Raw genomic sequence first — 68,492 nt, 5'->3', positions numbered from 1 at the left:
CCGAGCAGTTCCCAACGCCGACCGCAAGGAAGGAAGAAGGCGACGGCTAACCGCCGTCGCGCCACGGCCCCTGCACCTGCTCCCGCTCCCGCTCCCTTTGTGCCTCCTCAACCCCTCACCAACTCGTTGTGGATCCTTTTGGCCCAACTCAATTTGGTCGATAGGTCAAATATGACCTCTGAGCAACTTGATTCACATTTGGCAATGATACGGGGTCTACGAAGAATATTGGGGATAGGGCCAGAGGAATAGTCTTACACGGGGGTATTTTTTAGCCTTTAATTATGTATTTTTTATTTTTTATGATTTTAATTATGTATTTTTTATTTTTTATGATTTTAATTATGTATTTTTTTAGGATAATAATTGTGTAATTTTTAATATTTAGGATTTTAAGTTTGTAATTTTTATTTTTAGGATTTAATTATGTAATTTTTATATTTTAATATATTTTTAGTAATTGAGTATTTAAATTTAATAATGGAATGATGGGACCCTTGAGATGTCCTTGCGAAAGAGCATGAATGTGGGTGTTGTGCTCTTGGGGAAAATTAGGGAGTAAAAAAGTAATAAAGTGGGTCCGGGCCCACATCCGTGCTCTTGACAAAGAGCACAGATGTGAATGCTCTAAATGGGATACCATAGTATTTAGTTTTTCTTTAAGTTTCTATTATTGAGATATTTTATTCGTGTCTATGGCTACTTAATTTGTTTCGCGAGATTCTTGAGACAGGAAGTAGAAAATGACCTCAGACCCGATTCCCAATCTTCCTTCCTACCACACTCTCATTTAATTCCATTTATTTATTGTACTGAAAATACTTCAAATCCTAATTTTCATAAAAATTAAATACTCTTTTGAATCATTGACAGTCAAGGCATCCACAATAGGGCGCCCTAAGGCGCGCCACATAATCAGTTTTATCCTCCTACCCCCACCTGCAATGGGGCGCCCTAAGGCGCGCCCTATATATTTTATTACTATTATTTTGTTCGGGATCGTACTGTGTGTTGGCGTCGAACGGCCGATATTCGTCGGGTTCTGTACCCGGCCAACGCGCCTCACCAAACATCGGACTATTGGGACTTGAATCCATTTCATAGTAAATGTGAGTTTCGAGAGTGGAATCGTGAAATGTTACAAATGACGGTGGGGTAGAGGGTATTTATACAAAAAATAAAAAACGCGTGTCATCGTCTAGGCCCATCGTCCGCCAAGCCCACAATGGGGCGCCCGATGGAGCGGACGATAGGCCATCGTCCGCGCTTATTCCGCGGACGATGCATCAGGCGTGGGCGTAGGGCGCGGACGATGGCGGGCACCCACAATGGAGGCATCGTCCACTCCCGAGGATGATGGCCGCCATCGGGCGCCCCATTGTGGGTGCCCTCAGGGTATTCTTGTAATTTGAATTGGTATTAGGGCTGAGAAAATATACTGAAATACCACACTTACCGTAGCGAAAAAATACCGAAAATACCGAATTTTCAGTATACCGTACTTTTGGGTACGGTATCATACTGTACAGACAGTTTTAGATACAGTAAATGTATGCATTTTGTATATACCACGTTATACCGCATCATGCCACAATTGCGGTATATACCAGAAATACGGTATATATCGCAATTGCGGTATATACCGGAAATCACAGTATACCTCGGTATACCGCATATTGCGATATACCGACAAAAGCGGTACGGTAACGATATCTAAATTTTGGTATACCGATAAAAGCAGTACGGTAAATGTATGATTTTTGGTCATACCGAACAGTATGATACGATATGCGGTATAGTCATTTTGGCGCGGTATAGTAACGTTTCAACCCTAATTGGTATGGGCTTTAACTGGAACCACTGTTCTCATTAATTTTTTTCTGAATACAAGTCTATTTTTGTTTAATTTAAATATTTCAGTTTTACCTGTTGCCATGTCCTTCAAGTCCACCTCTCAGGCCATCATCACCCTTTCTTTGGAAGATTTTCGTGGCTGTCCTACTCTTATTTTCTCTCTCTTTCCATTTCAGCCATTCTCTATCTCTCTTCTTAAAAACCATCCAAAGCCCCAAAACCCTCTAGTCTTATGCAATAATCCACATTTTCTTGTTTTTTACATTTCATGAAATAGCGTATGATTTTTTGATTATTTGGTAGACTGCACCTTGTCCAATTCGGTTTCGCGTGCTTGCTCAAGACGGGTGCATACCTTAATTATATGAATATATGCCGGAGTTGTAACGAGGAGGGAAGAATTACGGAATCTAAAAAGGTAAGTTTCTGCCTTAATTTCTTTTTATTCTCAGTTCCTCTTCCAATTCTTGCTTGTAGGATTCTGGGCACACTAAAAAACCAATCTTGCTTGTAGTATAATTACAGTTTCATGCGCATTGTTGTGTTGCATACCCTGCTAAAGTTGTTCTCTTTTAGCCCCTTTTCAGTTTTCAGCAGAAGAGTAATTAGTTCTTGATGTCTTTGATTTGGTCACAGGCAAATTCACAGTTTGTCGCCGGCATTGTGGTCTGAATTGGAGGCATACTTCCCCAATGGCGACAGCAGTGAAAGGGATCTTCAAAGGATTCAAATACACAATTTCTCAATTCTTCGGTAGATTCCCTAGTCAGATCTTGATTAGTACATTCTTTAGTAGTAGTTACTAACATTTAGCAATGGTTGTTTGCAGTTGTGAAGGAGCGTGAAATAGAGATTGGATATCCAACAGATGTTAAGCATGTGGCACATATTGGGTGGGAGGGCGCCGGCGCCTCTGGAACGGCTCCCAGTTGGGTATGTCTCCACCTAACTATATCTGTATTCAGTTTGGAGAAATTCTTCTTTATTCTCCTTTCATCGAATGCAGATGAGTGAATTCAAGACAGGGCCCGATTTTGCGACCACATCGATTGGAAACTCTGGTTCTGCACTCTCTACATGGTCCTCTCAAGGTATGTTCTTCTCCAATTTCTTTTAAGGTTTTGTTATAATGAGAACTTTTAAGAGTAATTGATTTGGTGTGTAAAGGGCCAGAAAGGGGGAGTTGTCTGTCTAGTATCTGTATCGATTTGGACAAATCTAATGGCATTGTCATGGGCTGATATTATTGACTGGAAAAATGGAAATATGTCCTATGTGTTGGTTGTACTACTTGGACATTATTTTTGAGAGCACAGTTTCGAAAGATTCTTTACCTCAAAGCAGGGGAAGTTTTGGCTCTTCTGTCACGAGCTGTTTGGAGATTGGTGGAGGTGTGCCTGAAAATGACTGCTTTTCTATGGATCACATGCTCCATTTTTGCAGCACTACCAGTGTCCTACAACACCTGAAGTACCCCTTAATTTACTAACAAAATAGATTTAAGAAAATATTGGAAAAAGGATAGGACATTTCTTCTTGGAAACAAACCTTTACTAGTAATATGGAGAATAATTTCTACATGAAAACAATGCACAAACAAGTATTGTGTAAGAGAGCAATGTGAATGTAGACGAATGTTTTGTTTTTGCTAATTCTGCACCTTTGTTATGCATCTTCTTCACTTATGCTGCATCATTCGTTTTGTATCCTATCTTCACTATTTAAAATGCTATTATCAATGTACATTTTCGTCATGTTTAGGATGATTGTACAATGCACATGATATCGTCTTGCAGGGAACTTATTCTAGTTTTGTGTGTTCCATTTGTCAGTTAATGTCATTGAAGTTCCGTTGGGGCCAATGAGAAACATACGAGATTGATGTTTTGATCTGATGTATTATTTTGTACGTGCCTCTTAAAGCTTAAAGAATTTATCCCGACTATTAATGTAGCCTTGTTTCTCTTTTTTCCGAACAGATTTTGGGGAGTCCATGCAACACCAATCAGGATCCGATATGTTTAGAGACATGGCCTCCCCAGAAAAGAAGGAGCACAAACGGAACAAGTGTAAGTCAACTTCCTCCCTAAAGTTTATTACCGGCTCTTCCTCAAGGTCAACAAGAGCAGCAGCAAAGTCGAGCGCCAAATTTGTCGAGGGACCAGCAAATATTGAAGTTATGTGAAATCATAGATAGAGTGACCTGCTTATATAGCTAATGAGAACTCCTCCGTTTGTTCTTGGAACATCCCCGCACCACACGGATGCAGAGACTTCACAAAGAGTAGAGGAAGCTGTAGATAATCTACTAAGTTTAGCTGGGTGAATTGCATAGATTATAGGCGCCAGGATCTTAGGCAAACATGGTATTCTTAACGTTCAAACGCGACAAGATACGATCTAGAAACTGCTAATTTTCTTTTGATGATGAGGTTGGTTTGTGCTGATGCAAATTGTGCGGATTGCATATATATAATTTATCTGGTTTTTTTAGACTTGATGTCTATATCTTGAAACTTAAAATGTTAGTAGTATTTTTTTTTCTGATGAGTGTTTACTGCTTATAGTTCATCTATTCATAATAAAGTGTGATATGGTATGTAAATTTTCATTCACATACAAGCTTATAATTTGCAATATTTGGTTTGTAATTTAAGATCCTCATCAAAAGGAGTTGAATCTTGACAATATGATAGGTAGTTGCAAACATTAACAGTGAGTATAGATTATAATAATATTGTGGACAAGGGAATTATTTTGTGACAGTTGGTGTGTTGGTGGTTAAGTAGACCACCAATTTCGGTGAGGTAGAGGAGGAAATGACACTTGACTAATTCTTCACTCGACAATTTTTCTACATCTGAGATGGGTTTATATTCACTACACTCACAATTCTTCGGATGCTTTATTCTGAGAATTAACCAACCTTTTTTACATGGGCCAACAATGGCGTTCTTGTACATTTTGTTGAGCACACTCGCAGTTGAAGTGATAAGAGCGCAAGAGGTACCTAATTACAGCAGAGGTACGAAACCATTACCAAAAAATCGACTGCAACGGCATCTTTCTCACCTATGTGTTCGAATCTCGCGTTAGAGAGTATCCGTATTTGAAGAACGTGACTGCCCAACCATGGGCCTTCAAGTCCACAGCCACGATCACCAATGCCGGACTCTATGAACTCAAAAGCTGGAAAATCTTCATTGGCTTTCAGAACGTCGAGATTCTAGTCTCTGCCAGCAATGCTGTTATTACAGATGTTGATGAGTGTTAAGGAGATTCTCCCTAACGTGATGCCGCGAAGACGAATAGAAGTCCCGGGAGGCGAAATCCCGTCGACAACTAGGGGTTGCGAAGAACAAAAATAAACACAAGAAAGTAGGCGAAAATTCTGATGCAATTTTATTAATTTCAGCGCCTATTTATAATCTAAGGACCCTAGGGTTGGTTCGACTTACGGCCCGGGAAAGAACCAACAAGAAAACCCGGAACGGAGCTTATAAAATGCTCTACCCAATTGTTCAAAATAATAATAAAAAACAAATAATAAAGTCTAGAAAATAAATTAAAAGAACCTAATTTACGAAACCTTTCATGCAATTCACTGGGAACGTAATCCCCGAACCTCGTCGGTGCCTTGGCCCTCCGGGGTCGACTTCCTCTGTTCCTTCCTCTCTCTCGGCGATGGTCTTCCCTACTCCACTGTCTCATAGTTCAGATCCGAGACCTGCTGCTTCCACCGGCTCCTCTTCCTTGTTGTCGACGTTGGACAGTTCGTTGTGGTTGAGAGGGATATCCGTATCACGAACCGTATCACCTCCCCCCCAATAAGACCAGCCTTGTCCTCAAGGCTGAGGTTCGGAAAGCGTCTACCGCACAATCTCCCTAGGCTCCCACGTCGGGTTTTCTCCCCCATCGTCATCCCACTGGATCAACGCTTCCTCCTTACTGCCGCTCCGTCCCGCCATACCGTGTGGCTCCCCATCCATTTCAGCAGTCTCGACACAGGGCGACCGCACGCGAACAAGGGTGGTAAATCCACAGCTCCCGCAGACCCTCCCTGCACGAATGGGCGCAGCAGGCTAACGTGAAACACGTTGTGCACCCGACTGCCCTCCGGCAACCGCAGACGATACGCGACCTGCCCAATCCGCTCTAGAATCTCATACGGACCAAAGAACCTTCGTGCCAATTTAGAAGATAGAGGCTTGGCGACGGAATATTGTCGGTACTGCTGCAACTTCAGTAAGACCTGCTCCCCAACCTCAAACTCTACATGTCTTCGATGTTTATTGCTGTCGAACGCATCCGCTGCTGTGCTCTCTCCAGATTCGCACGCAGCGACACGATCAGCTCGCCTCTTTGTCGAATCAATGACGCCACATCGGACGGGGTGAAGTGCGACGGTTCTGCTGCCACCAAAGGAGGGGGTTCTCGCCCGTACAAGGCCTTGAACGGCGACGTTCCGAGCCCCTCGTGAAAGAAACAATTCAATGATAATTCCTCCCAAGGCAAGAAGTTGACCCACTTGTTCGGCTTATCCGCCACGAATGCCCGTAAATACTCCTCCAGACCGCGATTCCTGACCTCCGTTTGTCCATCCGATTGCGGATGGTACGCCGTCCTGAAATGCATCTTAGTACCACTCAAACGCAGCATCTCCTCCCACACATCATTTAAGAACACCGAATCCCTGTCCGACACCAAGGTTTTAGGGAACCCGTGGTGCTTCACCACCGTTTCAATGAAAAGGTTCGCCACTCGCAGAGCATTGAAGTGTGGCGGTAACGGCGCGAAATGCGCATACTTAGATAACCTATCAACCACCACCATGATGGTAGTGAAACCTCGAGACTGGGGTAGACACGTCACAAAGTCCATCGAGACATCCTCCCAAACCTGCGAAGGAATAGGTAACGGTTGCAGTAACCCCGCAGGCTTTTGGGTCGAATACTTCGTCGTCAGACACTCCACACAAGCCTCCCCAAACGCCTTCACCTCTCTCCGCATTCCTTTCCAATAAAATTGAGCGGCAAGGCGGCGGAAGGTCCTGTCAACTCCCGGGTGACCCGCCTGCGGAGTGGAGTGATGCTCTGTAATCAAAGGCAACTTCGCCACTGATCCGTCGCCCACATAAATTCGGCGATTATGGTAGATGAGGCCGTCCACAAACGACAAATGGCCAGCCGCTTCACCCTTCTCGATTATCGCTCGCAACTCCTTCAAATCTGTCAAGGAATCAACTTCTGCCCGCAATAATTCCAGGATATTGGGGACCGGATGGGCAGCTAGGGATAGAAGCGCCGCCTCAATTTGGACCCGCCCCGTCTCGCCGTTTCCAGGGTCCATATCGCGGCGTGACAGCGCGTCCGCGACCCTATTGGAGGCCCCCCGTCTTGTATTCAATTCTAAATTTATAGCCCATCAATTTCCGTGCATAGAATTGTTGATCCGGAGTCTGAATAATCTGTTGCAATAATTCTTTTAGACTCCTTTGATCGCTTCGGATCACGAATTCGCGCCCCAATAAGTATTGGCACCACTTCTGGACTGCTTCGACGATGGCGTACAACTACTTATGATATGTCGACGACACCCGACGCCGAGGCCCCAATTTCTTACTAAAGTAGGCCAAAGGATGTCCCTCTTGAAGAAGGACCGCTCCTACCCCGAAATCCGACTCGTCTGTCTCAATATAAAACACTTTAGAAAAATCGGTAGGTGTAACACAGGGGCCGATGTCATAGCTTCCTTGAGGGCGATGAAGCTATCTTGTGCCGCGGGGGTCCACGCGAAGGCGTCCTTTTTGAGTAACTCCGTCAAAGGGCGGGCCAGAGTCGCGTAATGCGCAATAAATCTCCGATAATAACATGTAAGACCCAAAAAACCCCGCAACTGTTTAATGGAGGCTGGCACTGGCCATGCAACCATTGCTTTGATTTTCTCCGGGTCAGCCATCAATTGCCCCTCCGTAATTAAGTGGCCCAGATACTCCACTGTAGTACTGCAGAAAGCACTTGGACAATTTAACAAAAAAATGATTATCTTTCAGAATGGTAAGTACCTCATGCAGGTGTCGCACATGAGATTCCAGCGTTGGACTATAGACCAGTATATCGTCGAAGAAGACGATCACAAAAGTGCGCAGGAGTGGTCTAAAAATAGTATTCATGGCCGACTGGAATGTGGAAGGAGCATTCGTCAATCCGAATGGCATGACGAGGAATTCAAAGTGGCCATCGTGGGTTCGAAAGGCCGTCTTGAAGACATCATCCGTGTGCATCCGAATCTGATGATACCCTGAACGGAGATCCAGTTTGGTGAAAAAACCGTGCGGACCCAGCTCGTCAAATAACTCATCCGATGTTGGTATATGGAAGTGATCAGGCACTGTCGCAGTGTTCAGGGCCCTATAGTCAATGCAGAATCGAAACGTCCCATCCTTTTTCCGAATAAGCAACACTGGGGATGAAAACGGGCTCTGACTGGGCCAGATGACTCCCGAAGCTAGCATTTCCTTCACTTGGCGTTCGATTTCCGTCTTCTGGAAATATGGGTATCTGTATGGGCGCACATTGACCGGTTTCGTTCGGTCGGCAGGAGGTGAATGCGGTGGTCGAAGGCCGGGCCGGAGGCATTCCCGTCGGAGCGTGAAATACAGCTTCATGTGACCGCAAAACTGCCAGAATCATAGGGTCCAAGTCCGCCGGGAATTGGGGGTGATCGCTGTCCCCTCGGGTCATCAGCGCCGGGGGACTGCCACCAATTCGAACATCTCGGCCTCGCCGCTGAATGACAGTAGGGTGGCGACGGTTTTGAGCAAGACCTCCTGTGCCATTGGTGCAGAGACTTTCAAACAGATTGGCTCCCCATTGCGCACAAATTCCAAAGTTCCATCATCTACAAAATCATTCGTGACGCGACGCATAGACTTTAGCCAAGCCAAGCCGAGAATAACATCCGGCCCGTGTATTGGTAGGATATGTAGGTCAATCAAGAATACGTGCGACTGAATCACCACTCTGGTTTGCAAGCTAGCGTGCGTACATACCAATGAAGCCCCGTTTCCCACATAAACTCGGAAGGGCTTGACTGCCGTCAGCGGAAGCGCGAGCCTCTGCGCTACTCTGGGATGCAAGAAATCATGCGAGCTGCCTGTATCGACTAGAATGACCACTGGGTCAGCTCCGATTGTTCCGCGCAGCTCCAGCGCCTCCGGTCGTACCTGCCGTCAAGTGCATAAATGTGTGAGAGATCGGCCGTTATTACCTCCGGAGGTTCCTGTTGATCAGCTGATGTATCCAACTCCGCGACCTCCTCATCCATATCGGCACCCATATAGGCCAAGAAAGGGCGTTTACAGGCATGAGACGGCCCCCACTTCTCCTCGCAATAAATGCATACCCCGCGGGGGTGGTATTGCACGTTGGGCTGTTGTCAAGTGGAGACGGGGAGCTTCGAAATTCGGGCCCTGGCGTACACCGGTGTGGTCGCCGGCGTGGTTATGCTGGTTGTTGTGGGGGCAGCCAACGTCGGACCCTTCTGATCCCTGGGTTGCCCAGGACGAAGCTGGGGTCCTGGCTGAGGCGCGGGCGTAGCGGCTTGCTTTTGCTGCTGTCAAACTCGTAGCAAGGGCCACGCGGCCGCTAACCGTTTAGGTGTTGGGGCTGACCTGACTTCGTTGAAGGGACCCGCCAAGTAGCTGGTAATATTACAAGAATTATATGAATAATGTATACGAGGGTATACATAATGTCTCTTATAAAATGTACTAAATCAATCAATCAATGTACGCATGAGATAACATCAATTAAGCAATTACAGCACCACAACCATGTTGGGCAGAAAATTCTACGAAAACGATACATGTAGGTTTTAAAACCAACATAATGAACACCTCTGCCTACCAAAATGTATAAGCAAACGAAAAATACATAGGCAAAATAAGGATATTCTGCATAAAAACAGGACACCAAGCCATTACTCACCTGCATTTTGGGTGGGTTGGCTCTTAAAAGGTCTCCTTCTCTTCGACATATCTTTGTATATTGGCTATTCAAACCACTGTCCGTCAACCACATTCCAAAATCAGTAAGATTTTCTCAACAAAATCGATCAAAACACTAATATAAAACAGTAATCAACTAAAAAATTCAATAATGGACAGAATTATAAAACAAATGAACACCATTTCATGAATTACAACAAATATTGAACAAACGTTTGTGCAAAATCGTGAAATCATTTAGTACAAGACTGATTAGTACTATATTCAAACCACTGACAGTCAACCACAACCCAAAATCAGTAAGTTTTCCTCAACAAAATCGAACAAAACACAAATATAAATCAGTAATCAACTAAAAACTTCATTAATGGTAAGAAAACTAAAACAAATGAACACCAATTCATGATTTACAGAAAAAATCGAACAAATATTTGTGCAAAGCATGAAATTGGTTGGTACAAAACTGTGAATCGTCGACTATGTGGTGTTTTCATGGCAAAAATCGACGGTACAGAAGTGTCTCTTACCAAAAATCGGAACTTTAATCCATCGCCTCAGTCTCTCCTCCGCCTCCGAGGATTGAACTGCCTGGTGATGTAACGGCCAATATTCTGCAGAGGCTGGGGGCGGAGGAGATGCTGAGAGTTTCCAAGGATCCTGTCTTGTGGGAGTCATCGATTTCTCCAACCCTAGGCAAGGGCTTTTCAACGATGTATACAATGCTATGTGTCGCTGCGTAGTGGATTGTAGCCAAGGACGGTTGGTCGACCTCACTATCCAGTACTTCGGCGACGATGCACTCATGGACTACATCGCCGATCGGTAAAATTATACTTTTGTCATTCATTTTCAAGTTGTGAATTTACCAAAATTCATGTTTATTCCAACAATTTGCCCTTATTTTAATGTATTTATGTTCATTGTGTTCATGAGTAATTGTTGAAATAGGATTGATCAATTTTTATTTTTTTGCTATTTATTCCAACAACAGGTATTGGCGTGTGAAAAGTCTGTGTATTGCTTCGCCTCAGTAAATTTTATATAGTGGTATCATTCTAGTAGATAGAAAGAATCATTTTTTTATTGAATTTATCGTTCTACTTCAATTTAGCTTATATTTGCCCGATTGATCATATTTTCTCCGTCCATGAAAAATAGTTTATCTTTTATTTTAATTGATCCATCAATAAGAAATGGTCCATCCAAAAATCGAAAGATTCTCTCAAATACTACTTTTTTCTTTTTTTCATATTTTACACATTTTTTCTCCTTTTCTCTTTTACTTTAGCATTGAAACTCAGTTGCCTGCCCATGGGACTATTTTTAGTTCAAGAATGGAGTATAATGTAGTAGACGTGAGAAGATATTTGAGTTGTTTTGAACATTTCTCTTGATTTTATCACATAAGCATTGTAAAGTAGCTTCTTTTTACTATTTGTTAACGTTATCTAATCATTTGTTGTTCTACAGATCACCAAATCTCAAACGACCTAAACTTGTAACTTTGCTTTTTCATATCAGGAGATTGTGCAACTAGATGTACCGTTGCCTAATTGCAATGGTGGCGATCCATTTGGTACTTCTGCCTTCGAAGTTGAAGATCACGAATATGACTATTATAAACGCTATTGTTATAAAAAGTTTTATCAGCTAGCACATCAACAGCAACAACTTCAGTAGATAGTAAAATAATCTTTTCTTCTATTGATTCTTGACTTTTCTTGTTTAGTAATGGGTAAGTTGTGTTATAAGTTTTCTATCTTCAGTTTATCAATAATCATCCTTTATGCCTTATTAGTACTCTTTATCATTAATAGACTTTATGCCTTTTTGTATATTAACTGATTCCTAAAATATTGTCCTAGCTTTAATCCATCAACATTTTATTTGAAGTCATTGGGCCATTTGTCCATAAAAACATCAGTTTGTATTCTTCCCATTGCTTGAGAATACCTGTATCACTTTACATGTTTTATAATTTATTAAATACATTAAAATATTAAAATTAAAATAATACAATTGATTCAACTTAATTTTAAGCAAATGTACTATTAATTCACCATGTGGTCACTCCCTGTTTCAGTTGTTTTTATCTTTCGTCCATCCATATGGCCTGACTCACTGAGAATCTATCTTCTCTCCATAAAGCGGATAATATATTAATAGGAAAAAATACTAAACGATTTTCCACAAAATGAAAACGCTGCCAAATTTGAACAGCGATAAAAATCATAAAAGGAGTAGTAGATAGCAAATTTGAACATCTAGTTTTGAAGCATGACGTTCATCAAATAGGAAAGTCGGTCAGATTTGTTGAGTTGAGTGAACTCCTTAACTATATAATGATCTTCAGTATTGACTATCATTGTCGCAGCTCGCATGTAGACATCAGGTTTGATATCCATATCATTCAGGATTGCAAATGCATCATCACACACCTTTGTCACTTCCAGTTTTTGGAGACCTGATTTCACAGCTCTGGTTGTACTTGTTTTACGGGAGCTTTGTGTTTTGATCGAGCCGCTCTTACCAGTGTTTTCCGTAAGAGAACAACACTTGCACCACTTCTCCCACAGCTCAACATTATCATTTTTAATAGCCTCCTGCATCAATATTCAACATCACTTTTTATGTATTCCTTTAAAGGATAGAAGCGAACGTACCAGTTCAGGAGATGGAGCGTTTTTCATAGCCGTTATCTTGCTGCGCATTTCTGAAACTTCAATAGGCTGATTCTCGTCGAACCAGAAATGGTGTCTCAGTTCGGCTTGGAATGTGTCACACATACTCATCCATTCCTTGCACTCGAAATGGATGTGGCTGGAGTGACCGGCCTCGACTTTTTTATCAACGTATTGCTTGTATACGTTGATCAGAACCTCAACCACACCAATATTCCAATCACAGGAATAGTCAGCAATGGCCTTCTTCTTCTTTTCTGCGCTGTTCGTCTTTTTCTTGTTGAGATTTACACTGCTATCGCTTGACCTGCTGCTTGAGGAAGAAGACATTGCAATGCTGAATGCGAGAGGGGATGGAAGAAACAAGAAAGTATTTTTGATGAACAGAAAGCTTCTGCTGAAAGATATCAATGTTGCTTAGTAAGTATAAATCAGAGAGGAGGAAGAAAGAATGAGGAGAGAAACATGATGAAGAGGCAGAGTGTAGAGTTTCTATATATTGCATGAGGCTTGGCTTCTGTTGAAAGTTTCAAGACTAAAATTTATTTACCATGTAGTAATTCAGTTATGTACTAGAGAAACTATTGCATTAATTTAATTAATCATAAGATTTATGTACTAGAGAAATACAAAATAGAAATCCTATATATTGATTCATTGGGTGCATGGCTTCTACTGAAAGATTCAGTAATTTTTAGTTTTTTACTATTTGCATATAGTTAGCATCTATCGTCCAAGTAATTTAGTTATGTAAGAGTACTTGAAAAATTAATGCTTTGATTTATTTATCATAATATTTTATGTACTTTTAGGTGTGTGCAGTGTGCATGATTGATGGTTTATACTTTATATATGTATGTTCCTAAATTGTTCAGAGTGTTATTGTATATTCATGCATTCTTTTATGTCATTTGATGAAATACTTGAACAAGGAAATATTTTATCACCTTATGACTGCATGCAGCCTCCTCAATTACATTGATGACTTATGAAACATTTGATTGCCCTTGTTGTAAACCACTAAGCCTAATACAGTAGTAGTTTTGAACAACTATTAATGTTGCTTCGTAAATAAATCATGTATTATTGAAAATAAAAATATAAGTTAGGATTTTGATAATGTTACAAAGTTTTGTCATTAACAACTTTGAAGCCCAACTATTATGAATTCATTCATTATATATCCTAATCTAGCCCATTAATTTTCACCTTGGTATTTCAGGAGAGAAAAAAGAGAATAGGTGGTTGCCGATTGCATATGTAAATATGTTGAATTCAATAATTAACGCCTACAAATACTCATAATTCTATACCATTATGGAGTAATTTATAATCAATACCAACAAATTATATGAGCTCATTATCACTTCGCAATGATGGAAAGTGTTCAAAACATTAGGTAATTTGGGTGTTGAAGCCTAGATGACATCAGTCCAAATAAGTTAACGTTTAAATCATCAACTGAAGAAAAATAATTTAATACACATTCATCTCTGTCAAGAAACTAATGTTATTGATGAACTTATTCCTGAAATTATGATTATTTGTACTCCCTCCGTCATATAAGAGTTCTATTTGATTTTGACATGAATTTTAGGAAATGTAAAGATAAGTGAGTTGAATAAGTTAATGGAATATGAGTCTGATACGAGTCTTATACTATTATTATTTAGTTTAGATATATTAGAGATTTATATATCTTTTTCTATATCTTTGTTTTCTTGTTCATTAAGTCAGTAGCATTATAAATAGGAGTTATTGTTATCACTTTATTCATTCAATCAATATATGAAACTATCGTTATTTTGGCTCAATTGAGTAGCAAACAAGAAACACCTCCTAAGGTTGCCGACGAGGCTGATCTCGCGCTCAACCGCCCCTTTTGCCGTCCAAGTCACGACCCAACGTTGGGCGCTCGACAACGACGACATCTCGTTTCTTGATTTTGTGTGAAAATCGACGTTAAGGATTTAGGTCCTTAACAACTGGTGCTTTCATTGAGAGCTCAGCATCCTCCATCTGCGTTCATCCATATCCCCAAATAAATCACCACCATTTCTACCGCAACCACGATTCAGTCCGTCAACATGTCATACGACTACGCCGGCTATCGCCGTCGTCAATACGACTTCCCTCAGGCCACACAGCCATTCTGTCCCTACCAGTCTGCCCAACCTCGCCTTGTAACCAGTTGGGACCCTCCGAGCATCCGGGTGGAAGTACTCCGCCCGTCGTCGTGGCCTGATCCAGAATCACCCTACGTCTCACACCACTTGGATCCACCTGATCGTCGCCCACGACCGAGATACCAGGCCATCGGGTGCCGCGATCGCGCGCAAGACGCTTGGACCCGACACCGCGGTGGCTACGTCGAGGGGGGTGGCCACCTATCTGATCGCGGAGATCATGAGACCCAATTAGGGTTTGATCGCTACCCGACAACCGCAACGCAGCGGCACCGCCCAACGTGCTGGGACCCACCAGTGCAACAGCAGGACCGTGGCTACCCGACCGTTGACCGGGCCCGACGCTCGGAGACATGCTGGGACCGACCTCGCCCTCGGGAGGAGGTAAGAGCGCGAGTCCAGCCCGCCTCCCACCTGCCCCGCTACCTCACCGAAAAGCCAACGCGGGACCTGTACAGTCAGCCCGCACGTGTGACCAGTCAAACTCCAGAGCAGCCACGCCTGCCGCTAATACGGGTCTCCCAGGCGGAGAAGTCAGAACGGTCCAGGTTGGGTCTCTGCTGGCACTGTTCCGAGAAATGGGTGATGGGACATGTGTGTAAACAACGCATTCTCTGTTATGCGGATGATGGGGAGGAGTTTGAGGAGAACATTCAAGATGAGAATTTAGCCGAAGAGAAAACTGATAATACTCCCACGATAGTATTCGGTGATGATGTTTCCAATGACATTACCGATGTTCACAATGATGACGCTCCTCTTGATGTTCCAAACAACGAGTCCCCTGGAGAGTTCGTCAAGAACAAAGGGGTTGTCATGAACGACAATAAGTCACCGCAAGTGCTCGTCGGGGTATATGATGAGAAGATTGGTGAAAAGGAGGAGCCATTGCTAGAAGATAAAGAGGAGGATGGTTCTATTGGTGAAGTGGAGAAGATAATCGCATCGTTCAATGTTGCTCAAATGTCATCGACAGAGGTTACGAATTGTTGGTTTAAGAGAGGAAATGTTTGCACTGGTGTAAGGATAACTGCCTATTTCTACGTGGATTTCTTTGATGGCAATGTCCCAAGTATTGTTCATCGTTCGACATCACTCGACGTCGATACACGATTCATCCCTCCGTGCAATGACACGCCATATTTGAGCATTCTTGGAGGTGATAAAGGGAGACATTCAGCTGTTCGATATGTGTTTGATCCAGGAGGAGACGTCTAGCTAAAGCTTTTGCTTTCAACTCTCGTCCTTGGTTCGTGGTTCCCACCTTGAGGACAAGGTGGATTTTAACCGTGGGGGAGTTGATACGAGTCTTATACTATTATTATTTAGTTTAGATATATTAGAGATTTGTATATCTTTTTCTATATCTTTGTTTTCTTGTTCATTAAGTCAGTAGCATTATAAATAGGAGTTATTGTTATCACTTTATTCATTCAATCAATATATGAAACTATCGTTATTTTGGCTCAATTGAGTAGCAAACAAGAAACACCTCCTAAGGTTGCCGACGAGGCTGATCTCGCGCTCAACCGCCCCTTTTGTCGTCCAAGTCACGACCCAACGTTGGGCGCTCGACAACGACGACATCTCGTTTCTTGATTTTGTGTGGAAATCGACGTTAAGGATTTAGGTCCTTAACAAAGTCTCACTTTTATAATAATCGTTAGATCCTTCCAATCAACGGACCACGTTAATCCTTATTAATTATTTCCGCGTTGCATTATAGCTCCTTTCGTTGTGCATTACGGGGGTAATATAGTAAACTTGATAAATTGGAACCGCCATTTTTTTGGGAATTGCGAATGTCACGCCATTTGCAATCTTCCACTCTTCAGTTTTCTCCTATTTACTCCAGGCGACTCCTCGACTCCCCCACTCCTTCCCCTCTCTAAACCTTAATTACATCCGCCAAATTTTGATTTCCATAGCCTCCGCCACCGATTTGCGTCGATTCCACTCCACCGCGGTTACAGCTGCCACAAAATCGACCGGCGTTGACGTGTTTGCACGCCATATTCAACAAATCTCGCAGGTATGTAAAGGGAAAACATTCAATTGAGCGTATGCCTAGGCTTTAGGATATCGGAATTACCTAGGTAATCGTCTAGGGTTGTCTCTGATTATGAGTGCTCGACATTGTGTTGGGTTTACCACGTCTCGATTCAGGTATCTTAAATTTTTTGGTTTATTCCAGATCAAATATGCCAAAAAGAGGTCGTCCGCGCTCGCAAGCATCACAGGAAGCAGGTAAATTGCACTCGTTGGTTGTGCTTTTCAGTATTATTTTTGTTGAGGATTGCTACTTGCATGTTTCTTTGATGCTCACTATACAGTGTAAAAATGTCTTACTGGACCATTTTAGGTAATTGTTTTGAGGTCAATTGGTTCGCAATAATCTTGTATGTGCTTTCACATTTTATGAATATGAATAGCCTTATTTAGATGTCTAGTTTCATTACTTGCTGTAAAACTAGCATTTTAGGGGTATTTTAATGTGCAGTGCTCAAGAGTATATACATTTATTGTTTGTTCGGATTAGTGCATTATGTATATGTTTGGAGATTCATTGAGGGTTTTGAATTGTGCATTATGTAGAGTATAGGTAGTGTGCTGCAGAATGCATTATGTAAGAATTCCGTGTGCATTTTTTTGGCCAGACAGTGCATTATAGGTAGGTTTGTATTCATTATTTGTTCATTTTGGGTAGGCCAGACGATACCTCCACAATGTTCATTATTTTCTTTATCTTCTGCATTATGGGTAGGTTTGTATTCATTATTTGTTCCTTATGCATCATGATGTACTCTTATTTAATATGTAGTGCATTATCTAAAAGAATAATAGCATACCTGGCAGTATATGGTGCATTTTAGAGGTGGGTGCAGTGTATTGTGTGTTATGCAATGTATTTTGAAGACTTATAGTTATATGCATTATTGAACTTAGCCTGTGCATTATTTACCAAGATGTATGCATTATTGTATTAATATTAAGCATTATTGTATTAATATTAAGCATTATTGTATTAATATTAAGCATTATGTATGTGTTTGGAGATTAGTGCATTATTTAAGTGCTTGGAGATTCATTGTGTGTGTTACATTGTGCATAATGTAGTATAGTGTGCTCCAGAATACAGTATGTAAGAATTCAGTGTGCATTTTTTATGCCAGCCAGTGCATTATGTATCATTATGTATGCATTATGTTGCTTTTAACATTGGTCATTGGTTGTATTGGTTTGTTGCCACAGTTTTTTACAGAGGAATCTGATTGATGATTTGATATAAATTGATTAAACGTGCATCAACAGTGTTCATTTTTTTCTTTATCTTCTACATTATGGGTGGGGTTTTATTCATTATTTGTTCATAGTGCATCAAGTTTGTGTGTTATACAATTTATTTTTAAGACATATAGTTATATGCATTATTGAACTTAGCCTGTGCATTATATACAAAGATCTATGCATTATAGTATTAATATTCAGCATTGCTATTGTATTAGCCATGGTGGTTAAGAAAAACACTTAAGTCATTTCTTTTGTGTTAATGCACTGTGTTTGCTATAGGTAGGGTTTTATTCATTCATTATTCAGATGGTGTTGTTTTACTAGCTATAAAGTGCATTATGTAAATTAAAATTGCATATGTTGAAGTATATGGTGCATTTTATAGGTGTATGTAGTGTATCCCGTGTGTTATACACACTGGCTTCAAGAAAAAGTTTAGGGTGCATTATTGAACTTAAATTGTGCATTATGTACCATCATGTATAGCATTAGTAATGGTAATTGTTGTGGTTGTTAAGAAACATACTTAAGTCATTATTTGTTATGACTTAAGCATAATATGTTGTTAAATATGCAGTACTCATTCTATATAATCTGTTCATGATGTGTTGTTTGTGCCATTTCAGATAAGCTGCTTAGAGTAGACATAGAAGATGCGGTAGATGACATTATTCCAGTTGCGCTTGCAACAAAACTCAGACAAAGATTAGCCGAGATAGCTCCTGGGACTTCTGGTTGTCAGGATGAGCCTAGACCAATTACAGGGCGAAAACATGATCGACTCTACTCCCGTCGAACTCCGTCCGAATTCATAGACTGCCTGAAACGGCCGAATCCCCGACAAAAAAAGGCTGTCACTGATATAGGATTTGGGGGCGGTCCTTGATTTTGACGTTAAGGAAATCCCGCCGTATCTTGCTTATTGGGTTCTGAGCTCCTTAAATCTGCCCCGCTGCCAAATTCAACTCACCGGCGGTGAACACCTTACTCTAGACGAGGAGGATGTGCACCTCACGTTGGGGTTCCCTCGAGGGCCAAAATTGATATCAAGGCCGGAGGATAAGCAGTCAAACTTCAGCTTCAACGACCAAGTGGCAGAGAGATGCCAGAAGGGTCGCTTTAAAATGACACCAAAAGACATTGCACATCTTATGATGGCCGAGGTTGATGGTGGAGACGACTTCAAGAAGCTGTTCATGTTCCTCCTTGAAAATGCGTTGATAGAAACTCCTAGTGATGACCACTGCAAGCCGAAGATTCTCCATTTCATCGACCATGTTGCTGATATCAACAATCTGAATTGGTGTGGCTACGTGTTGTCTGTCCTGGAGGCCACACACCCGAGCTGGTCTAGCGGACAATCTGTGGTTTATCTATACAGTGCATTATGTATACAAACAAAGGCATTATTTACAATATATTATGCATCATGAGAGTTCTACTGATTATACGCGTAAGTTGGTTTTCTGTTTTTATGCGTACTTTTGAATTTGGTACATTACTTTAGTGAAGCATCACCGTCCACATCAGCCAAATAAAATTTGAAATTACTTGAAGGATCCTTAATGTATTCCATGTTATGGAAAATAACACAGTATATAATGCACGGTGTAACACAAATAATGCACTTATTCAGACATGTATTATGTGCAGTACGTTTGTTTATGTAGTGCATTACGATTACTTATTACACCATTATTTACAATATATTATGCATTATGAGAGTTATGATGTTTATATGCGTAAGTTGTTTTGTGAAGTCCTTTACAATCGTGCAATTGTTTAGTGTCTTACATACTTTTGTATTTGGTATATTACATTTTTCCTGTTTATATGTGCATTACTTAACTAAAATTGTGCATTATTCATCAACAAATGGTCATTATTTTGCATGCAGTAGGAAACACAAGTATCCATGGCATCATTGAGTTACCTACACACATATACTAGCCGTGCAACCACACCGCTTAGATAACTTCCTACGCTTTATAGTGAAATCAGAACGGGCATTCAACTGGTCATCTTCATCACCCTTCTTCCTTCCTTCCCTATTGCATACAACACGATACCACGTCGGGACATCGTCAACCTTCCTCATAGCTTGTTTGCGCGTATCAAAGCCAACAGCGCGGGCATATACCTCGTATCAAGCTAAAGCGAAATCCAAGGATTGGAATTTCTGACCTACAACAGGCTTCAGATCGGGAGAACATTCAGGTACAAGGACCACTGTACATAATTAAAAGAGGGGTCAGCATAAAAGTACAACTTTGCGATGTAGTAAGCAAACAATTAATGCACAAACATATATAAATTGGAGAAGTACGTATTTTATGTATACATAAAATGAACGCTAAAATTAAACGTTGTTTGTAATGTGTACGTACTATACCCTAGCCCCTATGCGTATTAACCCTTAGGGAAAACAAGAAACGTGTACCAAAGAGCAAAAGTATTTGCCGATAACTAATCCCAAGACAAACGAGACCTACTAGTTGTTCTATCTTAATTGGCACAACATAGACATTGGACATAAGATTTTATGCATTATACAGACAATATAATCCATTACGCATATTCAGTTAGTGCATTATTTGTACGACCATTATTCAGCATACAATGTGCATTGGAGACTTACGTGATGAATTTATAGGTCAAACACGAACTACTCTAACACGTTGTTAGTAATGTGTACGTACTATACACTAGCCCCCGGGCTTATTAAACCCTTAGGGAAAACAAGTAAGGTGCGACAAATATCAAAACAAGGACACAAAAATAAATGCATTACATAGGTATTATGCATTGCTGGTCAAGAAGTATGCATTATATAGGCAGAAATATTCATTATACGTGATCAATTTGTGCATTACATGCATCGTTTTAACCTACTGCTGTAGCTATACCGCGAGCAAAACCTGGAAGAAGTCGTCAAATTCGTCGCTGATTAATTACTCTATCCTGAACATTGCTGTTCTTAAAAAATCACATCGAGCAATCAAATAATCACAGCAAGCGATCATATAATACCATGAAAACGAACTACACGAAATACTTGGTGATTAACTATCTCATAATCAGCCGCTGCAACTAGAACCCTGACATCCGAACCAAAAAATAAAAAAACCAAATCAGATTTACCTTCTTCCATTATTATTGCTCGAAATCGATTGCTACGACACCAATTAGACAAGCTTGAAAGACCACGTATTGATACACGCCAAAATTGAGAAATGTGAAACTTGAAACCTTGCTGCTAGAAATCAAAATACAAAAAAAGTGCGCCTGACTTCAAGCCCTGCTTCTTCACCGTGAGATATGAAAAAAAGAACGTGAATATCTTCAAGGAGGGAATCATGGATTTTCCATAACCGCAACATAATATTTTACCAAATTTGCCCTTTTTAGATATTAAATTGATTATAATTAAATGTGATCTGCGAATTTTAGCATCCATCAGATTGATGTAATTGACGGTATAGATTAAGAAGGAAAAATGAGGAAATATAGAAAAAGGAAATGAATACATCCCTATATATATATATATATATATTAGTTTTATAATAAAATGTAAATGAAATAAATTGGAACGGGAGGAGTATCACTTATCATGTGTTTGAAATAAATTTCAAATTTCAAAATTAGAAAAGAATTTCATGTGCCATAAATTTGAAATTAAAAGTATAAAAACCTCTTTAAATCAAAATGTATTAGTATAGGACCTGTTGAAACCAAAAAAAAAGTAGGAGTATACAAGAATCTAATGAAACAAAATGTATTGGTATAAGAAACTAAAATTTATAGAAGACCTAATCAAACAAAACATACTATTAAATACAAGAGTCTCTTGATGTGTTTTAACGAACTATAATAAGGATACACATAATGATGCATTTGGATATCAATTTGATGATAAAATAATATCATTATATATTATCAACAATATCATTATACAAATAAATATATACAATCCCATTCACAAAATAATACTATCATCGTAAGATTCATAATTATACAATTTTCAGTTATCAATTTGGTTACATTTTTATCGGACAAAGGCCATCTCCAACATACATTCAAACTTATTTTTGATAAAGAAAACTCCTCCAATCATATATCAAACCCAAATCTACTTTTGATTTTTTATGGAACAACACCAAATATGATGCTATTACAAAAATTTTGTGAGACTTATACCAAAAAATGGTATAAAATTGAATTTGGTATAAATAGTTGGAGTAAAACTATTGTAGTGATGCATTAGTTGGATCTATTATTATAATCTTATCAAACAATAAATAAAAATATGTATTAGTTAGGTAATTTTGACGAATTATACTAGAAATAGTAAGTAGAGCGCTTCCATTCATGTAATGATGTATGTGTGTGTGGCAATGAGGCGATATATGTTTGTAATAAGGAGACGTGTGTATCATAGTTAAATGTCATTTAAATATAAAGAAAGTACAAATATATCCTGGCCACTATTGTTTGCCTTTCATTTTAGTGGTTAGCATGTCTACACAAATCAACAAAAATTCTCGTCCCATAAAATAAATAAATATGGAACGAAGACATGTTTCTCAGTACAAAGATTTGGTAATCATACCTGTCGCGGTAAAAAAAGCTCACTCGATTCTTACAGCAGTAGAAGGACACAGTAAAAAGAATTTACAGTATTTACCGAACATGTCGGTGAAAATAAAGAAATCGTAAATTGCTATATTTATACGACCGTATAAATTACTTCTATTGTTTTAAATAAATTATTAAAATAATAATAATTGATTCTGCTTGGTCTCCACTATTGAAATCTCTCCTCCTCTCCTCTGCTCTGAAAATTTTCTTTTTCTGCTTCCCCCTTTTCCGGTTACCGTTCTAGAAATCTATCCTTATCTTTGTCTCTAGATTTTGTCGTCTATACGCACAACTATTAGCATCTGTATAGTTGTAAGCTGTAAGCTCTTTTTCTCTGTCTCTGCAACTTGATCGGTCTATCGGCGGGGAGCCGGCGCTGGAGGCGAATTCTGAGCACCGGACTTTGGAGTTGGAGTAGAAAATGGAGAAACGCGGATATAAGCTGCGTATCCTTTTGAATCTTCATTTTTCTTGGTCTACATTTGTTTGTATGCGGATTTGGATGCGCATGTCGGTGGAGCTGAATGCGAGGTTATGGAATCTTAGGTTAGGGTTTCAATTAGCGATTTAGTGATCTGAGTTGATTCGGCATTGTTTTTTTTTTTTTGGTTCAAGGCCATTAAGTTAAGAGAGACTAGTCGAGAACATGACCAAGGAATTGAAAGCTTACTCAGTTGTTACTGTGGTCTTCATTATTATAATTAATTATAATCTCTCCTGCTATAATATTATTTTCGTTTTCGCTTATTTTCTGGAATTGAATCAAAATTCTGAATTTTGTAATTTCAATATTAATTTGGATGTGATTTGGGAGGGATAGCTAGATTGAGAATTCATTGGATATGACTTGAGTAACCTATATTTTCTGGATTTTATTTTGGTGGATCCGGTATGAACCAACTATGAAGTATAATAATTCTTTCAACTTGCTTTTGAGGTGTTTAAGTGATGAGTTGCATCTATAATTTTCATGTGGTATATTGTCCTTTCTTGACTGTATATAATCTAGAGGAATTTGTTGCACACGCGGGGAATGTAAATTGTTTGAGCTTTGGGAAAAAGAATTGCCGCGTATTTATTACAGGTGGAGATGATCAGAAAGTGAATCTTTGGTCTGTTGGCAAACCGACATCTCTAATGGTTAGTTAACATATGGCACTAACTGATTTGGCGATATTCTAGACACGTGTTTCATGAAAATTTGCCTAATGAACGCTGCGACTCCGTTTTTTCCCAATTGAGACTGAGTTATTTTCCTAATATATGCCAGCTTTATACTTCTCTGTATGTATTCAAGTAAATGCACTAGTTTGATGATTAGAGGAAACTGAGATTCCTCGATAAATGACACAGGTAGCTTATTCCCAGTTTACCTGCGGGTATGTAATTTTGGCAGCCACTTTTGCAGCAGTACTTGGGAGTGCCATAAACATAAGTTTGCATTGACAGAGCAGCATGCTTGTTTCTAGCTCCAGAATCACTCTTGCCTGCTATTTTAATTAGTTGCATTGTTTTTTTTATGATGTTATAATTTCTGTTATGATGGTATTTGAGTGGCAGATGTAATATGTTCTCTGTATATCTTGCTATAGATTCAATTGACAATTATGATATCCTTAAAAAGGCAAACTGCTGCATCTCCTAAAACTAGTTTTTCTTCTTCTTGGGAATATACTGCTTAAACTCTCATACTCTTTTTAGTTTAACTCATTATGCCTACCTGTTGATGATGCAGAGCCTGTGTGGTCACACTAGTCCGGTTGAGTCTGCAGCCTTTGATTCAGCGGAAGTTTTAGTGGTAGCTGGATCGTCTTCGGGGGCCATAAAATTGTGGGATCTGGAAGAAACTAAAAGTTAGTGTACACTTTTTGTGATGTCCTATGCAATTTGGATTTGAAACTGAAACAGTTCTAATTTTTAAGTTAGTTTCATAGCCAGACTTTTCAATATGGAATTTGATGACTGAGTACTGACTATACATTTGTATGTCATTAAGTGGGATTTACTATTTGTTGCTTATAGAGTTGAGTGCTGCTGTATGTTAAATTGGACATTTTATTTCACTGTTTGATGTATGTAAACTGTCTGTGTTTGGTCTGCCCCATGCTTATGAATTAATCCAGTGTGGTATCACTCTTGATGTGGTTTGTGATCTTAAAATGTAGTGGTTCGCACTCTTACCGGGCACAGATCCTATTGTACTGCCGTTGAGTTTCACCCATTTGGTGAGTTTTTTGCATCTGGTTCCATGGATACTAATCTGAAGATATGGGATATTAGAAAGAAAGGGTGCATCCACACATATAAGGGGCATACTCGAGGGATTAGTACAATAAGATTCACTCCTGATGGCCGCTGGGTAGTGTCTGGTGGATTCGATAATGTTGTAAAGGTATTGCTTTGAGGAGTTTTGGAAAGTGAAATTTAGAGAATAATTCTAATTTGTGTTGTTTGGTTCTAAAACCAATTTCTACTGTAAAGGTGTGGGACCTGACTGCTGGAAAGCTTTTGCATGATTTCAAGTTTCATGAAGGACATATTCGTACAATAGAATTCCATCCGCTTGAGTTTCTTTTAGCAACAGGTACAGATATGCCTATGGTTTTCTTTAGCTGCCAATGTTCTGTTTCATACTTCTTTATTTTAAGTAGTGGAGTAACATAATAATTATAAATCCAGGTTCAGCAGACAAAACAGTGAAATTCTGGGATCTGGAAACATTTGAGATGATTGGATCTGCCAGGCGTGAGGTAGTTAAACTTGTCCTCATTATTTTGTTCACAGCAAAGAATGTTTAAATCTGCCTGTTAGCAATGTCCTCTTCCCATCACAATAAAGTAGAAACAAGAAAGATGAATAAAATGAATTTATAATAACCACGAACTTGCGCCTTGCTGTACTGCTATCTGGCCCAGATACCAGAACGCCATAGATATTGGGATATACAAAAAAATACTACAGTAGTTGTTATTCTCTCTCCACTTTAACTATTTATTATCATTTTTCCAAAACGAGTGCAAAAAAAATTAATCAAATAACGTGGGACGGAGGGACTAATAAATAGTTAAAGTGGACTCTCTTACTTTACTTTTTCTCCACTTCAACTACTTATACTTTCCCAAAACATGCGCGAAAAGAAGCGCCTCACTTAGCGAGGGACGGGGGGGGGGTATTAATCTTCTCTTGTCATGTTTCTGTTTTACTATTCTGTATCTAGTGTCCAGAATTTGGAAGAAAAATAAAAAGAAGTTGAAACCAAGTTTGTTTTCTGATATACTACAAGTTACTTATGTGATCATTTCTATCTGAACATAGTTCTGAAAAATGTTAGTTATATCATGCATGGTCAATTTGTTTCATCTTCCCTCAGGCTGCAGGAGTGAGATCTATTGCATTTCACCCTGATGGTAGAACACTTTTTTGTGGACTTGATGATAGCTTAAAGGTATGGTTTTGGCTCATTCATTATTGACTTGTTCTTTTAGAAAAACAATCGTTAAGATGGTATTTCTCTTCAACTGCAGGTTTACTCGTGGGAGCCTGTAGTTTGCCATGATTCAGTTGATATGGGATGGTCAACACTTGGCGATCTTTGCATCGATGATGGGAAACTTTTAGGCGGTGCATATCATGAAAATACGGTTGCAGTTTGGATAGCAGATGTTTCGGTATTTGCCAGTTATTTCTATTATTTAGTTGTCTTTAATCTCCTGTTTGTATATTTAGAACCCCGATATTTCATTCCATAACAATAATGAAATGCCACTTGTGCATCAGCTTGTGGAGCCTTATGGTACAAGATTTGCTCAAGAGCAGTATGACCACTCTGAGCTGAAACATGAGAGTGAGGTAAGTCCTTTGGAGAAGGAAGAAAGCCGTGTAAAGTCAAAGTCCAATCTTAAGTCTACAGTGCCAGATAGCGAGTCTAAGGACATCAAAACTATTTATGTTGACCGTAAGTTTTATTATGTGTTTGTGTACTCTCTCCATCCACCAGGAACTATCTCTTAACTTATTGGCAATAAAGTCAATGGTTGACCCTTTTAAGCTGCAGGTGTGAATTCCATCAGTTCCAAGACAGCTGAAACAGTTGAAGTTCCTAAGGTTGTACAGACATCTGATTCCAGTCAAATCAGCAAAATTGGAGTGCAGAAGCCGAATCCTAGAGCAAGTTCGCCTCCATCAGATTCCATGGAAATCAGCAACGTTAAGATTCAGAAGCACAGTCCACCAGAAACTTTGCCTCCATCTGAACCCAAGAAAATCAGCACTATTGGAACCCAGAAGCGTGGTCCTGCAGCTAGCTTGTCAGCAAAAGTTAATGTGCCGTCCGTTAATAGATCTATTATCATGCCAAGCATAATACCCCGAGATAACACTGGAAAAGATTCAATTGGGTCTAGAAGGGAATCCATTGCGTTGGCTAAGGCCAGCAGTGGCATGAATTCTAGATCATCTCACGCACGGAGGCAGTCAAGCAGTAGGTTAGATATGGAAAGAATGTCAGTGGCCATTGAATCTCTGCCCTCTGATAATGTGAGAAAACCTGTTGTTAGTAGAAAGGATCTAAATATTCGTAATAGGCTGTTCCCTGATGCAAATTCGAAGGACTTTTCTGAGGGGAAAGAATCAAATATTGATACTGTTGTCAAAAAGCCTGACAGAACTTCGCTGCCAGCCACAACATCAAGTATGTAGAGTTCTTCATTCTATTTCTTTATATGCTCTCATCCATGCCTCCTTAAGACTGTTATCATTCTATTATTACAGCCCATAAATCTATTTGTATTGCAATATGTGCATCTGGTGTTATGGGGAAACTTGACCTGTGTCTCTCCATATGCTGGTAAAGTCAAAGAAGAGAACTTAATTTTAATCAGTCCGCTTGCTTCAAGGGGAGTACAAAGATTACAAAAGTAACACATGCTACAAGTTTCCACTTCTATGCCATTTGTACAGCTGTATTTATAGATTTTGGTTCCAGTTAGAAACAATCATAATTTAAAACTTATTCTCAGATAGTGTGTGTGATAAATCAGAGCTCTGATATCTGCTGCATCTTTCTTAACATAGTTATCTGCTTACGGTAACATTGTCAGCCCTATTTTAGCACATCAACTAAGTTAGGATGTTGGTTTCCTGTCATGCTTATAGTTTTTCAATCTCCAGCAACTAATTATTGTGTAGTGAAGTACTTCTATTCGGACTTTGGCGATTTGTAATCCTCAGCTCAAATTTGTTTTGATTTATTTAGGTGATCAGGCTCTCGATTCCTGCAAAGGGGCGAGTTCCATTAAAGTTATCAATGGAGGTTGCTATTTAAATTACTACTTCTCGGAAAAGATAATAGCATAATCTTTTACTTATATTTTGTACTATCCACTGACAGTGGCAGTTGTGCATGGAAGGACACGAAGTTTGGTTGAGAGGTTTGAGGGAAAGGAAAAAATTGATGTGGATGACATTTGCACCCCTGATAGGACTTGTGGTGGTGCTGCTATCGAGCCTGCGGAAACTCCCTCCCCCCAGGTAAAATTGTCTCCTTTCTGTGGATCTTATGTAACCCGAATGGTAAATTTTAGGCGATTTTTACTTTTATCTCTGAAAGATGTGGCTTGTTCTGGATATTTAGAGCAAGTTCTACATTTAAAGTCCTGTAATACACTGACAGTGGTTAGAGACGCGCAGTATCAGTTTATAATGAATGAGCAACAGAAATTTACCACGTCATAATTCTTCATAAAGTTTTAACCACTGATTCAGTATACTCTTTCTTGTATTAAAATCTTTAACTGAGCAACTTAACCTCAAAATTCTTAGTGTTCTTTACTTTGACAGTAAATTTTTAGTTCCAAACTTTTTGCTTTTACTTGTGTTTGCTCCCTGATATGGCAGACTCAAGCATAAACTAGGGGATTTTATCTTGTCCTTGATAATGCTGTTTAAAAATTTATATTAGACTAATGATTTCCCTATGTTGCAGATTACTGACCAGAAAATTGACGTGAGAGTGCAACCTACTTTGGATGATAATATTGTCCTCGAGAATCTTATGCAGAGTCATGATGTACTATTGAGCACATTTCGGTCAAGGCTGACAAAGCTGCAGGTAGTTCTGAAAATAATCCTTAATGTATAACTCCACTCAAATTCACTATTTTGTTGCTTGCTGTTTATTATTTGCTGGGATCGCGAGTTCTCTTAGTAAGCAGCTTATCCTAGGGGTTGCCAATGTTTCAGTGGTTATACTATGTTTTCTTCTTGTTCTTCTTTTTGCATGATATTATCACTATCCTCTTTGTATTTTTCTATTTAAGCCCCTTCATTACATGTTTTCCTGGGCTGAGCTTTCTCATTGAGTACTGTAATTTCCCTGCTGCAGGTGGTTCGACATTTTTGGGAAAGGAATGATGTTAAGGGTGCTATAAATGCTTTGAAGAGACTGCCTGACCATTCGGTCAGTTCTTTATTTTCATTTAGAGGAATTATGAGGATATTTGTTGCTGCAGTGCAAACTAATTTCAGTGTTGTTTGTGCTTTTTTTTCTGAAAATTATATTACTCGTGCAGGTCCAGGCAGATGTAGTTGGTGTTCTGATTGAGAGAATGGAGGTTATTACATTGGAACTATTTTCAAGCTTGCTTCCTGTGCTTTTAGGATTATTGGAAAGCAAAGCAGAAAGGTAACTTTTATATGCAACATTGGTCAATATTTTTCTCTACTGGCAAGGAGGATGAAAGACCCGACCCTGCTGGAGTTTCTATAACCAAATTTATCATATATGGAGCAGTGAATGTTGACTTAGTTAGAAGGTCATCTTCTGCAGTGAAATTTCTCTTTTGGTAGAAAACCCATAACCATGTTCATTTGTAGGCATGCTAGTCTCTCGTTGGAAATGCTTTTAAAGCTTGTAGCAGTCTTTGGCACAGTAGTTCGTACGACAGTTTCAGCACGTCGTTCGGTCGGCGTTGATCTTCAAGCAGAGGAGAGGTAGCGTAGCCTATTTTATTTTTTCTTAGATTCTCCTCATATTATCACACTCATCCCATTATTAATCAAATTGGATTAAGTTGTACTGGATTGCTTAGCTATTGATGTCTCTGCTTGCAGACTTGAATGTTGCAGACAGTGCTCATCGCATCTGCAGAATGTACAGAACATGCTTCCAGAACTTGTGAAGTGAGTATCCCAGTCTTGAACTTGTGGTCTCTACAGTTTGTTATAGTTTGTGTCGTTGATTTAGCATAACTGGTTGTCTATCTCTTTGGTGTAGGAGGGGGGGTGTCCTAGCAAGATATGCACAACAACTGAACCTGGTTCTTCAACAAACATAGTGTATATTCAGTTGAAGAAGGAACAGAATAATTGTAGTTAGGTCATTTGTCCATTCACAAGAATTCTTGGATATACATGGGGCCTTTTTGCAGTGAGCTGTGGCAGATTTAGTGCTTTTACTTCACTTTGTCGAGCTCCTCTGTAATTATGTGCAGTGGTATATATCAAATATATGAGCTGTAAGCTATAGATGGTAAATGAGATCAGAATCTATAGCTTGTTAGTCAGAATTCAATGATTATTCAGTTTTGGACATATTGTAACTCCCAACTATTTCTGATTATAAGGATGATAAAATATTAGTGGGGTTGAGTTCTTATTTATTTTTGAAAAAATTGATATTTTATTATATTGTACATATACACACAACAGAAGTTTAGTAAGTAATTGTTTTTTTTTTATCATATCTGGACACCATCATAGAAGTCTCAAGTTTTAAGGGTTGTGTGCTGGTGATGCAAATAGATCATGCTTGATTAACAGGTAAAGAAGATCTATAAAGTGGCATTTATCAGTATTTAACACTCAGCATTTCGTTTCTATTCAAATCTTGAGCTATGTTTTTTAGTCTTGTGTTTTTGATAAAAAAAAACACTAGGCAAAGACATCATAATTATATTGGGAGGAGGTTTGAATCCAATCAAAGAGGCTGATTCCATACCTTTAGATGTCTAACCTTTTCTTTTGGTTTGCTTATGCTATGCCTCTCGATACAAATCCACAATTCCAGAGCTCTCTCAATGTTCCTTTATTTTATGAATGACATGTTAAAATAATTAATGCGTCCCCCTTAAGTTTGACACAATACCCTATTTTAGTCATATCAAAATATAAAAAGAAAGAAAGGTATTTATGAATTATGAGTGTGATAGTATAGAAATACTACCATTTTTGGTGTTAAAATATCCTCACATAATTTACATGAATCATACGTATTAAATTGTAAATTCTTACAATAATGTAAATTACACCGTCGCAAGAATTTACAAATTTGTCAATTTTGTGCAAATTGTATAGCAATGTAATTTACACAATTACAAGAATTGTCGATTTTATGAAAAATTTGGAAATATTGTAAATACAAATCATATTCATTTTTTAATAGTAATAACTAATAAGACCAGAGAAGTCAGTTTGATTAGTACTTATCTCATTATGGGATATTTTTATTGTAGGTGGCTGATTTTATTGGGTGATTAGTTTTCAAAATTTTGGTAGTGATCCATCGTTTGATAGTAAGAATAAACAATAAATCCAGCCCGCAGGGGCGTAGCGCAGTTGGCAACGGAGGGGCAGATCTTGCTGCAAGGCCTTGGGAGATGGGCTTCTGGTAGCCAGTGGGTTAGGGCCTCCCCTTAACGGACTACTGCGTACCCTGATTGAACCCCCTCACATGATGTCGGACCGGAGTGTGGAGGCCGTCAAGGCGACGGAATCGCCTTTTTTGCTGCAATAAACAATAAATCCATTATATTTGAGGTTGTTCAACACCATTATTTTTACTTTTTAGGGACTTACTTTTGCTGGTTGTAATGCATTAGTGTCTCGTAACCGACAAAACGATTAATTACATGTCCTTGTTATGCGATTGAAACGTAACTCACGCCATGTTTGTTAACAATCTTAATAGTTTGCTCATTTGTACTTCAAAATATTTAATTTATGGGACCACGAATATAGTTTGAACTTTGAACATTTTTATGGTTTTTTTTTTTACTTCTAATCCGCGTATGATAGTGAAACCACATTCCACTCAAAATAATTATATTATCATATTTACTAGTACTAAAATAAAGACCATTAATCAAACATTATAGTATGATAAATAATTGAAGTTGCATTAAGTTTATCCATACCACGTGCCTTTAAGAGGGAACATCGAGATTGTGAGATGTAATTTAGTTCGATACTTGTGGAAACCTTTCACTTTAGTGCCGCTAGCAGCTAACAACAGCTGTTTGCACGTTTGTACCACTATTTTAATCGCTATAAATTCAAAGAAACATTAAGCACTACACTAATTTATTAAAATATTTTCAACATAACATTAAATTAAAATATACACTCCACATGTTTGCCGCTACAATTTATATTGCTAGGTCATATGTTGATATAATATACTACGACTATAATTTTAAAATAATAGTACTGGTACTAGTATCCTATTGCATTTTGGTGACGTAATCTAACCTTGTACAGCTACCTAATTGGCAATTAAATTCAATTATTCAACGTTGATTATTAGATTCATGTAAACATTGTTGAGTAACCTATGGCTTGCTTTTGGGTTAGTATCGTATCTAATCTTACCTTTATTTAATTGCTGGTATTAAGAATGGCCGCCTAAATCGCTGAATTTCAGATTTTCTATATATTTTAATGTAGGGTTGTCGATCTAAAGATCACTAAACATTTACCATAATTTTTTAAAATATATTATAGATATAAACATTTTTTTATTAATAACACGGATGCAAACATATGTACATTTGTGAATACCCTATTCAAATAGCCTGAATTACGATTTCAATAACAAAAACATGCAAAGCTAATAGTGTGTTTTCTAATATGCAGAGAGCTTAAATAAAAAATAATACCATTACATGGAATCAATTACTAATATATAAAACATGTATGCCATATAGTGAATTATAAGTAAGCAATTCATTTTCTTTTTTTATACACAATTCATGAATATAAATTAATAAATAACAACTTAATTCTGGGAAATTTGTATGTTACAAAATGCTAAAACAAGATTTAATCCCAAATATAAGCAATGCAATTAAGTTAATCGAACTAATAAGCTATGCTTGAAAGATTTGCCAAATCTAGTTACTTTTCATCCATTTTAGTCAAGAAATCTGCTACACAAATAATTCTGGTTCATCCTATTTTGGCAGAATGAAACCTTAAATCAGAAAAAGTTGTGATTTTAGAGATTGGTAGTTAGTAGTGAGCATTAATTATAATTAAGCATCAAATTATAGTCCAATTTGGTGGGTAGCTCTAATAAAAGCGTGGCGATCGACTATTCGAGTTCAGTTCGTGGATTCGTACTTCTGCAAAATCCAAAGCTCAGAATTTGTTTTCTAAACTCCACTTCTCACTCACGCAGGAGCTTGGATTATTCTATTACTCCATTTTACTTCTTAGATGTACACATTGATACGAGCGCAGGATTTGAAGTTAGCTTGATTTCAGCTTGGAACTGAATCCCGTGCGTAACAAGTTTTCTCGGATTGGAAGAATCGTGAGGTTTGAGTTTGTTCTTGTTAATTTTCGTCTTTTCGAGTGACGAGGGGTTTTGGTATGGTTTTAGATTGTTGCGCAATGTAGAAATGGGGTAGAGAGACAATCGAACATTATACACTTGATCCAGTCTTTGGAATTTCGTTTGGGAATACGTGTAGTTTGAATTGTTGTTGTTGTTGTTTGCGTCTCTTGGAAGTTAGCAACTACACTAGTATGATTATGTTCATCTGAACAAGCGGCACTGGTTTTTATTTTAATATGTTTTTGCCCAGTTAAATGTTCTGGTATTTCCTAATATTAGTGATTAAAGGAAAGTGGAATATGTTAATGTTCAATCAATGGTCATGTAGAATGGGGGAGTGCAAGCAAGATATAGATAAGTTTCACAGCCGTGCAACATAAGCTTGCTATACTTGTGACGTTGTGTCGGAAAATCTAGAAATGTGATTTCTTGATTCTTCCTGATAATTTTATCTTTGTGATATCTAATACACAAGTTTTTCATCTCTACACATGCAAGGACTTGTGTGAACGAGATGGAAGTGCACATCTCATATGATCTACGTTTCCACTATTTTTTTTCTTATGCATTGAGCTGCAGTTGAAAAAATGTGGATGGGGGCAGTAATGATTTTGGGAAGTTAAACGTAGTTTCTGGTTTTTTCCCATTCAGTCAGTATGAGAATAGTGCCTCGTATAGGTATGTTCTCAGAACGTCATGCTGTGCTAGTGGTGTATATGAGTTTTTGGCCAGCCACTTTTATCAGTTAATATCTTTTAAGTGGAAGGGTTAGTTGGCCTCCATTCTAAGTCTCTTTGTGTTCTTTTCAAGTATTATGAGGAATTTGACCCAAGGAGTGACTAAAAAGGTTATTCCAATTGAACAATGTGTTATTTTGTAACTACTTGCTGTCCCAATTTTTTTTTTCCAGATTTATACCTCCAGAGATAGGTGATAATTAATAAGAGTAACATTCAAACCATATCACGCATATGATTGACGAAATAAAGTAAATCATTAAGTTACAATTCAATGCTATGTTAGTTACTAGATTGCCACTGTTGTAAGCTTTTGTTTGATATGAATTGATGCAGTTCTAGGAGGACAATGAAAATCCATAGTAGTCTATGAAGGCACCCAAGTCATGGAGGTGGCTGATGAAGACATAAAATTTCTTATTTGACCCGGTATTAGTCATGTTCTCTAACTTTTGAGCCAAAGCATCCGCATGGAATTTACAGTTTTATTTTATTTCTTTAGCATATTTAATTGCTCTCCAACTCGGAGTTAGAACAACAGCATTTTTAAAGCTAAAAGGCTTGACTTTCAGGTATAACTGCAGAGAGTGCTTGGAGTGAAGATGAAACAACTTCCATTCATGGGAGTTGTCTGTACAGTGATGTTGTTTATTATATACAGGACAACAATTTTTCAGTATCAACAAGCAGAGGTATGTTAAGAGAGATGCTGAAGAGTTTGATTGCATTCATACTTTACTAACCTTGATATATTGGATTTCAAGGAGATTTTGGATATGCCTTTTTTTTTACTGCCATGATGATTGATTACTAATTTCTCTTGAAGTCCTTGTCCATGACAAAATTTTCCACTTATTTTGCTTCATGTGCTTCAGATGGATCAAAAACTGGATTCTTTTTATACATTGAAGGTATCCTTCTAGTAAAGAAGCTTGTTTGTCAATTACTTCTCCACATAGTATAGCCATTTAATAGGTATTTCTATTTGCTTAAGGTGAAATTAATGGTTTGGTCTAGGACTCAGGTGTGGGTACCATGGAGAAATTGCCTCGTGGTATAATTGAAGCAGGATCAGACCTGGAGTTAAAGCCTCTATGGACAAGCAGCAGTGCCAATTCAAAGGTCATTTTTAACATTTATTAGTGACAGTCCATGTGGCCATTTTTCATCTTCATCAGAGTTAGCTTATTATTAGTGATTTATGGTTTTTGTTTGTACATTACTGTAAAAATTCACTTATACCCACTGCTTCGAATGGATTATGATGACTCTGTATCAAAAAACTTAAACACCAATTCCTACGTATTCCACTGAATTTTCAGGACCGTGCTCAGCGCTCTGCAAATTTGCTAGCGATGCCTGTTGGAATCAAGCAGAAGAAAAATGTTGATACTGTTGTGCGAAAGGTACAACTTCTGTTGATATCAACAACATTTGACGATCTATCTTAGTAAGTACTCATATTCACTGATGAACTCTCTTGTCTTCAGTTTCTTTCAGAAAATTTCACAATTGTGTTGTTTCACTATGATGGAAACTTGGATGGATGGTGGGACCTGCGTTGGAGCAAGCAAGCTACACATATAGTTGCTCTCAACCAAACAAAATGGTAAGCCTTCTGTCCGTCCTTTCTTGCCCAAGTGCCGAATTTAAAAATTTCACAAAAATAGGCTATGCGAATATTCAACCATCTATCAGCAAACGTCTACCGAAATTTGGAGACAACAAATATCAGCAGAGAAACTAATTAGTTTGGTTCATTGTTCAAGCATGATTTCGGGTTACTCTAGCTGTAGTAAAAAGCTATGACAGATGTCTCATTCAGTGTTGCAAAAATAAATATAATAAGTTATTTGCTCCTCAATCTAGATTGTAAATTAGTTGAAATATTGACTTGTATAAATCAAGTGCTGAATGTTTGACATGATGGATTCCTTTCTATTTCTTTTACCTTTAGTTTGATGGATGTGAAAGGAAAAAGGGTAATGCAATGGGACTCACCTTATGCTAGTTAGGACTATGACTATCCCAGTTTGGTTTGCAATATGAGATGTTCAACCACTCTATACTCTATAGCTTACTTATTTCCTTTCACATTCAGGTGGTTTGCCAAACGCTTTTTACATCCAGCTATTGTGTCCATCTATGATTACATATTCCTGTGGGATGAAGATTTGGGGGTGAAGAATTTTCACCCTGGAAGGTACCGTTTCAATACTATAAAGCTGTATCGCTTAGATAGTTTTTTTTTCTGTTGATGTCATTATATCATAAGATATTTGTTTAACCAATAAATGTATGTATATATGGAATTATGGATATTCCCTCATATTTCTTGACGCATTACTGAAATTTGGGAGGGATGTATGCGCTAGTCATGTTGATGACCCGGAAAAAAAAAACATTTTTTTTGTTGTTGCAAAAGATCGTGGAAGTTGCCCAATACTTTGAACATCGTTAAGTGATAGGATTTGAAGCCTGAACTCACCTCTGGAAGAAGACACGCATGCCAGAAAGTGCAAATAATTATCATTCTTGGTTCTCAAAATACCTTGTATAAGTCATTCTCCTCTGAACAGGTATCTGGACATTGTAAAATCAGAAGGACTTGAAATATCTCAGCCAGCTTTGGACCCAAATTCTACTGGCATACATCATCGGATCACTATAAGAAACCGAATGAGTACATTTCATAGGTATAGTTATGTGAAAAGTCTATGTAATTTGACTCTGTAATCCCTGTATGGTGCTATTGGTGCTAATGCATTATAATTTAAGCAGAAGGGTCTATGACGCCAGAGGTAGTATTAAGTGCTCAGATGATAGTGATGGGCCTCCATGCAGTGGGTAAATTTTGTCACTCTCTAATTCATTGTTTTATCTTTTATTTTGATACACAGTCGGTTTCTTAAGCAGCTTGTTCCTCCTGTTGTCTGTCCACATCCTTAGTTTTCTTTAAGTCTTGATGAACATGCCACCCACCAAGAACTTTGGTACAATTTTACAATCTATTTATAACATATTAATCACTTTTGCATAAGCAGCTTTGTAGAAGGCATGGCTCCTGTGTTTTCGAGATCAGCATGGCATTGTGCCTGGCACTTGATACAGGTACCTAAAAGTATGTGTTTTTCTTAAAATTTCATTTCCTTGAGTTACCACTTAGTACTAAATTTGAAATTTATAAACTCAAATATTTTCTGAATCATGAAGATGTAAGTGTATTAAACTAGCAAATATATGTAGCACACTGCACACATGGTTTGAAGTTGTCAGTATATTGATCCTTAGTTCCTCACTTTGTTACTGCACTAAATCTGGAAAAAGTTTGCTATTGCTATCTCATTGACGTGGATCATGCTACACTTTTTTTTCATTTCAGAATGATCTTGTTCATGGATGGGGAATGGACATTAAACTTGGCTATTGTGCACAGGTAACACTAGTTCTATTTCTATTTTGTCATAAAAGATAAAAAAGAAGCTACTCCAATATACTAGAGTCCATTCTTAGAGTTGGTTAGTCCATGGTCTTATCTGCTAAGCTGCTAGATGCCTAGAATTTGTTTGTCTACATTTTTGTTGATGCTGCTATCGGAGTTTTATGTTTTGCACTCTGCAGTGATGTTTGGACCCCAATTTAGATAAGAAAATAAAAAATGTATAAAAATTGGTACAACGCTTTTGCTTGCGTATTAATGGTTTGTCTTCTTGTATACATCCACACCTTTCAAGGGGGATCGCACGAAAAAGATAGGAGTTGTTGACAGTGAATATGTAGTTCATCAGAGCATACAAACATTGGGTGGTGCATCTGCTAGAAAGGTGATTTACTATTCTCTTGGATCACAACTTCAGTATATGCTAGATTTCTTTTTTACTTATCTGTGTTGATTTCCTCTGCACGTCTTCTAGTACTACAGTATAAGAAAGTATGCCGATATGATAACATCTAAATAGCATATTTTCAATGCAAATAATACAATGATATTCTTTATCTACTATGTAGGCTGTGAATTCTGAAGTGACTACAAAGGTACACCTCTGCTGTTTAATTTCATCGTGTCTATCCTCTTCTCCTACAGCATCTATTTGTTACCAGTTTAAAAACTAATGGCAACTTCTCTCCCTGCTTTTCTTTCGATCTTTCCATCTCGCAGAAGCATGGTGTTGATGTTAGATTAGAGGTGAGCTCCCATATTCGAACTAGTATTTCATTTGAAACTGCCTCTCCATTGATCTTGGAAATATGGTGTTTCAGATACGGAAGCAATCTTCGATGGAGCTTCAAAAATTCAAGGAACGATGGGACCGAGCTGTTAGGGAAGACAGAAACTGGGTTGACCCGTTTTCCTCAATCCAAAGACGCAGATATTGGGGCTATTACAGACGTGCCAAAGTTTAAATAGCCTAAAATTGATATCTGCAATTTTAGTAAGTTAGCGGATCAAACCTATAATGTTTACTTTTTGGTTCCTTTTCTTTTATCCAGTCAAGATTGGGTCTATACCTGCAGCTGATCATATGAAAATGGAAAGAAATATTGATGAAAGTACAGAAGAAGGAAAAAAAAGTGATTTGCAATTTAATTGGTTTTGTAGTTATGTAGGGATACCAAGCAAAATTAGCTGGACTTGTTTTCATATGTTAGAAAATAGGCACACTTCCGAAAGCCAAAAACTTTGGCTAATCATCATTTGATTGATTTTATTTTATATTCGAACAACAGTCACGCTACTTTGATACCACCGAAACCTAAAAGTAGGTGGTTATAGATGTCTTATCTTCTTTTTTTATTTGTGTTAATTTTATCATTAACCTTTTGATTGTTGAGACTGCCACCTTTATTTCTCTATATAATTGTGTTGTGGTGAATTCGGAAACAATAAATCTAACTACTCTCGTATCGTTAATAATTTAAGAGATGCCATGCCAAGGTCGGTCTCAATCTTTTGCATTTTTACTCCTCTCCTGCTTTTTTTTATGCTTATACTCCCTCCGTCCCCCAAAGTTTATCCCAATTTGACCGGGCGCGAGTTTTAAGAAATTGTTTGACATTGTATTAAACGAAGGTGTGAAGTGGTATAAGGGTCCCCACATTGAGGAGATTGATGGTGTATTTAATATCTATTTTTGGTAAGATTACAAGTAGGATAAACTTTGTGGGACGGACGAAAATGATAAAATGAGACAAACTTTGGGGACGGAGGGAGTAATATTTACATTTGAACTTCACAAATGATTGGGGTTTGGTATTATTTAAATCAAGAAAAGTGCAAATGTGTGAAACACTGAAACCTTCTACATTAAATATGAATTTAAATTATATGGTTTCGAAGTTAGTTAATCCAAATATACTTGGGATGTTTTAAGATTTCTATAAAATTATGGCAGTCTATTTAATCAAATTAAACTCTATCCCATTTTATTATGAAAACAAGCTAGCTATAACGTGGTACTTAATGAGAGCTGTGAACAATAAACGATATCAATTCAATAATTTCTTTCTAAACTGCAACTCATAATTTGAGTAGTGGATAAGTAAAGGTTCATGCCTTTAATTACCAATGTTAAATAACTTATGAAAATGGGAAAATCAATGATTAGCAAGCAAAATCTGAAAATAAATTATACTCACATGAACATTCAAAGTTTCTATAGGAGTTAAAAGTACGAACACCTAATCCAAAGGGGCCAAGTCATAATTTAGTGGGTTGCCCATTCCTATCGAGATTATTGTATACTCCCTCCGTTCCAGAAAGATTGTCACAGTTCATTTTTTGCACTCGCTTTATAAAAATAATAATAAATAGGTAAGTTGAAAGAAAGTAAAATAAGAGAAAGAATAATGTAGGTAAGACTATTCTCTAAAGAATAATATAGGCAAGATTATTCTCTACATTATACTCTCTTTTACTTTACTCTATCTCAACTTTAACTATTTATTATTATTTTTGCAAAACGAGTGTGAAAAAGAAAATTGGACAATCTTTCTGAGACTGGGGGAGTATTATTTTGTTGTTAATTAAAGAGCCTGCGAGCACCGTTGATGTGCACCTACCATTTTAATAACAATACCCAAAAATTCATACAAACCGTATAACAACAAATCATACTTAATACTATCTAAATTATTTATTGAGAGGAATCATACTCCTACTATACAAGAAAGTGTTGCGACATCCTATCAATGTAGTTTATTACTAGTGGCATTAATTTTTAGATACAAGAAAGTGTTGTGACATCCTATCAATATATGTGTGTATATCTACTCTTTTGCTTACTTTAGTTATATTAAGCCTTTTTTCACCCATTAATAAATTCGATTTCTTTGACTAAAAAAATGTGTTCATAATAATACTATTCAAAATTTGAAGCTTATGAGTTATGACTTTGAAGCTCAACACGGTATCAACTCCATATCCTTGCTATTTGGCACATATCCATCTCAATAAAACAAAAATTTTAAATTAAAAACGAAAAGAAATTATCAAAAAACTTCTAGAACATTTATTATTGTGGCTATTACAAAATTAATTTTATTTTCAAAGGAAAGTTCGTCTCTTTCAAAGCTGACCATGGCCAAGTCTACAACACATTTCGGCTTTCTCTCTATCTAAACGAACATTCTCTTCTCTTATACACACTCGTTTTGCAATTGAATCCAAATTATCTGAAATTCTTCCCCTCCAAGCTTAAACGCCTTCTTATACTTTTCTAGCATCCCCAAATTAAATTATCTGGACATCAAGATATCTCCTTTCTTCGTTTCTGCAATTGGTATTTGATTAAAGCTGATAGTCATTAATATGGCGGGCCGTTACGATAGCAACCCTTTTGATGAAGAGGAAGAAGTTAATCCCTTTTCTGTAAGTTTATTATTCGTGACAAGCTATGAATTTTCAGCCGAGCCCACCTTATGCTCCCTTCAATTTCCCAAAATTAAATTTGCATACTATTACAAATGCAGAAATATTGTAGTTGTAAAAAGTGTTGTATAAATGGGGGTTTTTTTATGATTCTGATTGCCTGCTACCTCGTGTGATGCTTCCTTCTGCTGTAGTTCTTGTGATACACTTCTGCTTGAGAATTTCATGTAGTTATTTACATTCCTCCTTCGGCGGTTGTGTTGCTTGAGTTTTAGTTAGGCGACCTTCTAATTTCGATGCAGATAGTTGTTTTCATGCGATTTTTCTCAAGGAAACTTGAAATATGGTGATTCTCTAGCAGGTTGGATAAGGTGTTTGTACTCCACATAGTTGTTGTGTTTGACTCTGATGCTTCTATGTTTTTTTATTTTTTAACTCCAGGATGGAGGGAGAAAAGGTACCACCGGCGGAGAATCAAAGTTTAGTGGAGGCTCATTTTATACAACGGTAATTTCCTCTTCTTTATTTCTCCTTTGATGTACATTTTGATAATTGTCTTACAATCTTAGATCTTTGATATTCATGTTAGTATAGTTATCAAATTGACCATATGGCATGTGATTTCTTTCCCATAACTTTTTGTGCCTGTAAACAAATTTTAGACCTTTGTGGCGGTGGTGGTTCTCCTAAGGGTTCATATCAGCAACATGAAACTCTTTTACTTAAAATACGATTCAGTCATTGTGGAAGGAGAAGTAATTATAGTTGATCATTGTGATAGCCGGATCTTGGGTTGGAGGAATACTATTATGCAAATCAAAGGAAAATATATCATGTGTAATATCTGAGTACCCGAATTTTTGTTCAATATATTATAGTACTAATACTTTTTCGCAGCTTGAGTGTTCTTCTATAGTAGTTAGGAGATTACTTCTAGAGAACCTTGTATTTCTTCTGGCAAGATTAAAATTTTCATCTTTGTGCAAGTATAACACTGATTATCCTTTTGTGTAAATTTTGCGTGATCAGACTACTGGGAGTGCTCCTTCCGCTACAAAGTCAAGGCTTTCACCTCTTCCACCAGAGCCTGCTGATTTCTACAATCCTACAGCCCCAGTTGATATTCCTCTTGATAATACTTCGGTAGCTTCAGATTGTTTAACTTGCAGTCAAATATTCTATATCCATTCCTTTGATTGGTGTTGTGATCCAAGAAATTTTTATATTTGGATTTGAAACAGAAAGAGAGAGAGCTCCAGGCAAGAGAAGCTGAATTGAAAAGGAGGGAACAGGTATATGGAATCACTATGTCACCACAAAATTCTCGGCATTTCATACGTACAAATTGTTATTTGGTGCCATATTTTTAGGGAAATACCATACTGGTCATTTTACATTATATCATCTCGTGAGTACCTTTTATTTACAATATTGGCAATTGATGATGCTCTACGGAGGAACATCATTTAAGTGTTTGTCAAGATTGATTTGGGACATGTTTTCTTCTCCCAAAGTTTTGTAGGAAGCTCTATAAAAACTGATAATTTCTTTCTTAAAGTATATTTAGTGGCAATTGCAGTATTCATGCGCTAATAAAAGGATCTATCACTATGTATATGTGTTTAGTTATTAAAAATAACACTCCCTGCGCACATTATTTCCTTGACAAACAAATCTAATTCTGCAAGCAAAATTAGGTCAATGCGAATAATTTGAAGCCTTATGATGAGTGAGAGCACTTGTATGCTCTGCATACATTATGTGAACTTTAACGGATACTGCAAAGAATATCTGTATTAGCATTGGTTGGTTAGTGGATTGCAGTAAAACTTTCTTGGCTCCTACATTCTGTATTCAACTCATAAGATCCTCATCTTGCGCAACTAGAGTACAAGCTGCATTACTGTAGGTATCCCAAGATGTAGGCCTGATTTATGATGATAATGCTCTGCAGGAAATAAGGCGGAGAGAAGAGGCAGTTGCCCGAGGTGCTCTGCTGATTACAACTTGATCTTTTATTACTTGACAACCCTCAATTAAAAAAAAATCCAAATCTCTCGTTTCTGTTTTTTATTTTTAGTGGACTGCTTCAAAAAAGCCATGGTGTACTGTCATTGATTTCTTTCTGTTTTCAGCTGGCATTGTTATTGAGGAGAAAAATTGGCCTCCATTTTTTCCTATTATTCATCATGATATTGCAAATGAAATACCAATTCATCTTCAAAGGCTTCAATATGTTGCGTTCACAACCTTCTTAGGTATGCAAATAATTTTCCTATGTACTTGTTTAATTTTATACATGCCGTCAAGTTACTATTATAAACATACTTGTAACTCATGTCTGTAGAGGGTGGGATTTGGATTGAATTTGTAAGCTTCTTGTTTGTTTACCTTTTTAAAAAATGTATCAAAATTTCACTTCTATGTTTCCAAGATGATCTCTGTGCTACTTGATATATTGTCTGCCAAGCATTTGATGCTTAAATCGCTTCCCCCCCCCCCCCCCTCCTAATAGTCCAATTAGAACTCATGATTGCTACATGCCAAATAAATCAAACATATCAATGGAATTGGTTATGCAGTGTATTAGTATTCTATATAAATTTCTTTCTTAGGATGTGAAGATGTCCTTCTCCCTCGTCTTTTAAACACTTGCATATTGCAGTTTTAATAATAAATGCTTTGCATCGTGCTTCACTTGATTGGAGAGGTTAATACTTGATAGGCTTTGTTTTTACTCTGGTACGTTTTGTAGCTGTGAGTGTCTGTAAAGAGTTAGGATATGACAATCACAATTTAGTACATTATCTTTGTGTGTTGAAACACAGTATTCTTGTCACTCATTTGCTTATTTCTCTCTTTCTCCATTTTTTCCGATCCCCTTTTTTGGGTGCTGCGCTGAGGCTAAGAAGCAGCTTCTTCTCTCACAAATGCTACTATTGATTGTTATTTTCTTTGGTAATCAGGAATTTCTTTTGCACTTCTCTGGAATATTATAGCTGTGACTACTGCATGGATTAAAGGAGAAAGTGGGTATTGTGATCATCATTTCGTGTATCGCTAAGCTGAGTTTTCTTTTTCTTCACTGATTTTATGACTAGAGTTCATTCACTAGGTGTTAGGATTTGGTTTCTTGCAATAATCTACTTCATTGCTGGGGTACCTGGAGCCTATGTACTATGGTATCGCCCACTCTACAGAGCTTTCAGGTAAGTGACCTTTATCTTGCTTGCCAACCACCTTTTTTTGTTTTCTGTTTTTATGTAGTTTTCTTTTGGAAACACATAAGAACCCCAAGAACTTTGTATGTAGAAATTGAATAGACATGTAAGATTAGTTACTGCAAAATAGCCATATGTTTATAAGCGTGCACTAAATTCTTAAAAGCCAAAGGGAACAGAATTAATTAGCTGCTGCTCCATTATGCAGGAAAGAAAGTGCTTTCAAGTTTGGATGGTTTTTCCTTTTTTACTTGGTAAGTTCCTTATAATGCTCGATGCAGGCTCTACCTTAAAATCAAGTATACGATCGTGTTGATATCTTATGCCACAACAGATTCACATTGGATTTTGCATCCTTGCCGCGATTGCACCCCCTATTGTTTTCCGAGGAAAATCTCTGTCGTAAGTTAACTATCAATATACCATATATACATAATCCGCATTTGGGGTGTTAATTTGACTGAGACGGTGTACTGTGCAGAGGTATCTTGTCAGCCATAGACCTCATAGGCGACCATGTTCTGGTTGGGGTAAGCTGAATCCATTAGTAATAGTTGGGATGGAGCTTTGTTTTGAGTTCAAACTCACAAGATTTTGACATACACTCAGGTTTTCTACTTCATTGGTTTTGGATTGTTCTGCCTTGAGACAGTTCTGAGCCTTTGGGTCATACAGGTAACTCATCATTTCCTACATTCATTAATATATAACCTTTGACTGAGAAAATCCCTCTCAACTTGGCAGCAAGTATACATGTACTTCCGAGGCAGCGGCCAAGCAGCGGAGATGAGGCGCGACTCTGCCAGATGAACCATGCGAGCATCAATGTAATATCTGCTGAAATACACTTATTCTGTGGATGGAGGAGTGTTCCTCCTTTTCTTGTAATATGTACTAATAGATTGACTGGATTTGAAACATAGACACAACTTGAAGGCTTCTGTAAATCTATTATTTTTTTATTTTACTTTCACCCAATTATTGTTATACAACTCGTTTGATTGCCATGTTAGAAAATAGCAAGATAGTTATCTTAAGATAGTATTTTCGGGCCGAAAGTAAAATATTGTCAGACATGTTGTTTGATTAGCAAGATAGTGTTTTATAGATAAGATGTAAAATGACAAAAATGTCCTTGTTACCAAAGCTCTTCATTGTAAAATTTCCTTGCTTATTATCAGCATCTTCACAACCATGTTCTCTTGATTTCAATTCGCATGCCTCACCTTCGTCCAATCCCCAAGCAGCAATTGCTTTTCCATGAATCAAAATCCTAATGACTAAATAAAAGATTCAACAAATGAACTCTCAAAAAGAGAACATTTCAGTCTGAAATCTGACCAAGTTACCAAAGCAAGTTCCAAACTACTAACTCAAGACCTACCAAATAAATTGAACAAGTTCTAGGAGCAAGAATAGGCCAAAACAAAAAGGTCATCACTGCCTCGATGAAGAAGGTTTGGCGGCAGAGATGGTGCAACGAAGGTCGTGGGGAGGGTCCCTCACTACCTTCGGACGCACTAAACTCTAGACGAAGAAATGATCGGCACCTAGGGCGATTCCAGTACGGAGAGTCAATGCGGAGCTCTCTGACAACACGAGCCACGGAGCGCGTGAGATGCCGGTGCAGAAGGGGAAGAAGAAGAGGTGCGCCTCGTCCGGATTGTGAGTGAGGAAGGGACTATGGAGGAGGGAATTGTAGAAGAGAGAGACGAGTTGTAGAAGAGAGAGAAAGTGAGGGTGAAAGTGGGTGAGAGAAAGAGGAGTTGGAGAGAGAGTGAAAGTGGCAATAATTACTATCATGGATAAACAGTACACTATCACACCAAATATAGTGTAAATGTGTAATCTCTGATTTATGGTTAGTCAACCTGGCCTCAGTGGGCTTTGACCATTTTTTCGGACTTAGAGATAGCAATAACAAGGCAACCAAACAGCATAAAAGCATAGATAAAAGGGACTATCAAGACCTAACATGGCAATCAAACAAGGCCAAGAAACTAGATCAGAATGAGATACCGATATTATAGAGGCCATGAAGCCCCAAATTCACTGCAAAAGTTTGTTACATGCAACAAAATCAAAGCAGCAAATATTCAGTGGAATCACAATCCAATCTAACTAATGTATACATAGATGATGAGTAGGTTGGCAGCAAGTAAATCTTGTAGCCAACCATTTATAAATACATAGGCAGTCTACTAGTATATATTTAGAGGACACGTGTCCCCATCAGCAGTAAGCTGTGCATTTCTTCTTGCAGTCGACGGTGCAGCCGCCGCCGCCGCCGCCGTAGCCGTAGCCCTTCCCGGAGCCGCCGTAGGAGCTGAAACACTTGGCCGGGCAGGTGAGCTTCTTCTTGTAGCAGGGTCCCTTTTCAGAGCAGACAACGGTGGGGCGTACGACGCCATGCGTGGAACCGCCTCCGCTGGGGCCGCCGTAGCCGCCGCCATAGCCGCCGCCGTAGTTGCCGTAGCCGGGTATGCCGAAACCGTTACCTGGGTCGCCGAAGTAGCCGCCGGCCTGGTTGGAAGTGGAGGGGTTGGGTCGGGTGGCTATGGCTGCGATGAGCCATAGAGAAAAGAGGAGAATAAGAGCAGCTGATTTCATGGTGTGATGATTTGGGGGAAGATTTAGAAATGGTGGAAGATATATTTATTTATTTTAAGTAGAGAGAGAGAGGAAAAACTAAAAAGGCATTAAATGGAGTAGAATTAGATGGCAGTTGAGTTCCTGATAGAGAGGGCCAAAGTAGGTTGGGGCGCAGTTATTGCAAACAAAACCAAAGTCTTTGCAAGGGGCTGTCGCTTTGAAACCACAATTATTTTTCTCATTTTTTACACGGTAAGATAGAATCCACGAGCTCAATTGAGTTGCAAGAACGATTATATGATCACATCTGTATGTATTAAGAAAGAGCCGTTACAGATTATAGCCGTTGGAAGCTTTGTTTCTTTTTTATATTGTAGATGGTTGTAAGAGTACCCGCAACGCTGTGCCGTTGCGGTGCCTATGCCATTCCGGAGGAACGGTTCCGCGTCGGCACGAGTTGCAGCCGCCGTTTCGTCGCCATTCCGTGTCGATGCCGTTCCGAGTGTCGTTGCCGCGGCACGACACGTTCCGCCACGCGCCGAGGCGACGTGGCAGGCTCTCATTCGACGCGTGACGCCCACTCGCTGCCCTGCGAGTGGGTTTCGCCACGGTGACGCAATAATTCATTTTTTTTTAAATTCGAATTTAATAAAAAAAATTGCAACGGTATTGTTACCGTTTTTTGTATCCGTTTTTTATTTATTATTTATTTATTTTTAATTTATTTACTCTATAAATACTCCTATTTCATACTCATTTAACTCACAAACACACATCTATTCCTCTCAAATCCTCTCTATTTCCACCCCAATTTTCATCTCAAATCAACTCTGTTTTTCTTCTCCCAAATTTAATCAAACTAATGGATCATTTTGAACAAATGCGTCAAATATTGGAACAATCACTTGAAGAAGATCGACGACGGGAGGTAGAAGAAGTCGCGCCGCCCCAACGACGCTCCCGTACGTAATCTTGCACAACATGATTGTCCAAGACGAAGGACCCGAGGCGAGAAATTGGTTCGACCCTGAATCCCCCGGAAGCTCAACCGCAAGTAGTCCGCCTCGAAGTGGAGAGCATCCGTCTATACAAGAACGGTTATCTATTCGTGCAAGGACACGCGACTCTAGCGCCCACACCCAACTCCAACATGATCTAATTGAGCACATTTGGGCAAACTTTGGCGGATGAAATTATTAAAATTGTGTACTTTTATTTTTTAGGAAATTATTAAATTATGTTTTTTTTACGAATTTTATGTTGTAAGTTTATTTTATTTAATAAAGTGTGTTTGTTTTAATTGAATTGGGTTGGAAATAAAAATAAGAAATGAAATTGAATGAATAGTAATTTAAGGAACGGTTAAGGAACGGATAAGAAACGGAGGGTTGCAGGTTCCGTTCCTTAGTTAAGGAATGGAGTAAAAAAGTACAGTGGGACCCGCAAATAGTAGTTTAAGGAACGGTTTAGGAACGGTATAGGAACAACGTTGTGGATTGCCTAACTGCTAGTGTAGCTAAGTAGTTAGTTGAGAGAAGTTGTGATAGATTAGCTTAGCTACATATACACTACTTCTTCGAGAAGAGATTGGGGGTTATTCATTGTATCAAGTTCCAAAATTTCAATAAGAGTTTTTCATTGTTTTCTCAGTCTCATGTGTTACTCCATATTATTTCACAAATCAAGTTCTTCGATTATTTGCAATCTTAGTTTGTTCTTGCTGATATCTCTTGATTCTATAACAAGTGGCGTCGTCCGGTTGGAAAAGAAGAACAAAGCTTGGGCGATTGCAATTGGTTTCTGGTTGTTTTGAGGTTATTTCTCTTGCTGCACATCATCTGCTTGAAGAATGGCTACATCAAGACTAGAGGCTGAAAAATTCACTGGTTCCAACGACTTCGGACTTTGGCTAATGAAGATTCGTGCAATGCTGATCCAGCAGGGTTTGTCTGCTGCTCTTGAAAAGAAAAAGGAAGGTGAAGAAGGGAAGGCCGAATTGGATGAGAAGGCTGCAGCTAAGTTGGCAGAAATTCAAGCAAAGGCTCACAGTGTTGTGATCCTGTGTTTAGGTGATAAAGTCCTTCGAGAAGTGGCTAAAGAGACCACAACAGCAGGCGTTATAGCCAAGTTGGAGAGTCTTTATTTGACTCGATCTCTGGCTAATAGGTTGTGCATGAAGCAGAGGTTATACGCCTATAGATTCCAGGAAGATAAAGACATTTGTGAACAGATGGAGGAGTTTTCAAAAATGATTGATGATCTTGAAAACATAGATGTTACTATAGGAGATGAAGACCAAGCCATCTTGCTGCTCAACGCTTTACCAAAGAGTTTTGATCATCTTCGTGATGCTATGGTGTATGGGAGGGAGAAAACCATCACCTTATCTGAAGTAAAGGCCGCGTTGAGAGCAAAGGAATTGCAGAAAGGTGCTTCAAGATCTCAAGAAAGTGTAGCCGAAAGCTTACACATCAAGAAGTTCAAGAAGCCTAATCCCAAGCCTAATCCCAAGAAGAAATTTGAGATTGCCAAGGTCTCGAGCTCTGAAGTAAAGGAGACAAGATCATGTCACTGGTGTAAGAAACCAGGACACCTCAAAAAGGACTGCTTTGCTTGGAAAAAGAAGCAGGCATCTGAGGGGAAAAATCAGAACAATGCAGATTGTGTTGAAGGAGTAGAGCTTCCAGAAATCATGAATGTAATGGATGGTGGAGTAAATGAATCTTAGATAATGGATTCAGGGTGTAGCTTTCATATGTGCCCACATGAACATTGGTTCCAAGACTTGAGTCCTGCTACTGGAACTGTGCTCTTAGGGAACAATCAAATCTGCAATGTTAGAGGAATTGGAATGATAAAGTTCAAGAAGATGGATGGATCTGTGAAATTGCTCAGTGATGTGAGGTACATTCCTGAGATCAAAAGGAATCTCATATCACTAGGCTTGCTGGAAATAAAGGGGTTCTCATTTTCTTCTATTAAAGGTAGAATGATGATCAAGAAAGATGGTCAGATAGTCATGACTGTAGAAAGAAGAAACAGTCTGTACTATCTGCTAGGAGAGGTTGTGATTGGTGACTCATACTCTGTGGCTGCTGAAATTTAAAGCTATGGCACCTATGGTTGGGACATCCTGCTGAAGGAAGCCTCAAAGAACTAGCTAAGAAAGGTCTTATTTTTGGAGATACATCAAGCAACCTTGGTTCCTGTGAGCAGTGTATCTTGAGCAAAGCAAAGAAAAAGCCATTTCCATCTGGTATGCATTCCTCTACATCTCCTTTAGAATATATTCATAGTGACTTATGGGGGCCAGCTCCAGTAACTACTCTTGGTGGAGGGAAGTACTATCTGACAATTGTTGATGATTATTCAAGGAAGCTATAGGTTTACATCCTAAAAGAAAAGTCAGATACATTCTCAAAGTTCAAGAATTGGTGCATGGAGGTAGAGCTTGAGAAAGGCAGTAAGGTGAAGTGTCTGAGAACAGACAATGGCATGAAATTTCTTTCAAGAGAATTTGATGAGTTTTGTAAGGAGAAAGGAATTAAGCGCCATAGAACAGTGCCCTCAAATCCCCAACAAAATAGAGTTGTTAAAAGGATGAACCGAACAATCTTGGAAAGAGTTAGGTGTCTCATCTTTGCATCTGGTTTGAGCAGTAAATTCTGGGGAGAAGCAGTCTATACTGCTGCATATCTCATCAACAAATGTCCCTCTACTAGTCTAAAGTCAGAAACACCAAATTATAGGTGGTATGAGACTCATGGTGACTATTCAAAGTTCAGGGTCTTTGGCTGTGCAGCATATGCTCATGACAGAAAGAGTAAGCTTGAGCCTCGGGCAATCAAGTGTGTGATGCTGGGGTATCAGAAGGGAGTGAAAGGTTACAGGTTGTGGTGTGTTGAGCCTGGTAATCAAAAGGTTGTGTTGAGTAGGGATGTGGTTTTCATCGAAAGTCAGATGCCTTACTTGAGCAAGAAAGAACAGAAAGAGGAAACTCCCTATGATATGTTTGAGGTTGAGCTAGGGAAGCTGAGTCTAAATTCATCTGGAGATGCTAGTGATTCAGAGAATGATGAGCAACAATGAGACTCCACTTCTGCTCAAGGTGGAGCAGATCCACAGTCTGCTGACAACAGCCTAAGAAATTACCAACTTGCAAGGGACAGAGTAAGGAGAGAAAATATAAGGAAACCAGCTCGATATGCTGAAGCAGATGTGGTATACTATGCATTATGTGCTGCTGAAAATCTGGAGTATGCTGATCCTCTGTCCTACAAAGAAGCAATGGTGAGCAAGGACAGAGAAAGATGGATAGAGGCTATGAATGGACAGAGAAAGATGGATAGAGGCTATGAATGAGGAGATGGATTCCTTACTCAAGAATCATACTTGGGTTCTTGTGGATAAAAGCAGCTTGAAGCAAGAATCTAAGGATAGGAAGCTCATAAGCTGTAAGTGGATCTTCAAGAAAAAAGTTGAGACAACAGATAAAGGCATGATCAAATTTAAGGCTCGGTTGGTAGCTAGAGGCTTTACACAGGAAGAAGGTATTGATTTCAATGAAGTCTTTGCTCCAGTTGTAAAGCACACTTCGATAAGGATTCTACTTGTTGTTGCAAACTATAGAAACTGGGAATTGCAGCAGCTTGATGTCAAGACTGCATTCCTTAATGGAGATCTTGAGGAGACTATTTTTATGTGCCAACTTGAGGGTTATATAAAGGAAGGAGAGGAGAACAAAATCTGCTTGTTGAAGAAGAATTTATATGGCTTAAAACAAAGCCCAAGGCAGTGGAACAAGAAGTTCAATGAGCAGATAGTCATTCATGGTTTTCTCAGATCTGAGTATGATGATTGCATGTACATTAAGAAGAGTGGAAATACTCCAGTAGCATACCTCTTGCTCTACGTAGATGATATACTACTAGCTGGTCCATCTTTGGATGAAATACAAAGGATCAAAGCTGATTTGCAGAACAGTTTTGAAATGAAAGACTTGGGTGAAGCTAGAAGGATTATGGGGATGAATATCTTGAGAGATAAGAGCAAGAAGCTACTGTGGCTATCTCAGTCAGATTATATTGAGAAAGTCTTGAAGAAGTTTAACATGGAAAATGCTAAGGCAGCCTCTACTCCTCTGTCACAAAGCTTCAAACTGTCAAAGGAGCAGTCTCCAAAATTCTTGGGGGTTATTCATTGTATCAAGTTTCAAAATTTCAATAAGAGTTTTTCATTGTTTTCTCAGTCTCGTGTGTTACTCCATATTATTTCACAAATCAAGTTCTTCGATTATTTGCAATCTTAGTTTGTTCTTGCTGATATCTCTTGATTCTATAACATGCACCACACTAAAATTCCTATATCAGACTGTTAGGCAATCTGCAAGGCTATCTCTTATCAGTCCTGTAACCGTCATTTAACCGTCCCTTAAATTACTATTGATGGGCCTCATTGTACTTTTTTACTCCATCTCTTAACTAAGGGATGGAACCTGCTACCCTCCATCTCTTATCCGTCCCTTAACCGTCTCTTAAATTACTATTCATTCAATTTCATTTTTTATTTTTATTTCCAACCAAATTCAATCAATAAAAACACACATCATTAAATAAAATAAAATTACAACATAAAATAAAAATACAACTTAAAATTTAAAAAATAAAAAAAAAACACATAATTAAAATCCTAAAACAAATAAAAATTACATAATTTAAAATACAATTTTATAGAAAATAAAAAAAACTACTCCGTCGGCGAATCATCCCCCGAATGCGGTGGAGGTGCACTGAAGCCACCTGGAGGCGGAATGCCAAATTGTCTTGCCATAAACTTAATTCCGGCAAGATAGGCTTGGTATTGAGGAGGAGTCATGCGGGAAGTGTCCGCCATTGTGGCGGTCATGTACATGGACATTAGGGAGTTCGAGGGCGCCCCCGAGCCCGAGCCTGAGCCCGCCTGGCTTGATTCGGCTCGGCCCCTCCTCCCTCTAGCGACCGGTTGTGTGGGGTAGCAGGAGAAACCGCCCGATGGAGTAGGAGACGGAGGTACCTGGGTTTGAGGGGTATCCGAGTTGTCGATGCGCAACGCCAACCGCATTGCATCTGAGTAACATGTGATGTTTGCCGCCTTCATGTGGATACGTATTTTCCGGCCGAAGGGCAGCCAGAAAGAAACCGAGATACTGACGGTCGGTCAGATCCGGAATTTTAGCAAGGCGTGCCTCAAAAGCAGTCACAAAATCTGAAAGTGAACCGTCATGTCGGGTTGCCGGGAAAACAGTGTTGTTAGGGTCGAGGGTCGCACCGGGTCGATAAGGTGAAAATTCGGGTCGCGGGTCGACGAGTCGACTGGGTCGAGAGACCCACTAATCTAGGCTAATTTTTTTGCCTTTTAATATTAAATCAAATAAATATATTACTCTAATGTTTATAAAATATCAAATAATATAAATGTAGACGTAATTCATGTTAATAGAGATAAAGTGGAAAATAGAAATTATCAAAATATCAAAACAATTCATAAGTCTTAAGAATAAGACAAAATAAATAATTGAAACTATTGTCTGAAAATGTCTAAAGAAAGTTATATATCATCTTCACTTAGATGATAGTCATCTTCTCCTTCATCAAATTCTGCTCCAACCAAGTTTATATCTTCATTCTCTTCATCTTCATCCACAAGAATACGAGTAAACTTGGAGCTTGAGGCATGATCTCGAGTATTTGTATTGCCTCTAGTATTGTGAGATGGCTCCAACACACCAGAAGCTCTACCAACATCTCTCCATCTGAGCGACTCATTTTGGAAGACAAAATCATCACCCCCCGCATCATCATCCTCATCCTCCCCCTCCATCCTACCCATTAACCATTCATTACTATCGTCAATGTCACTTAGGAGTATAGGATCAGTGACGTTTTGTATGTTGAATCTTCGCTCAAGATCTCTGTTGTACTTCACAAACACTAAGTTGTTCAATCGTTCTTGTGCCAAACGATTCCTCTTTTTGCTATGAATCTGTAAATGAAGAGGTAAAAATAACATATATTAGCTTCTCACAAATATAAGCACAAATTTCAAGTCTTACATGTTGAAAAGTACTCCAATTCCTCTCACAGCCAGTAGCACTACAAGTTAGGCTCAAGACTCGAATTGCAAAGTTTTGCAAATTTGGTGCCTTAGACCCATAATGTTTCCACCATTCAGCTGAAGAAAACATGATAGAGAAATATTTAGTATATCATTTATCAATCAAATAAATAGTTTAATGAAAAATATGATAATATTTACCTGGTGCCATTTGATTTCTATGTCGAATAGCTAAAGGATTTCCGAAACAGGAAACAGCGTCCCGATACAAAGCCGTTTCCTTTTTCATGATCTGATCTTGCATATTTATGTCGGGAACCAGTTTTAGAATACACTCGTGCAAGCCTTCGATAACCTCTGAACAAGCCAAAATACCTTTCACATCTTTATAAAAGACAGTCGGATTCAAGTAATGACCTGCAACATGCAATGGTTTGTGCAATTGATCATTCCATCTAGAGTCAATTATATCAAATGCTCTCTTATACTTTTCTTCGTTTCCTTTGAATGACTTGGAAATGGTCTCTTTACAACGATCCATAGCCTCATAAATATAACCCATCGCGGGCTTGCGCTCAGCATCAACCATTCTCAACACCTCAATAAGAGGAGAACCCAATTTGAGTGCATGGACAATATGTCTCCAATAAGCATCATTCAACACAGTAGTAGTTGCCTGTTTTCCGGATGCCTCTTTGTACCACTGACTAGTAGTCCATTCATCACTGGTGAACATTTTTCTGAGATTCTGCCGCTGGTTATGGATGGACCTCAAAGTGATGAAGGAAGTAGCAAATCTAGTGACTGCCGGCCTAAGTAACTCTCTCTTATTCGTATATCTTCTCATCATGTTCAGCACCCCCATCTTACTGTAAATATAACCGGTCAAAGCTATTGACTTTTGATCACACCATTGATAAGAGGTATTTTACTAATATCTTCAAGCATCAAATCGATGCAATGTGCTGCACATGGAGACCACAACAGTGAGGGTATCCTTACTTGCAGCGTCATTCCAGCTTTCTTGTAATTGGAGGCATTATCCGTCACGATTTGGAAAGCTGGAATGACGCTACAAGTAAGGATACCCTCACTGTTTTGGTCTCCATGTGCAGCACATTGCATCGATTTGATGCTTGAAGATATTGGTAAAATACCGCTTATCAATGGTGTGATCAAAAAGTCAATAGCTTTGACCGGTTATATTTATAGTAAGATGGGGGTGCTGAACATGATGAGAAGATATACGAATAAGAGAGAGTTACTTAGGCCGACAGTCACTAGATTTGCTACTTCCTTCAATACTTTGAGGTCCATCCATAACCAGCGGCAGAATCTCAGAAAAATGTTCACCAGTGATGAATGGACTACTAGTCAGTGGTACAAAGAGGCATCCGGAAAACAGGCAACTACTACTGTGTTGAATGATGCTTATTGGAGACATATTGTCCATGCACTCAAATTGGGTTCTCCTCTTATTGAGGTGTTGAGAATGGTTGATGCTGAGCGCAAGCCCGCGATGGGTTATATTTATGAGGCTATGGATCGTTGTAAAGAGACCATTTCCAAGTCATTCAAAGGAAACGAAGAAAAGTATAAGAGAGCATTTGATATAATTGACTCTAGATGGAATGATCAATTGCACAAACCATTGCATGCTGCAGGTCATTACTTGAATCCGACTGTCTTTTATAAAGATGTGAAATGTATTTTGGCTTGTTCAGAGGTTATCGAAGGCTTGCACGAGTGTATTCTAAAACTGGTTCCCGACATAAATATGCAAGATCAGATCATGAAAAAGGAAACGGCTTTGTATCGGGACGCTGTTTCCTGTTTCGGAAATCCTTTAGCTATTCGACATAGAAATCAAATGGCACCAGGTAAATATTATCATATTTTTCATTAAACTATTTATTTGATTGATAAATGATATACTAAATATTTCTCTATCATGTTTTCTTCAGCTGAATGGTGGAAACATTATGGGTCTAAGGCACCAAATTTGCAAAACTTTGCAATTCGAGTCTTGAGCCTAACTTGTAGTGCTACTGGCTGTGAGAGGAATTGGAGTACTTTTCAACATGTAAGACTTGAAATTTGTGCTTATATTTGTGAGAAGCTAATATATGTTATTTTTACCTCTTCATTTACAGATTCATAGCAAAAAGAGGAATCGTTTGGCACAAGAACGATTGAACAACTTAGTGTTTGTGAAGTACAACAGAGATCTTGAGCGAAGATTCAACATACAAAACGTCACTGATCCTATACTCCTAAGTGACATTGACGATAGTAATGAATGGTTAATGGGTAGGATGGAGGGGGAGGATGAGGATGATGATGCGGGGGGTGATGATTTTGTCTTCCAAAATGAGTCGCTCAGATGGAGAGATGTTGGTAGAGCTTCTGGTGTGTTGGAGCCATCTCACAATACTAGAGGCAATACAAATACTCGAGATCATGCCTCAAGCTCCAAGTCTACTCGTATTCTTGTGGATGAAGATGAAGAGAATGAAGATATAAACTTGGTTGGAGCAGAATTTGATGAAGGAGAAGATGACTATCATCTAAGTGAAGATGATATATAACTTTCTTTAGACATTTTCAGACAATGGTTCAATTATTTATTTTGTCTTATTCTTAAGACTTATGAATTGTTTTGATATTTTGATAATTTCTATTTTCCACTTTATCTCTATTCACATGAATTACGTCTACATTTATATTATTTGATATTTTATAAACATTAGAGTAATATATTTATTTGATTTAATATTAAAAGGCAAAAAAATTAGCCTAGATTAGTGGGTCTCTCGACCCAGTCGACTCGTCGACCCGCGACCCGAATTTTCACCTTATCGACCCGGTGCGACCCTCGACCCTAACAACGCTGGGTTCATGCATATATATAGATAGAGATTGAGAAAAAACGTGTGCTTTTTTTTAACAGAATGAGGATTATATTTCCTATTGCAAAACTTCACCGTGTTTAGAGTTCAATTATTTTAATAAAATAGTCACTTAAAGACAGAAGCAGCCAATTAAAAATAACAGTTGGATATGAAATTGGGGTAAATATTGAACAAAAGTGTGAAAGATTTGAGAAAATCAGCGTACTTTTAGGTAAGTTTTACTTTTATACTTATGTTTATTTTAGTAAAAACAAATCAGCATTAAAAAAGGAAAAGATTTAGAGAATAAAGGTTTTAGGAATTACCTGTACTCGACCCAGCGACCCTCTCGACCCAGCGACCCGGGGCGACCCCGTACCTCGATCAACCCACCCATGTTGGGGCGGTGGCGGTCTCGACCCGGGCGACCCGGGCGACCCGAGCGCCATTTTGACAACACTGCGCGAAAGCCTCGTAACCGTCCAAAGCCATATTATCACCCGAAACGTTTCAACAGTTCCTGGGAAAAACTGTCCCACGTTAAAGACGCCGGAGCAACTGGAACCAAGGAAGGGCATGGCCAGCCAACGCGACCATCGCCATACCTACCTGATCTGCTGCCGGAGTGTTGTTGATCAAAAAATACTGTTCAGCTCTTGCTAGCCAGGAAATAGCATCCGGACCATCAAACGTGGGCATCGTCATAGGGGCAGTCCCCGATTGAAGAGTACCCGTCGAGGGACCTAATGGAGACTCGCCCGGTGTAGTAGTGTTCTTTTCAAAGAGACGGCTGGAGCACCGCCGAAGAACTTGTCCATGTGAATTGTGATGCACCACTTGCTCAGCCTCGTTGATTCTTGTCTGCAAAACATTGATCTTCCATAAAACAATTGAACCAACAACCAGTGGGAAAACTCACAGGCAAGCACAACAACTTAAATAATACCAAACTCTTTGTTATAAATTACAGTACCAAAAGCAGAGCAATTTAAGCACCTGAGTCATCCTAAGTAAAACTCTTAACATTTCCCAGAAAACATAAAAGGGCATTACTCTAATAACAAAACATTCAAGAATCCAAGATTTTTGTATCAAAATTCTTACTTTTGTATTCAAGAGATGAAAATATCAAGTATCTCTATTGTTCATTTCCTTCAATTTACTTATCAAGCAAGAAATAAATTTTAAGTTTGCATTAATCATTGAAAATAAAGACCGGTTTATCTCCTATATCGTCCTGCAAGACAAGCAAATATTCATGCATTCGGACAATGCTTAAATACAGGAATTACTTATGCAACTGTAATATTATAATACAAGTGGTGCCACAGTAACATCAGCAGCATACAAATTGATGCTACCTTGATAGGCTGATTGAATTTACTTCCTGCTAAAACCACAAAGAACGGCATCCACACACCAGCTAAGTGAGTTTTGTTCCATCCACACACCCAATTTCATCCATCAAACCAGTCTGTACACCAAGTAAACGTTCATTATTAACATACACCAAAATTGTTAAATGGTGTGAGAAACTTCATATGATACTTCATATAGAAAATAAAACCTTAGAAGAGATATTAAGGATCAAGTGTAATCTATACCAGATGCCCAAGTATAACAGAAGAAATGACAAATGTCAATATACCAGCTTCCAACTTGTCATAGCAAAGTCCTGTTTGTAAATACATACAAATTAAATTAAGAGTCCTAAGTATGAATTTATGTTAGTAAATAATGTAGTCCTTTTTTTTTATCTATACTAATCCATAGAAAAGTAAATAAGTCACATGGCGATCAAAGGCAAGCGATCTGAGACCTCTCTCAGCAAATTTATCAATGATGTGTCACTCTGTTTGCTATGTCTGATCTGTTATATGCGAGGCTAAGAATCTGCATGCCATGGATGTTTTTGGCTTAGTAATAGTAAGTAAATAGTTGGATTTATTTGTTAAACTGATTACCTGCTCTATTGCACCTTTGCTGACTTGGTGCATTTTAGCATAACCTGTAAGTAGGTGTGTGCGACTTCTTGTCAGTTGGGTTGAAGGGGAGAAAGTGAAGTTCTGTTATCCCAAACCTGACTCGTGTGCATTTCTCCAAGACAAAATCTTGGACTTGGAGAAAAGAAGCTGGCTTGCTCAGCATAAAACTCGCCACTATATCATAACCTGGATGGTATCAAGCAATGATCAATTGATGGTGTAACAAATAAATGTATACCTCAATATAATGTTGTTTTGACTATCAACTTAACTAGAATTTTAAAAGATGAAACAGCTTGGAAATAAACGTAATCAAAGTGATAGAGAATATTCTATTAAACACGTACAACTCATAGCACATCTTGAAACATAACATGATTTAACTAAAAAACACAATTCATGATAGAGGACTAAAAATTCTGGTTTCTGATGAACAAATATAAGCAACAAGGGATAATTTATCATAGAACATAAAATGATTTCACTAAAGTGGACCTCAGCGCCAACCACAAATCCACAATAATATTCCTCCTTCGAGCTTAAATTCATTTATGACGCTAAATCAGTTGCCTTCATCCAATAAATAAAAAGCATTTCCAGAAATAATGTAAAACAATGTCGCTCATTTCAGATTGAATCCAACAACAAATGGAACAAAATTCCATCGTTGAAACCGCACAACCACACAATATATCAATCAAACACAATGTACATCAAGTTATCAGAAAACGGTATTAACATCGGTTTCACCTCTGATTTGATTTCCCCAAATAAAACTCAAATACCACACTTCATCATACCTAAAATTACAAATTCATGAGCGCAGAATACAAATAAGCTAAGAAATCGAACCTCAATCGAGCGTGGTGGAAGGAGATCATAGAGCGCAGTAGGAACTGAGGAAAATTGCGGTAGAAATTGGGGGAACTTCTCCATTTTGAAGAAATATACTCTAAATCTAATGAAAAAGGTTTGACCGAAAGAATGGGAATTCCTCAAATTATGTGTACCACAATTGAATTTATAAAGTGATTAGATGTAATTAGAGACACAAATGTATTAAAGTGTCCCTAATTAACGACGTAAATTTTTTGCATCCTACTAGTTTTTATGATATTCTAAAATTTTGCAACGCAAGAATTTGCTTTTCTGAATTTGTGTCCCTAAACTAGAAGTTTGTTGTAGTGTTAATTAGAGACACAATTTTATGCAGAACTATTTACTTTTGTAATTTGAGATGCAATTAATCTAATGCGTCCTTAATTTAAAGACATTTTTCCTTTGCGTAACTTTAGAAATTTTAAAAATTTTCCAACGCAACTATTTGCGTCTCCAAATTTGCATCCTTATAAATTAGATTTGTTGTAATGTAATTAGAAACAATATCATTATATGAAAATTTATAAACTAAAATATCGTAGTACTCCATATACTAATAAATATGAAATAATTAATCACAAACCATAAAGAATTGAATGAAAGAGGAATCATTCATAAGTTTCGAAAAATAATTCTGTACACTACATTACTTGTAGAATTAAATGAACATCATTAAAGTTCTTTATCGATAAAATAGATCCACTCATGTCATCTATACTATAAAAATCCAATTAACCATTACAACATTAATTTAATATTAGAAGAAATTAAAGAAATATTAGAATCAACCAAAACTAAAAACATCTCAACATACTACATTTTATATACAAAATTCTTATCACGCAAATAAATACGTATAGACATGTACAAAAAAATTAAAAAACTGATCAATTGTAATTTCAATGTATAATCCCATTTGTACATGCAATTTATTATATTTATAATTTAAATAGGTATAACTCCAAAACCTTTTCACTCCCCTCGTTTTAATTTAAAGTCTATTCACTTTCCCCAATAAATTAAAAAATTTGAAAAACTTTTATCTCTCTACTTTATCAAATGATTATTCAATTTATAATCTCATACTGCATTCAAAGTATCCACAATAACATTTCAATTATCGCTTAACCCTGCGATGTTTCAATCGTATCACTATCACGACTCCATTTTTACTTAAATTATTACATTATTTAAAAAAAAAACATGTACAGTTTCAAGCTTTAGTGAACTAAGTATCATGTTAATTATGAACGTTAAGAAATTTTCTTAAATTTTAAAAAACACAAATATAAAAGAAAAAAAACAAATATCCTTTATCTTTTTAATTTAAATGCAATTGATCATTAGTAGTTTGATAGAATTGTTAAATATGGATAAAAATATATGTTTAAGGCCTGAAGTTATCACAGATTCACACTTGGTGTTTGTTAGACCATCATCCACTACGGGTCTCGCCGGCGTCTCGCGTCTCGTCCCGGCGAGACGGGACGCCGGCGCGACGCGTTGCAGCCTCCATCTCGTCCCGTCTCGTCCCGCGTCTCGTCCCGGCGAGCCACGAGACGGGCTGTCTCGCCACGCGCCGAGGCGACGTGGAGCAACCCGGCGTCGTGCGTGACGCCCACTCGCCGGCCCGCGAGTGGGCGTCGTCGTCACGTGCTGACGCAATAAATATTTTTAAAAAAAAAATCGAATTTAAATATATAAAAAATTGTAACGGTAATAATACCGTTTTTTTGTTTTTTTATAATTTTTTTGATTTTTTATTAATTTTTTTACTCTATAAATACTCCTAAACTCATCCTCATTTCACACACAACTACACATCTATTCTTCCTATCATCTAAATTTTCTCTCAAATTTTCTCTCAAATTTTCATAAACAAACTCAAGATGTCGGCAAAAAAAAAAAAAACTCAAGATGTCGGCAACTACGGCGGTTCCGGCTCCGGCGGGTGGGATCTCAACGCGTTCGGCGATTGGGAGACCATGATCAACACATTGGGCGGTTCCGGTTCGTCAACCCTGGGACTCAGGGTTCGGCGACGCCGGGGGGGTACCAAACACCCAATTTTGACCTTGATGCATATGTCCGTCCCTCCGCCATGCGGTATTCGCAGGGATTATCCCAGATCCGGGAGGATTTTCCCGGTGGCACTGGCGGTGGAGGTGGCCGAGGCGGTGGAGGTGGCACTGGCGGTGGAGGTGGCCGAGGCGGTGGAGGTGGCACTGGCGGTGTACAACCCCAGGCGGGCGAGGACGAGGAGGAAGAAGAAGAGGAGGATCTTGGTCGGCATCCGTACAACAACTTCGAAACGATGGTAGTGTACAACGTCTGGATCACGGTCTCGTACGATCCCATCGTCGGGAATCAACAAACCCGGAAGTGTTTCTGGGAAAAGGTCTGCGAGGTCTACCACCAGATAAAGCCGAAAGGCTCCCGCAAGCGCAAAGTTAAAATGCTCCGCTCTCACTTTGACTGAGTCGACCGACAGATCAAAAAATTCTGCGACATCTACTCGACTGAAGAGGCGCGCTACCAAAGCGGCGCCACGGCCACCGACATTTTGACGTCCGCTTTGCGCGCCTACTACCAGGACGAGGGTCATCAATTCAGATTTGTTGATGTTTGGCAGGCCGTCAAGGACGAGGAACGGTGGGCCGGAGGTTTTCGCTCCAGCTCGGGCTCAACCTCGAAGCGCACGAAGCATACGGCGAGTGGCCAATACTCGTCTGGTGGTGCGTCTGGTGGTGACACCGATGGCATCAGCCAACCTGAGGCTGAATCCCGGGAGTTTGCGGGTACGGTCGGCGATGCTGGAGGATCCGCGCGTGGGCGCCGTCGGCCGCAAGGGACGAAGGCGGCGAAAGCGGCTAGAGCAAGGAAGGGCCGAGGCGAATCAAGCCAGCCGGCCTCGGGCTCGCGGGGAGGCTCGGACACACTTATGGTGGCGTACATGACCGCCACAATGGCGGACACTTTCCACTTCTCGTACGCCCAATTCACGGCCTGGTGGAACGGAATTGTTGCTATGGCAGCACAACTTGACCTTCCGACACCCCCTAAACCTCGACCGCCTCCAGAGGATGATTCGCCGGCGGAGTAGTTTTTTTTTATTTTGTGTGTTTTTTTATTTTGTGTCTTTTTTATTTTGTGTGTTTATTTAGTTTGTGTGTTTTTTAATAAAGTGTGGTTTTTAATAAAGTGTGTTTGTTTAAATTGAATTGGGTAGAAAAAAAATTCTAAATGAAATTGAATGAATAGTAATTAAGGGACGGTATAGAGACGGTTAAGAGACGGAGCGTTGCAGGTTCCGTCCCTTAGTTAAGGGATGGAGGAAAAAAGGATAGTGGGGCCCTCAAATAGTGCTCAAATAGTAGTAAGAGACGGTTTAAGGGACGGTATAGAGACAGCGTAGTGGATGGCCTTAAGTAACTATGTCATGCTGTGATAATACTACTTTCTAACTCTATTTATAGTTTAGCATACAAAATAAATAACTACAAGCCAGGAATGGCCTGCGTTTTTTCATGTTTCGATGGAGTAATTGAACAAACCAAGTATGTGGATTTATTGAAATGCATTAAACATCAAATCAAGTTAATATAGTTTTATTATCTAATTACTCTCAATTAAATGCTAAAAAAAGTTTGACTATCTAATTACAAAGTCAAATTAAAGGTCCATGTGACAAGATATAACAATATATCAATAACAAAGAATCTTCCATAAACAAAAATAATAGATGGAATTTTAATTTCAATTTCCTCCGATCGAATTATCGCCACAAAACATAAGCAAGAAACATAAAACCAACAAAAATATTGATACAAATGCACAAAGCATATTTCGACCCCTATGTATATGACGACATTTTTCTGAACCACATGCATGGCAATATACTGCCCTACACACGGGAAAGAAGAAGAAATTAGAGGATTTAGCATAATGTTTAATACTCCATTAGTCCGTGAAATGTTGTCCAATTTTGCTATTTTAGTCTGTCCGTGAAAAGTTGTCCAGTTTGCTTCTTTTTTTTCTATTTTTGATAAATGGTCTTCACTTTCCACTAACTCTTTACACTCACATTCTATTATAAACTAACATATAAATATGGGACCATCATTCTACTAACATTTTCAACACATTTTCTTTATATTTCTTAAAACTCGTGTCAAGTTAAACTTGGACAATATTTTATGGACGGATGGAGTAATATATTTACTTTAAAGATATTATTATATAAAAATATGATTATATTCTTACATATTCTAATTGACTTTCTTATATGAGTACCCTCTTATTTTATATACATTTAACATTGTTTGTTTTGTATATTTAATTTGATTACATTTTTAATTTTATAAAATTTATAAAAATCAAAGTTGTATTTTTGATACAACTCATATAGTATATATGTTGGTGTTACAAACTTGAAGATGAATAGAGGAGTGCATGCAGCAGGATCTTGGATTTGTGAACAAAGCTGGAGTCATGCAAGTGAATATATAAAGGAGCTTGGTGTTTGCATCACATGTCTGGAGATGCAACGCTTTTCTTGCTCGCCATGAAACGAATCCATCCCATTTCCACCACAAAAGCAAACAAAAGAAACCTTTTCTACTCCAAGAATTAAACCAGCTAATCCTCTTCTACTTTATTCTGATTCCGCTTCATGATCATATATACTCAAAGACTAAACCAACAGTTCCTACTTCTCCATTCTCAACAACACAGCCATGGCGAGGAACATGGATTTCCTGGTGTGTCTCCTCATCATGGCTCTCGACATCATAGCCGGAGTTCTCGGCATACAGGCCGAGGTTGCTCAGAATAAGGTTAGCCTTTCATCTCATTCCCACTCCCACTTTTATCTTCAGCTGGTAATAACATAAGAGTTGATGTAAATAGGTACAAAACCTTAGGGTGTGGATATTCGAGTGCCGAGATCCAAGCTATGAGGCTTTCAAACTTGGATTGGCTGCAGTGGTCTTGCTGTGCCTGGCACACATTGTAGCCAATTTGCTGGCAGGATGCATCTTCATCAGCTCTAAACAGGAACTCGACCGGGCTTCCTCTAACAAGCAACTCGCTGCTGCCTCCCTCGTCATGTCATGGTATTTCATTCTCTGATTATTTAGCTCGCTTGTTGTGAAAACTAATGGTGAATTGCGTTCGTGAAACAGGATTATGTTGGGAATTGCATTCATCCTGCTCATATCGGGAACGTTATCAAACTCGAGATCCAGAAAGAACTGTGGGATAAGCCATCAACGGCAGCTGTCGATTGGAGGGATCTTGTGCTTTATTCATGGACTGTTTGTGGTTGCCTATTATGTATCTGCAGCTGCTGTTCTTCATGATGAACGGAATCCGCATCAACAACACAAACCAGATCAGCAACAGCAACAGCAACAGCAACCACTTCCTGCCTGATTTTCACATCTTCCTCATTCCTTGCTCGGCCTTGATGTTTACCAACAGTCTAGTTAAATTTTCGACTTGTCAATCTTTCGCTTGTTTCTCAAAGTGCTCACATACAATTTGTGATTCTTTCTTTTCCTTCTGGAAAATACCATTTGTTGATCTAATTACATATCTATTTTATATATATAGGCCGATCATGATTAGTTTTCAAGGATGCAGAGGAAACGATGCTAGTTTGTGTTCGATTAGTTATAACTAATAATTTTTTTAGTTGATTCATTTTGGAGTGGGAGATACTAACTCTGTTTCAATTTGGTTATTAATGAGATTTTCAAACTGATGAAGATTATCAAGGATCGTTTCCGCATCACAGGAAACGTTTCTGATATAGTAAACATATCTGGTATTGTTCATTTGATGCAATTATATGTTGAAGTAGCTACACATTTAATTAACGGAATGTCAGAAACCAGATATATATTCAAATTGACAAGTATTTGATGGAAATAGAAACAAAATGATGGAAAATTCATACAAGTAGCATCCCATTGACTAAAAACATGCATATGCTTACAACATGGTTTAATTTAACCAAGCTTTGCGAGAACGTCATTCAGCGATGATACAGCGATGGCATAGTACTTCTCAGCCTCGGAGGAGCTCTTAATCTTTGCAGCATGGTCCAGCTGATAAACAACACATAACGATCATTAATTAGCAGGTGTGAATGGTTAAAAGGCAAAGAATATACTATTAGATAAGCAAGGTGGGATTAGAACTAACGTTGCTGATATCCTGGAAGAGCTTGCCAGTGAGCTCCTTGAGAGATTGCTTCTCTTCCTTGGACTTGGCAGCAATGATGGTGTTGAGGTCATAACGCAGGTACTCTGCTTTAGAACGAAGGTCGTTCTGCACGTATGGCCAAGCCTTCTTGTCGATCAGCGACTTCACACCAACGATTTCCTTGGCAGATTCCTTAGCTCTTGTTGCTGCCTCAACTGGTGGCAATGGCTGAAGGAAGAACCTGTTCTTCAATGGCAAATCAAAATCTCTTGCTTGGTCCGAGTTCAAAGTTCCAGCTGCCACAACACTTAATTCACTCAGTTTTTTCTAGGCACACAAACCCAAAAACATTATTGATTAAACTTCATAGTACTATAATTAATTCTCAATAATGTACATTAGGCTGAGCTAATAATTCTTTTATAGGTAAACGAATAGAAATTTAAAGACAATGTGACAGTGTACTCGAATCCAAGATCTTTTGGCTTCGGACATTTACCACTCTATCAATAGGCTGGGCTAATATTTAATAGAGCATCTGAACCCCTATAAAAGGCAGCATGAGGAAGAAGTAAAACTTATAAAATCATAGTTTCCTTTTCTCTATAAACAAATAACCGATGAAACAATAAGTGAGCTACTTACGCAGGCCACCGGAGGGAGGTGGAGGTGGGCCGATCTTGATGGGTTTGGCGGCTTCAGCTAGCACGGCTTGCACGAAGGAGCCGGAGACAATCCCAGTCGCAACAAGGCCCAACATGGCGCGGCGGCTAGTCTCGATTTCGGCTTGCTGAGCGCGGATGCTGAATCCGGTTCTCACGGCGGCGGTCCTGCTGGTGGTACCACTGCTGAAGCGGTTGGATTGAAGGCTGCCTTCGCGTAAGCCAGCCATTGAAGCCATCGCTCGAGCCATTCGTCAAACTGTTTTTTCAAGTGTGTTAAAATCGAGGCCAATGTAATGGAAATGTAGGAACAGAGTGTAAGCTGTGATTGTGAGCGTGTGATGAGGAAGCGCCTTATCTGAGTCTGGATATGCTATCAGCCAATCAATGTGCAATATCGTGACGTGTATGATAGCCTTCTCTTTTACCCACTACAATTGTGACACGTACACCTCAATGATTTTGGTCGCCAATTTTCTTTGTTTTTTTTTTTTTTTGAAATCCTGAATCCCATGTTGTTATGAAGTAGTAATAATATAATTTTGCTCATGATGCCCTGATTTATAGGGATTAAATATTAGCTGGATTATAAAAAGCAATGTATCACATGTACAATTAGTCATTTAGTTTATTAACTCTTAAAAGTGTGCCTAGAATTTAGTTGTACTGATATGGAGTACCATATTACATCTATTTAATTCATATGAATATAGTGATTCGACAATATCAATCAATTTGTGAATTTTTAACCCAAAAGAATACATATTTATATTAAACTTACATATGTGCCTTAGGAGTAGAATCAATTATTATAATGTTGTGCGTTTTTTAATTTGCAAAAATACCCTAGTTTGAGCCTTACTATATAGAAGCAATGATTCATTTGTCACCTTCATTCATGTAAACACCTGGATCGGTTAACCCGACTTCCACTCAATCTGAGTGTAATACGAAACCGAAATATATACTACAAAATTTCATAAAAAGCACAAATCGTGTTCCTTTGAGAAAATGAATTCAATGTTGCAATTGATGATTTTACTACTAGTAATATCATATTTCTTGATTGTCACTACCTGTTGAAATTCAGAAATATTTTTTAAAACTGTAATAGCAAGTGGCAAATTCATGCGACTCATTTATATTCCAACACACCCTTGAATGTTAACTGGTGAGGTGTATCATCTACCATGTGACCTGGGGAGATACATGCTAAGTATTTAGGTTAATGCATTACTTTGCTCTTTCAGAAGCATCAAGTGGCTGTAGTTTAGTGGAAAGAATTCCACGTGGGCTCGAATCATTTTGAGACAATGATGGAGTATGGTCATAGATTACGCCCGGCCCGTGTATATTGCGAATTTGTGAAATCATGCAAATCAATTAATTAATGAGAAAAGCATTGTAATTTCATAAACTCAAATGACATATGAGGAAAATAGTGAATAATTATTTTGAACATGTGAAACGGAACACTTAAGATTAAAGAGTCGTAGAAGCAAAGCAACTGGTTGGCTAGAATAAAGAAGAACCTATCTAATTTGTGGAAAGAGCGAGTCGTCCATGGACCACCATACACAAAGCAGCAAATGATGTATCCACCTAGCCTAAATAGATATATACTACTATATATTTACAAATAACACACATTTCATTAATTAGGTTTATTTCGGTCTAAACCACAAATTTTGGACTCGACACCACATCGTATACGATACACACAACACAGTGTTGAGTAATGCTAATCAAAGACCTTTTTTTGTGAATGCGGTGCGGACGTCGCAAATCATTGATCAACTATAATTAGTTATAAATAGAGGCTATTGGATTTGTATTGTATTATATTAATTATAATTTATTAGCAGGACATAAGAATTTGTAATCCTAATTTTTTTTATTAAAATTTATGATGAGGATTTATCATGATGGACGTGCCATCCGGCGTCTGCACGCAAGTTCGGCGCTTAAGATAAATTATCTAGATGTCGTCTAAATATTTATTTAAATTAATAATTAATTAAAAAAACATTTATATTGCATTTTCATATTTAGAGACTAAAATAAATATGTTGAGAATTTTTTTAATGT

The 68,492-nt window shown here is 38.4% G+C and overlaps 9 protein-coding genes and 1 long non-coding RNA gene across 16 annotated transcripts; 6 read left to right on the top strand and 4 right to left on the bottom strand.

The window, feature by feature from the left end:
* Window positions 1–1,941: 1,941 nt before the first annotated feature.
* LOC121811080 (CRIB domain-containing protein RIC10-like) lies at window positions 1,942–4,354 on the top strand. The gene is made up of 5 exons (XM_042211864.1): window positions 1,942–2,272; window positions 2,491–2,607; window positions 2,684–2,787; window positions 2,861–2,945; window positions 3,834–4,354. The coding sequence occupies exons 2-5, from the start codon at window positions 2,547–2,549 to the stop codon at window positions 4,037–4,039; spliced, it is 456 nt and encodes a 151-aa protein (XP_042067798.1). The 5' UTR covers window positions 1,942–2,272; window positions 2,491–2,546; the 3' UTR covers window positions 4,040–4,354.
* Window positions 4,355–22,819: 18,465 nt separating this feature from the next.
* On the top strand, window positions 22,820–30,376 carry LOC121810983 (katanin p80 WD40 repeat-containing subunit B1 homolog KTN80.2-like). Of its 2 annotated transcripts, XM_042211734.1 has the most exons (18): window positions 22,820–23,104; window positions 23,668–23,798; window positions 24,394–24,511; window positions 24,824–25,050; window positions 25,140–25,242; window positions 25,338–25,408; window positions 26,029–26,103; window positions 26,183–26,326; window positions 26,436–26,613; window positions 26,713–27,348; window positions 27,913–27,969; window positions 28,048–28,187; window positions 28,642–28,767; window positions 29,041–29,115; window positions 29,228–29,340; window positions 29,532–29,648; window positions 29,769–29,837; window positions 29,932–30,376. In XM_042211734.1, exons 1-18 carry the CDS (start codon window positions 23,080–23,082, stop codon window positions 29,990–29,992), a joined length of 2,466 nt encoding a protein of 821 aa, XP_042067668.1. In that variant the 5' UTR covers window positions 22,820–23,079; the 3' UTR covers window positions 29,993–30,376. The 2 variants fall into 2 exon arrangements, with proteins under 2 accessions (XP_042067668.1, XP_042067667.1); XM_042211733.1 differs by lacking the exon at window positions 22,820–23,104 and having other exon boundaries at window positions 23,303–23,798.
* Window positions 30,377–32,998: 2,622 nt separating this feature from the next.
* On the top strand, window positions 32,999–38,845 carry LOC121741290. Of its 2 annotated transcripts, none has more exons than XM_042134000.1 (16): window positions 32,999–33,251; window positions 34,344–34,436; window positions 34,580–34,699; window positions 34,883–34,918; window positions 35,032–35,129; window positions 35,330–35,413; window positions 35,498–35,616; window positions 36,109–36,210; window positions 36,587–36,703; window positions 36,789–36,854; window positions 37,052–37,118; window positions 37,390–37,443; window positions 37,742–37,831; window positions 38,016–38,042; window positions 38,167–38,193; window positions 38,268–38,845. In XM_042134000.1, exons 5-16 carry the CDS (start codon window positions 35,043–35,045, stop codon window positions 38,409–38,411), a joined length of 984 nt encoding a protein of 327 aa, XP_041989934.1. In that variant the 5' UTR covers window positions 32,999–33,251; window positions 34,344–34,436; window positions 34,580–34,699; window positions 34,883–34,918; window positions 35,032–35,042; the 3' UTR covers window positions 38,412–38,845. The 2 variants fall into 2 exon arrangements, with proteins under 2 accessions (XP_041989934.1, XP_041989933.1); XM_042133999.1 differs by having other exon boundaries at window positions 33,000–33,251; window positions 35,025–35,129.
* Window positions 38,846–40,567: 1,722 nt separating this feature from the next.
* LOC121741291 (secretory carrier-associated membrane protein-like) lies at window positions 40,568–45,083 on the top strand. The gene is made up of 13 exons (XM_042134001.1): window positions 40,568–40,875; window positions 41,317–41,382; window positions 41,905–42,018; window positions 42,117–42,167; window positions 42,830–42,863; window positions 43,011–43,133; window positions 43,842–43,904; window positions 43,991–44,084; window positions 44,305–44,350; window positions 44,431–44,498; window positions 44,578–44,626; window positions 44,706–44,771; window positions 44,841–45,083. Exons 1-13 carry the CDS (start codon window positions 40,816–40,818, stop codon window positions 44,904–44,906), a joined length of 900 nt encoding a protein of 299 aa, XP_041989935.1. The 5' UTR covers window positions 40,568–40,815; the 3' UTR covers window positions 44,907–45,083.
* Window positions 45,084–46,097: 1,014 nt separating this feature from the next.
* LOC121741292 (cold shock protein 2-like) lies at window positions 46,098–46,885 on the bottom strand. The gene has a single exon (XM_042134002.1). It carries the CDS (start codon window positions 46,704–46,706, stop codon window positions 46,329–46,331), a length of 378 nt encoding a protein of 125 aa, XP_041989936.1. The 5' UTR covers window positions 46,707–46,885; the 3' UTR covers window positions 46,098–46,328.
* Window positions 46,886–53,273: 6,388 nt separating this feature from the next.
* LOC121810713 lies at window positions 53,274–54,664 on the bottom strand. Its single transcript, XM_042211463.1, has 3 exons — window positions 53,982–54,664; window positions 53,779–53,897; window positions 53,274–53,708 (listed from the first exon to the last, which is right to left on the bottom strand). The coding sequence occupies exons 1-3, from the start codon at window positions 54,643–54,645 to the stop codon at window positions 53,274–53,276; spliced, it is 1,218 nt and encodes a 405-aa protein (XP_042067397.1). The 5' UTR covers window positions 54,646–54,664.
* A 356-nt stretch (window positions 54,665–55,020) lies between these two features.
* LOC121741160 lies at window positions 55,021–56,459 on the top strand. The gene is made up of 3 exons (XM_042133856.1): window positions 55,021–55,660; window positions 55,745–55,863; window positions 55,934–56,459. The coding sequence occupies exons 1-3, from the start codon at window positions 55,126–55,128 to the stop codon at window positions 56,366–56,368; spliced, it is 1,089 nt and encodes a 362-aa protein (XP_041989790.1). The 5' UTR covers window positions 55,021–55,125; the 3' UTR covers window positions 56,369–56,459.
* Window positions 56,460–56,520: 61 nt separating this feature from the next.
* On the bottom strand, window positions 56,521–59,675 carry LOC121741161. 5 transcript variants are annotated; one of them, XR_006037798.1, is made up of 7 exons: window positions 59,509–59,675; window positions 58,636–58,842; window positions 58,491–58,564; window positions 58,239–58,346; window positions 58,033–58,145; window positions 57,281–57,532; window positions 56,521–57,191 (listed from the first exon to the last, which is right to left on the bottom strand). It is a non-coding gene; the product is annotated as an uncharacterized LOC121741161 (long non-coding RNA). The 5 variants fall into 5 exon arrangements; XR_006037797.1 differs by having other exon boundaries at window positions 56,521–57,201; window positions 57,277–57,532; window positions 58,276–58,346; window positions 59,509–59,670; XR_006037796.1 differs by having other exon boundaries at window positions 57,277–57,532; window positions 58,276–58,346; window positions 59,509–59,668.
* A 4,548-nt stretch (window positions 59,676–64,223) lies between these two features.
* Window positions 64,224–65,209, top strand: LOC121741115. The gene is made up of 3 exons (XM_042133809.1): window positions 64,224–64,370; window positions 64,444–64,649; window positions 64,719–65,209. The coding sequence occupies exons 1-3, from the start codon at window positions 64,272–64,274 to the stop codon at window positions 64,966–64,968; spliced, it is 555 nt and encodes a 184-aa protein (XP_041989743.1). The 5' UTR covers window positions 64,224–64,271; the 3' UTR covers window positions 64,969–65,209.
* A 201-nt stretch (window positions 65,210–65,410) lies between these two features.
* On the bottom strand, window positions 65,411–66,731 carry LOC121811406 (oxygen-evolving enhancer protein 3, chloroplastic-like). The gene is made up of 3 exons (XM_042212261.1): window positions 66,388–66,731; window positions 65,743–66,038; window positions 65,411–65,645 (listed from the first exon to the last, which is right to left on the bottom strand). Exons 1-3 carry the CDS (start codon window positions 66,653–66,655, stop codon window positions 65,547–65,549), a joined length of 663 nt encoding a protein of 220 aa, XP_042068195.1. The 5' UTR covers window positions 66,656–66,731; the 3' UTR covers window positions 65,411–65,546.
* Between the last annotated feature and the right edge of the window lie 1,761 nt (window positions 66,732–68,492).

This window comes from Salvia splendens, chromosome 7 (assembly GCF_004379255.2).
Source record: "Salvia splendens isolate huo1 chromosome 7, SspV2, whole genome shotgun sequence".
In the NCBI taxonomy this organism is placed as follows: domain Eukaryota; kingdom Viridiplantae; phylum Streptophyta; class Magnoliopsida; order Lamiales; family Lamiaceae; genus Salvia; species Salvia splendens.
Note: the sequence above shows the minus strand (reverse complement) of the source record. Positions and strands in the feature narration are given on the sequence as shown.

Bases quoted from the DNA above. Each gene is read 5' to 3' on its own strand.
- LOC121741160 (XM_042133856.1), top strand. From the start codon at position 55,126: ATGTTCACCAGTGATGAATGGACTACTAGTCAGTGGTACAAAGAGGCA. The intron at 55,661-55,744 runs GTAAATATTATC...TGTTTTCTTCAG, and splicing joins TAGAAATCAAATGGCACCAG to CTGAATGGTGGAAACATTAT. The intron at 55,864-55,933 runs GTAAGACTTGAA...CTTCATTTACAG, and splicing joins ATTGGAGTACTTTTCAACAT to ATTCATAGCAAAAAGAGGAA.
- LOC121741115 (XM_042133809.1), top strand. From the start codon at position 64,272: ATGGCGAGGAACATGGATTTCCTGGTGTGTCTCCTCATCATGGCTCTC. The intron at 64,371-64,443 runs GTTAGCCTTTCA...TGATGTAAATAG, and splicing joins CCGAGGTTGCTCAGAATAAG to GTACAAAACCTTAGGGTGTG. The intron at 64,650-64,718 runs GTATTTCATTCT...TTCGTGAAACAG, and splicing joins GCCTCCCTCGTCATGTCATG to GATTATGTTGGGAATTGCAT.
- LOC121741290 (XM_042133999.1), top strand. From the start codon at position 34,610: ATGAAACAACTTCCATTCATGGGAGTTGTCTGTACAGTGATGTTGTTT. The intron at 35,617-36,108 runs GTAAGCCTTCTG...TTTCACATTCAG, and splicing joins GCTCTCAACCAAACAAAATG to GTGGTTTGCCAAACGCTTTT. The intron at 38,194-38,267 runs GTGAGCTCCCAT...ATGGTGTTTCAG, and splicing joins GTGTTGATGTTAGATTAGAG to ATACGGAAGCAATCTTCGAT.
- LOC121811406 (XM_042212261.1), bottom strand. From the start codon at position 66,655: ATGGCTCGAGCGATGGCTTCAATGGCTGGCTTACGCGAAGGCAGCCTT. The intron at 66,039-66,387 runs GTAAGTAGCTCA...GTGTTGTGGCAG, and splicing joins ACCTCCCTCCGGTGGCCTGC to CTGGAACTTTGAACTCGGAC. The intron at 65,646-65,742 runs GTTAGTTCTAAT...GTTGTTTATCAG, and splicing joins TCTTCCAGGATATCAGCAAC to CTGGACCATGCTGCAAAGAT.
- LOC121741292 (XM_042134002.1), bottom strand. From the start codon at position 46,706: ATGAAATCAGCTGCTCTTATTCTCCTCTTTTCTCTATGGCTCATCGCA.
- LOC121741291 (XM_042134001.1), top strand. From the start codon at position 40,816: ATGGCGGGCCGTTACGATAGCAACCCTTTTGATGAAGAGGAAGAAGTT. The intron at 42,019-42,116 runs GTAGCTTCAGAT...GATTTGAAACAG, and splicing joins TTCCTCTTGATAATACTTCG to AAAGAGAGAGAGCTCCAGGC. The intron at 43,905-43,990 runs GTGGGTATTGTG...TTCATTCACTAG, and splicing joins TGCATGGATTAAAGGAGAAA to GTGTTAGGATTTGGTTTCTT.
- LOC121810983 (XM_042211733.1), top strand. From the start codon at position 23,607: ATGAGTTGCATCTATAATTTTCATGTGGTATATTGTCCTTTCTTGACT. The intron at 26,327-26,435 runs GTATTTGCCAGT...CTTGTGCATCAG, and splicing joins TTTGGATAGCAGATGTTTCG to CTTGTGGAGCCTTATGGTAC. The intron at 29,116-29,227 runs GTCAGTTCTTTA...TTACTCGTGCAG, and splicing joins AGAGACTGCCTGACCATTCG to GTCCAGGCAGATGTAGTTGG.
- LOC121810713 (XM_042211463.1), bottom strand. From the start codon at position 54,645: ATGGGGGTGCTGAACATGATGAGAAGATATACGAATAAGAGAGAGTTA. The intron at 53,898-53,981 runs GTAAATATTATC...TGTTTTCTTCAG, and splicing joins TAGAAATCAAATGGCACCAG to CTGAATGGTGGAAACATTAT. The intron at 53,709-53,778 runs GTAAGACTTGAA...CTTCATTTACAG, and splicing joins ATTGGAGTACTTTTCAACAT to ATTCATAGCAAAAAGAGGAA.
- LOC121811080 (XM_042211864.1), top strand. From the start codon at position 2,547: ATGGCGACAGCAGTGAAAGGGATCTTCAAAGGATTCAAATACACAATT. The intron at 2,608-2,683 runs GTAGATTCCCTA...GGTTGTTTGCAG, and splicing joins CACAATTTCTCAATTCTTCG to TTGTGAAGGAGCGTGAAATA. The intron at 2,788-2,860 runs GTATGTCTCCAC...CATCGAATGCAG, and splicing joins CTGGAACGGCTCCCAGTTGG to ATGAGTGAATTCAAGACAGG.